This window comes from Cygnus olor, chromosome 2 (assembly GCF_009769625.2).
Source record: "Cygnus olor isolate bCygOlo1 chromosome 2, bCygOlo1.pri.v2, whole genome shotgun sequence".
Classification (NCBI taxonomy): Eukaryota; Metazoa; Chordata; class Aves; order Anseriformes; family Anatidae; genus Cygnus; species Cygnus olor.
The window spans coordinates 34,577,568-34,649,656 of NC_049170.1; the positions used below are offsets into that span (position 1 = coordinate 34,577,568).

General features: G+C 41.5%; 1 protein-coding gene and 2 long non-coding RNA genes across 4 annotated transcripts in view; all 3 read left to right on the plus strand.

Moving 5' to 3' along the window:
• The window catches only part of LOC121066206, a 9,263-nt gene extending 6,982 nt beyond the window's left edge, over positions 1–2,281 (plus strand). The window contains exon 3 of the long non-coding RNA XR_005817581.1: positions 2,031–2,281. This is a non-coding gene — a long non-coding RNA (uncharacterized LOC121066206). The remainder of the gene's footprint in view (positions 1–2,030) is intronic.
• A 21,443-nt stretch (positions 2,282–23,724) lies between these two features.
• On the plus strand, positions 23,725–26,570 carry LOC121065930. 2 transcript variants are annotated; one of them, XR_005817400.1, is made up of 4 exons: positions 23,725–24,155; positions 24,362–24,542; positions 24,953–25,101; positions 25,686–26,570. It is a non-coding gene; the product is annotated as an uncharacterized LOC121065930 (long non-coding RNA). The 2 variants fall into 2 exon arrangements; XR_005817399.1 differs by having other exon boundaries at positions 23,725–24,131; positions 25,686–26,569.
• A 19,084-nt stretch (positions 26,571–45,654) lies between these two features.
• NPY (neuropeptide Y) lies at positions 45,655–54,426 on the plus strand. The gene is made up of 4 exons (XM_040549110.1): positions 45,655–45,813; positions 45,986–46,173; positions 51,034–51,114; positions 54,138–54,426. Exons 2-4 carry the CDS (start codon positions 45,986–45,988, stop codon positions 54,160–54,162), a joined length of 294 nt encoding a protein of 97 aa, XP_040405044.1. The 5' UTR covers positions 45,655–45,813; the 3' UTR covers positions 54,163–54,426.
• Positions 54,427–72,089: the final 17,663 nt, after the last annotated feature.

Below are 72,089 nucleotides of genomic sequence, written 5' to 3' on the forward strand. Positions count from 1 at the left end.
GGAGAACTTGTCTGCTGTACTGCAAGATGCACTGTTCACCTATGAACATTACCTGGCTTGATGTGTCCACAGGGCCAGTTTTCTGTATATGGAGAGGCCAGAAATGAAATAAAATCACAAAAGAAAGCAAGGAGAAGAAAACAGAAGTAGGCATATTTTGTAGGATAACTTTTCTGCATCTATTTGTGTGGCAGAGACAGAAATGCAAAGTTGTAAGAACTGTTTTTTTGAAACCGTTGCTAGAGAGTACTTCTGTTGCCCCACATGAATATTTTCCGTGATGTGACACACAGAAATAACAGATGAGTAAGCCACGGTGTTTAATTTTTCACTTTTCCTAGCCAGGCCATATTTTATGGTTTCTATGAAAAGTGCAACATAATATCTGTGTAGCCGTGTGGATTAATTTGCTTTCTTCTGGGCTGTGTAATTTGACCAAGAAAAGATGTGTTTTTACAACTATTAGTTTGGTTATAGATCATATCTAAGAACTTATATAATATTAGATGTCACTAATCATCATTTAGAAAAGAACATTATTCAGACGAGAACATGGCAGCAGCCCATTGACTGTAGCAGCTCTGAGTTCCTGTATCAGTATAATGCTTAAACTTGTGCTTCATTTTAAGCACCCGTAAAAAGTATCATTACCTTTTTAATGTTCATTCTTAAATACCACTCAGTGGCCCCTTACAATTCAGGATGAAGGCAAAGCAACTGTGGAGCTTGCCTGAAGTTAGGCGAGAAACCAAGGGCAAAGCCAAGACTTTCTGACCCGTGCTTCTGGCTGGGTGCTGTTGCTTGCATTGTTAGCTGCTTTCTTTCAGCTGAATGGAGCTGAGTTTATGTTTATGTTTATTCCACTGTCGTACAACTAAATTCAGTCATTTGACAACTTTCATTGCATGCCAAGTTATTGTTGCATTTCGGCTTTTGAAATTCAGCCGCTTCTTCTGTACCCTTAATAACTGCTTGGAAGACAGAGAGTCCTTACATTTTCCTTGTGGAAACAGTTGCTTGGTTTGATGGAGGGAAAATGCATCATGAAATCAGATGTTTCTAATTGCTTCTTGTTTCAGGAGTTTCTATTGTACACTGAAAATCATCCCTAATGCATGAGTAAGCCTGATGAATAGATAGATTTGAAAAACATTGACTCAAAATAAATCTCTCTTGGAAGAGGAATAATTGTTGACTAATCCTCGTGGGAGAGAGATACGAGTTTCTTGCAGGCTCTTTGAACAATAAGACTTCAAAGAGGATCAGTGAAAAGTAAGAAAGGTGTACTTGATTGTTTATTCTCTTTTGCCATTAGGGCATTTGTCTCATTAGTGTTAACAAGATTTCATACTGTCCTCAGGGAGACAGGTACCTTCCAAGAAATGCCTATAAGGAAAAAAAATAATTGTCCTAAGTGCCATAGGCTGAAGCGTATGTAATTCATAAATCCTCAGCTGACATAATAGTTCCTGAGGCCTTTTCTTCAGAGAGAAAGGGAGAACAAATGCTATGAGGCAAAGTAATTGGTAAATTGAAACAAGCTGTTAGAGGAAATTAATATTTTTGGGCAAGGGTTTGTTGCAGGTGAAGGTGAGACCCAGCAAGGGGAGAATGTCTCTTTAATTACTGATGGGGGGCAATGCCTGTGTGTTTCTAACTCAGTGTCCCCTTTCTGACAGTGCAGCATAGCATCCTGCAGCAGCAGGGGCACTGTTCCTCTTCCTGGGCCCTTGGGTTGTGCAAAGCAGCTGGCAGAAAAGCATGGAAATACCAGGTTTTGTACGGCCTTGCAGGGCTGGGGTCTGGAAAATGAAGTGTGAGAACTCCAGAGCTTGTAGGATTTAGATCCAGATATATATAAGACCTTTATTTTGAACCAAGTCCATTAATTTTGGGTGCCTCTAGTTTTAGTTGCTCAATCTGATACACTTCAGTCGCACCCAGGAAAAGAGGACTCCAAAAACGACTGGACCTCTGAAAATGTTTGTCACCGCTGTTTGTTTTCATGTAAGTTGGTGTCTGCTTTTCAGGGAGAGCATGGAAGGAGCAGACATCTGGATTGCCTGTGACCAGGACAATGCGCATGGAGTCCTTGCTGCAGGGACTCCTGCAGGGTCTGGGGGCCGCTCATCTGGAGCTGCACAGTTGTACATGGAGTGGTTGGTGACTTCAGCTGCTGCGTAGTGAGCAAATGCATTGCCCCCTGCTTCCTTCTAGGTCAAAAATGAAAAGATAGCTAATTAAATCATGCTTTTAATGCTATTTGAATTATAAAACAAAAATGAACCATTTCTGGCGTATTTTTTTCATTAATTCTATGTCATAAAATGTAATTTAAATGACTTAAGTAGCCCAACCAAGTCATTTTGCTAATTATCATAACATAAACATAAAGACAGTATAAATATATGTAAAACCTCACTTGAAGTTTTCCCTGACACTGCCCCTCCACAAATACTTACTGAATGCAATTAAAAACATGACACTAAGCCTGTTGTAACCTTGTTATAACCCTTTATTCTTTGTGCATGTGCCATCTGGGGGTTAGAAGATAAAGAACCTTATTCCTATCAAGACTATTAAGAACTATTTTTCTAATAAGCTATGGCTAATGTCTGTCTTGCATCTGCCCAACTTCCTTTTATGTCTCAAATTTAAACCCAGGGTTTTGTAATGAGGGGCCTTGGGGAGTTAGTGATGAAGCAGCCGGTCCCAGCAGTCAGTGGGGAACAAATCGCATCTTGAAAAGGGACTGCCGTCATCCTGAGAAACACGAAGAGACATCAGCAATGTGAAAACAACCAAGTGAAAAAAACTCCAAACACTTTTCATGTTTAAAGCAGCCTTTAGAGGTAGAGAGATAGGGATGTTTTCATTTTCCTTTTTTTTTTTCCTTTTTTTTTTCCCTACACAGTCAGATTTTTGGAGCTAAAATCAATTTTTAATTTCTGAAGTGCTGTTTTAGTTCTTGAGCCTGTATATGGAAAATATGACTGTCAATAGGAAATGTTTGAAAGGAAACATATGACAAAGCCCCTGCTGTGCAGACAGGCAGGGCTGGCCTAGATGGGACTTGCAGCTGAATTTCACCAATAAAAAAGCAGCATGTATCTCTTTTGTGGCCTACAAGTACAAAAGTTTGCATGATTTTAGAGCTACGTTATGAGGGAAAGATACCAGAAGGTTGATTAAAATGTGATCATTGACCTGATCAAGATCTTAAAGCATTTGTGATAGCATTTTATGTTGTTTTTTTTTCTTTTTACCACAGCTGCCCCAGTGTTCTCCTGACCCCAGCCTGAAGGAACTAGTTGCAGAGAAATTTATCCGAATATACCTTCATCTCCTACAGAGGCTGGCAAACATTCAGTAACACAGATTTCTATGAACTTGTTATTACTCAACAGCGAAACAAATTGATCCAATTTAGATGTATCCTGTTTGTGCAGTTTGCTCCAAAATATTTTTCATGTGTTCAGTTTTTAAACAGAAATGTTGGAAGATCTCAGGTTCAAAACGTCCCTGGAGATGTTCTGTGGATACCTGGAGGCTTCTGAGGATGCCTTTGTCGTGGTGAATTTTCAGTTAAGGTGCAGTTTATGATACTCAGTTTTTAATCATACGTGATGGGCTGTCACAGGCTCTGTGTGATGCCATTCCTCAAAGATGTTGTTACAATTTCTTCTACGTCTTAAATTTAAATTTGAAGCTTTTGCATGATAGATCTTAGGGAGTTAGTTATCATAGAATTATAGAATCATTAAGGTTGGAAAGGCCTCCAAAATCATCTGGTCCAACCATCACCCTGCCACCAATGTCACCCACTAAACCATGTCCCTAAGCACCACGTCCAACCTTTCCTTGAACACCCCCAGGGTCGGTGATGCCACCACCTCCCTGGGCAACCCGTTCCAACGCCTGACCACTCTTTCTGAGAAGAAATGTCTCCCAATTTTCAACCGAAACCTCGCCTGGCTCAACTTGAAGCCATTCCCTCTAGTCCTATCACTAGTTACCTGTGAGAAGAGGCTGACCCCCAGCTCCCCACACCTTCCTTTCAGGTAGTTGTAGAGAGCCATAAGGTCTCCCCTGAGCCTTCTCTTCTCCAGACTAAACAACCCCAGTTCCCTCAGCCGCCCCTCACAGGACTTGTGTTCCAGGCCCTTCACCAGCTTCGTAGCCCTTCTCTGGACACGCTCCAGGGCCTCAGTGAAGGCCTTAGCAGCTGATCCCAGTAGTTTGTAGCTCCAAATCCAGGATAAATAATGGTGCCATATCCAGCTCATGTTAAGGGGCTGAGATTAATGTGTGTGTGGGACAGGGGCTTTGGCTGCCCGTGACTGTTGTTTGATCTGGCTTTCGTGCCTGCATCTGGAACCGGTGCTGTCCCAGGTGGCCGTAAATCCTGCTGGTGAGCATGTTTGTGACCCCATGGCAGTGCCGTGGCTATTGCACTGGGGCCGTTGTCTCTCCTGGTGGCAGGCTGCCCTACAGCAGCCCCACAGGGCATGAGGCACAGGTTTGTGATGCACCGCGAGGAGTTAATGGAGCTTCGTGCAGCTGCGAGTGGTCTCAAAGGATAAAGTTGTTCTTCTGACTTTGACCTCTCTGGATGGGCATGATCATAATTTTGTCTCCTCTTTTATCTTTATGCTGGCCCCTGAATTTCCTCTTCATTGACCTTTTTCACAGGTCACAACAATTTGCACATGATCTACAGCAGAGAAGATCAGAAAGGGAAGCAGAGAGAAAACCACAAATAGAAGCCTTCTGCTCAGAGCAGCTGTTTCTGAAGTGTGTCTATCTTATGGAGCCCACATTACAAAAGCTCTTTTAATCTCTGTCATTGTTTCTACCACAGCAGAACAGTTTCAGGTGTTGAAGGCCTAGTACCTCCCACTGTCTCTGCTCACTTTAAAAATAAAAGTTTCTTCATGGTGAAGTAGGTCCCCATCACTTTGCTGATGAAGTTACTTGGGCTCCAGGCGAGCTGCCACCCTCTGTGGAAATAGTCTCATATGTTTATAGGAGTGAATTGAACCTGCTGTACCTATGGCAGTGCCCATTTCTCAGTGAGGCCATGGCTGTACGACGGGAAGAATTTTCCTAATGATATGTGATTTATACCGTCAGATTTTTTGCTAGTACCCCTGTTATTGTATAAGATTACCTAGTTTTCCATATGTGAGAGAAGGGACCCGGTGCTTATACTATCTGAATACTATCATGAGAGTAGTATTTGGGTCAGCAGTGGCTGATGTGCATAATCTGGCTAGCTGGCACCTCATCTTGAATGGCAGAACTACTCTGTGCATTTTTTTATTTTTGTTTTTTACTTTTTAACATCTGTAGGTTTCCTGGACCTTGCTCAGCTCGCTGGATTTGGGGTCCCACAAGCTCTGTTGCCCTGTGGGGTGCATGAGGTAGTGGTTGCTCCTCTTCTCATGATGCAAAGACAGTTGATGTGAACAATGAGTCTCCCTTACAGGGTATTTATAAGTTTCTTCTTCTTCCTGCTTTATTATTTGGGGCTTACATGAAGCCAAAGGAAATTTTGTCAAGAGAGATTAATTGCCACAAACTGAGGAGAACAGTGGCCCCACAACTGTGGACGTAAAGGGGAGTTAACTCATAACCACGCAACTGCATGTTTGGGGAACTATACAGCAGTGTTGAAGAGGATAAACATGTCTCTGCTGTGTGAATCACAAAATTGTGCAGGAGATGGGTCAGTGCATGTTGTGCTAATGAGGGAGAGCGGACAGTCCATTGCCAGCATGTGCGTGGTGCTAACGATGCTTAAGGCATCAGAGGATGGGGAGCCTAAAGGGCTCCTGGCACCCTGTGTGCCACCCATGGCAGCTCTGGTTCTTTCCTATCTGAGGGAGGATGGAGTCAGAGCGAGCTGTGTGATGCTGTCCATCCCTTGAGCCTGCCCTTCTCCTGTGCCACCAGTACTGCTGCTTCTTTCTTGGGTACCTCCTGTGATGTGGGTGCCCCTCATTGTTTGGGAACTGCAGGTCTAGACTGAGAGAGGAAAAGGTTGAACCACATTCCCAGCCAAAACTTGCATCCAAGTTTCCTGCGTCCTTGTAGAGCTTCAGCCACTGCCTAGGCAGATTGTCTGTAATAATATTTCCTCTTGATTTTGGAACTGAGCTAAAAGATGTGCTTGTATTGATTAAGTACGTTTCCAAAGCTTTTTACTCTGCAGCTCAAGGATAACAAGATAATGGAAATTGTGATCTAAGAATTCATAGAAAACTTTTTTTTTTAATATTGTTTTACAGTATTTATTCATAATGCTGGGCTAGTTGCCTTAAATTAGATATGAAGTAACCACTGTTATAATGTCAGTTTCCATTCCTCACCACCAAGGACTGGGTATTGCAGAAGACTGTTCAAAGATCTTATCTCTGTATCATATATATGATGGGGTCACCCTAAAACAACCGTTGTTTATGAGCAGAACATGGTGGGGGCATTGGCTTGTGTTCATTCAATTGAAGAATCTAAATCCAATTTTGATATCTGTTGTCTAACTTTTGTCTTTTAAATTAAGATCTCAAGAAAATTAATGAGTGCAGTAAGGTGATTATAAAATTATTGTCATCAAGAGGCATGATTTATGTAGTTTTTAATGTTGTATTCTGCACGTTGTAACAGGAAAAGCCGAGCAGAGGAGATGTGCAGAATGAGGAGTACAACAGATATATTAATTAAGAGACCTTAGAGAACACGGGGAAGGAAATGGTTATTCCTCATTTAATATCTTATGCCAAGTTACTGTAAACTGGGGAAGCTTTTCCGCAACATGGGCGACTAGGGAAATGGGAAGTTTTGCAGAAGAGGTACTCAGAGTTATTAGCCTCATACCCCACCCCACAGCTGCAGGGAGGAGGTAGCTGGTTTAATAACAGGAACATGAAAGGTGCTACCAAAGGACCTCTCCAGAGATCACACCAGTCCTGAAGCAAGGTGTAGGAAGTAGTAGTGGCCTGCCTCTGAAAGTGTAATCTGTAGTTTCACTTTTTTGTTTGTACCAGTGTAGGAATGGGAGAGAAAGTGCTAGAGTAGAGGCTTGTCTTAAACGTATCACAATATACAAAATACGTGTGTTTCTAGGAGAATGGCTGGTCTATATGTAGTAGGCTACAGCAAGCAAAATTAAACATGAAAGTAAAGCGGCATTTGCCATTTGCCAGTTTAGCCTTTGCTGTTTATGTTGACATGTCTCTAATCTTTGGAGGCCCAGACTGCAGAAATTTTTTCTTTATGAATATTTCTCTGATCCATATCAAAGAACTGGAATTGTGGTTATATGCTGTCTATTGAAACTTATCTATATGCAGTAAAAATGAATGTATCTCAAAAATAATAAAAGTTTTAGTGACTAGGCAGCTTTTCAGCATATTGGCAATATACTTTAATAGCAAATATTCTTTCTTAGCATAAGCAATGATACATACTAATACTGTGGACCATCTTTTTGTGTTTTCATCGTTATATATTTGACATTTTTTCTGCCTCATCTTGAATGTTGCATTCAATAACACACATCAAGACATGGAGGGGAAAAAGCTTGCAACAGCTACAATAAAAAAGAAAGCAATTATTTATGTTTAATTTGCTTCAGGGATCAATGAACCTCATATCTCTGTGCTATATACTGTAGCTGAATGTTCATTTCATTTTATAAGTTTCCAACTGGTACTCTGGGCAACTGAACAAACCTTGTAAAAATTAATAAATAGAACTTAAACCAAACCCAGAGGTTGTGATTTAGAACAATCATACAAAACAAACAAGAAAACAAAACAAACAAGCAAGCAAACAAACAACCCCCCCCCCCCCCCCCCCCCCCCCCCCCCCCCAAATCTTGGGACAATGGTTAAATATTATGGTACAATATGTCCCTGGTATGAGGATAGGAATTTGGATTCCACTAACTTACAATAAGGCAAAATGAACCCCTAAATGATGTAAGGTGGAGTCCTGAAAAACTCAGAGATTAATTTAATGATCTGGAAAGCTATTAGTATGGACAAATTAACTACTTTTATATAGTAATTACTCATGGAGTAATTATGCATTGTACTGAGTAATGAGCTTCAAAGCAGGTGACACTGTTAATTAAACCGTCCTCATCCCTGTGAAGAAAGTAGCAGCAGTCAAATGTTGATTGCTCCAGAATGGGCCCTGGAGGTAGCAAAGGTCAAAACTTTCTGTGTGACTAAAATGATAAGGTAGAACCATGCCCTGCTCTGACTCCATCTAAGATCTCCATTCAGATTCAGTTTCTCCACTGGAGTTATTTGGCAAGCCTAGCTACTTTGCAGCAATATTGCACAATTTGCGCTGTACTTGTAGGAATTTCAGTCTCCAATGTCTGTAATACTTTAGTGTGCAGATTGTAATCATCAATAGACAGCTTTTCAATGAGTAATCCTGCTGTAGTACCAGTTAATATTGAGATGCAGTGACATGTTACATATAGTGGCAAATCACACTAAGATGTTGCTAAAAGGGTTGGTTACATTAGTGTGGTCACCGCCAACCACACACTCTCTCTCTGCCTTGCACCAGATCTTGTGTTCAGTTGATTTTTCACAAGAAATGTGCTATAAGCATATGGCCAAAGGTAAGAGGTTTGAGAAGTGGGAATGCTTCCTGTACTGGCAAGTCACCTGCTTTGAACCATTGTACATGAGATGTCTCCTTAGCGACCTGATCTTCATTGTGTGTACAGCCTAGTTATTAGAAAATCTTGAAAATATGCCTGAAATGTTATTTTTGTCTTCCAAAAGATTCAAAGTTTAGGTGTTGGCCTAAGCACATGTCAATTTTTCCATCTTGACTTTGAAGAAAGATGTTGCATGAACCCAAAATTCAGATAAAACTTCAGATGGGTATTTTCAGTAGGGATGAAACGAGACAATATCAGTAATGATTTCTCTTCCCCTTGTCTATTTCAACATGAGAAAATAAAGCAGGTGCATCAGTAAGAGATCTGTAAGATGTTCACCCTTTCCCCTAGTCCATGGCAGTTCTGTTTCATAGCAGAACCTTCTCTCTGGCAAATATGATCACTGTATGGTCACACTGAAATTTTACAAGCTTCGTAGACATTCTGATGCTTACCTATGCTTCCTAAAGGATATTTTTTTCCCCTGATATTAACATACTGTCTCGGCTTGCATTTCAATTTCATTCATCTTGGTCTTTTCTCCAGAATCTTGAGGTGTTGTTTGTTGTATTCCTCTTTTCCTGCATCCTTTCACATATTTGGAAGCTGTCCTCATTGTCTCCCTGAGCAATGCAGATTGCATTGATCTTTCCTCAAGGGCTCTCTACTCCCCAGTCTCAAGCCAGTCCATTTTGGTTTTATCATGGTTCTTGCTTTGCTCTCAGGATTTTGTTCTATTACTTGTGCCAATGACCAAAACACATACTTTGTAGAGTTTGCTCAAGATCTGTGTAATGCCCATATATAACTTGACCGAGATGCATACAACCTACCATCCTAGAAGCTATTTGCTTGGACTTCAGTGTTTGTTCTTGCTTTCAGGATGTGCTACATACAGAGCAGTTCCCTTCAAAGGTTACATTTGCATTATCAGCAGAGAATATGGAAAACTGCACAATTTTGGTTGATTGCAAACTACAGATTTTCTAACTGGCACTGTAATTCTAATTGCTTCTTTCTGGGTACTTCCATAAAGTTTACCAGCTAATTTGCACAACCATGTTCAGCTGCAAAAAGCTATGGCTCAGTCAGAGGCTGCAACAGCTTCCTCTTTTCTTTGTCTGGAGCATCTGTTATGATAGTAAACAATTTCTTTTTCTGAAAAATTCCAAATAATTCATCCAGTGTAATTCACTCCGAGGAAATCTTAGATAGCGCACACATGCCTTTTGTTCTTCTGCAACTTCCTACTGTTAAGAATATGTCTGATTGTTGTCTGTGATGCTAAGTAGAATGTATTAGCCAAATAAAATAGGAGCCTGTCAATGACAGAGCCGAGTTGGCTGACCTTCGTTGATGCTAACAACAAAGAAACCTCGAACACTCAAAACCAAGTGTTCTTCGAAACATACAGTAAACTTGCTTTTAAACTCAGCTTTCACTGAACAGAGTGAAGAAAAAGAGAAGAAACTTGCTTTTAAACTCAGCTTTCACTGAACAGAGTGAAGAAGTGAGAAGTGAGAAGGAACGTCAGTGTTAAGTACAAGTGTAATTAAGCTTTAAAGGAACAGTAGTACTTCTATGGGACTGGAATTAGAGCAGGAATGCCACCTTCATTGGACTCCTTCCTGACAGTATCCTTGAATCTTCTTAACTTATCTCAAATAATTTTAAATCAACCTTAAAACACTGTTCTATCAAGAACTCTTTAGACCATGGAAATCTGGAGATCATGGTACATTTTTGACCTTTTAAAGCAGTGCCCATTTCTCCTCTGCTTCTACAGGAAATAGCATTGTGTAAAAGAGAGAGGGGAAAAGTTACTGAAAGAGCTGCAAAATGCAAGGGGTTTGCAAAGGATCTCTATGGGTTTCAGGTTGGGAGTTTATAACTGGCTCATTGGTAGAGTGCTCTGTTGAGATGAGAGGAGCTCTACAACGAATCGAGGAAATGTTTGTAGTGCCCCGCAGTCAAGCACTGAGAGGAATCAGCTGGCTACGTGAGTGCTAGTAGATATACAATCAGAAATAAAGGGGAAAAAAGTACATTTTTATTTCTAGAGCTGAGCTAAATCATAACCCTTTTTGGGAATGAAGTCATAGAATCATAGAATCATAGAATATCCTGAGTTGGAAGGGACCCATAAAGATCGTCAAGTCCAACTCCTGGCACCACACAGGTCTACCCCAAATTTTAGACCACGTGACTAAGTGCACAGTCCAAACAGTTCTTAAATTCAGACAGGGTTGGTGCAGTGACTACCTCACTGGGGAGCCTGTTCCAGTGTGCAACCACCCTCTCGGTGAAGAACCTCTTCCTGATGTCCAGCCTAAACCTCCCCTGCCTCAGCTTAACACTGGTCCCACGGGTCCTATCACTGGTGACTAAGGAGAATAGGTCAGCGCCTACCTCTCCACTCCCCCTCGCGAGGAAGTTGTAGACAAGTCAAAGATTTTTAAAACTTTAGAGGGAGAACAGGTCAGACCTGACTTCCAAACTGTGTGAGGGAAAGGGGTGGTTTCCTTAAGACAAAATAGCACATCTGGGCACTTCATGCAGTTCAGTGCTGCTCCTCACAGCCAGAGGACCAGTCTTGAGTTGCTCATCTGATTTAAGAGTTATCCCAAATGAAGCAGGCAGGAAGCCTGGCAGTCCTCCCCATCCAGAGCCTCGTGTCACTGGAGATGACCATGCTGGATGGTCAGCAGATCTTGGGCACAGGGCAACCTCTCTGTTAGTGAAGACTAATTATCTCTCAGTGCATGAGAAGTCCTTGCAGAAAATGATGGGTTCATCATTGCTTGTCAGAGAAGACTTGGGAACAAGCCCACGGTTATTAGAAATGTAAATCACATTGACATAGCAATCACAAAGTGAGTATGAGTTAATTGACTGTGGATTTAAGGAGTGCACGTTACTTTGAGGAAGTTGTAGTGAAGTGAAGGTGTCTCTGGCTGCAATGGGAGGTTTAGGTCTCAGTCACTGGTTAATAATGCTGTGTGAGAATATTAAATACTATTCCTGACATAAGAGGACCGTATATCATAATTTGCATTCCTGGAACCTGTTATAGGGGTAAGGATTAGAAAGTCACAAGAGGTGTGGTAATACATTTTGGTGAATCCAGAGTATGCTAAGCAATGGTAAAAGAAAAGGATTAAATAAAAAAAAAACATTCAACTTTCCAACAAGTGAGACAGAGCTGCAATATTCTGCACTAAAGCTGATGCCTCATATTCTTATAGTTTAGGAGAGGGTAAATGATGATGTACCAATACTTTGAAGAGGAGTTAATATTATTTAGGTCGAATTTACAAAAGAATCTGAGAAATTCTAGATACCTAGCCAGGGCTTGGGTGAATGGGCATCACAGTGACAGCTAAAGTTTATGAAGGTTTTTCTTGGATAAAGACAGGATAAAGCAATCATCTGAATTACCCACACGAATTAGAGGGATCTATATTAATAGTAACCACTCAAGGAAAAAAAAATCAAATTGTGGACAGCAATTCAACAGAAACAGCAGTCAGGAACTAGCAGCTAATCTTAAAGTTGAATAAGGAATTGTCTGTAAAAACTTACTTCTAAGTTCCCTAGGAACTAACGTGATAAACAGAAATCTAAGCAATGAAAATTTGCCATTTAAAGACAAACATAACTGGCAGACATCTTTAATGACTCAAGCCCCATTTGGCACTAGGCTGAAGTCTGGGCTGAATTTTGTAAAACAACCTCAGTAGGATGTTTTTTTTATTATTATTATTTTCCCCCCCCAAAATGTAAAGATTACAGACACTGGTTCTGCAGGTGCTCCAAAATCCCTCAGAAGTCTCTCTGTAGCGCGTGGCTCTGGCTGTGAATGCAGGGATTGGTTGTGTCTGGCACAATGGGACTCTATCTTGATTGGGGACTCTGCATGCCGGGGTGATGCAATCAATAATATTTTGGTTTTGTTCAACTCCTACAGCAACAGCTGCAACAATAACCCTGATATTTTAGTAAGACCTCAGAATCTGTTAAATTAAAGCTTAGTGCATCACTTAAAGAGTATCACAGGATCTCTGTTTTTGAAGCCTCCTGACAGCAATGGACATGGTACTAATTATCTCAAGCCAGGACTGTGACCAGTTTTCCGTATTCAATTTACTTTGCAGAGAGATTACATTGAGTACTGTTATTACATTGATTATGGAGGATCGGAAAGAATTTCTGTCCTGCCTCATTTCTACAAACACTTGCTTTGGATGACCCTTCATTAACAGCCTATGTGGAAGTGAGTGATTGTATCCAAGGAGGCTTGTGTCTCTCCAGCAGTCTCATCGCTGCTTCATAAACCTTAAGTGAGATCTTTATGTACAGTGGGACTCGGAGTTGCAGCCTGTCAGAAATGAAATGTTTCCCCTTATTTTGCCCCAGGGAGAACTTGTAGGTAACTTGTCTCTAACTTCAGACACAGTTATTCATTGTTCAGCGATGCTGGGAGTTTTCTGGGAGAAGTCAAGTGTTACCTCTGCAGGAGCAAGGACTGCTCATGTGAGCCAGTGTCACCACTCAGTGCAGTGAGAGTGAGTTGTTTCCTCCATGTAACACAGGAGAGGATTTACATAGCTAATTGCAAATATGGTTAAAAAGAGAAACGATTGAAGTTTCACCCTTATGACATCTGTATTCTATCTAATATGGGATGAATATTTCAAAATACATGTTCAGAGTCTTTTATCAGTCTTTAAGTGAAGTATTTAAAAATAAATACGTATTTCCCTTCAAAACCAGGTGTCATTCCTTGTGCAAAATGTTGTTATGTCAAACCCTTCTAGCCTGGTAAATCTGAAAATTCATTCACACTCGGAGTATCTTGAAGGACTAAGCCATCTCTTCTCTTGTAGCTGGAAATACAGCAAAGCTTTACAAAATGAATATACTGAGAGGACTGTTTTTCTTTTTCTTGAACGGTTGCACTTAAAACAGAACTCAGCAACATGCAAATATGCCAAAAGCAAACAGTAGCACATTTTGAAGGTTTTTGTTTTTGCATGTCTAGCAGGGTTTTTATTGATCAAATTTAACACTGAAAATAAAATGTCAAAGAAACCAGGTTATTTCACTGAAATAAAACACAGTGAGTTTTATTTCATAATTAAACACAATAACTTACAGAGTCTGGAAAATATTTTTAAATTACCTTTCTGTTTTTACTGACATATACATTTAAAAAAAATGCAAGTTGCTTATTGCTTCACTGATAGATTTAGAGGCAGTATGTACATTTAGTCATAATTGCTTGGCAAGCCAATTTGCCTCAAATTTAGGACCATTCATTTTTGCGGTCCTCTCTGCTGAAGCCAACATTGTATTAAAGTTAACCCTATGCCTTGCACATGTAGTGTTTTGCATGTGGAGAAAGGTGTGCGCTATGACCCACCTGGTATTCTGTGTACAGTCAAATTGCATTTATCTGCCATGGGAGGTTTGAAAAGCTTTTTCTCTGGGCCACTGGAGGAATCTTTGCACTTTTGTACCCTGACCATGACAGAAATCTGTAAGAAAAGCAGTCTTACCGTGCTTAGGGTTAGTTCTGCTGTGGTAAGTCTTCCTGGAGCCTAACAATATTGGAGAAAGCATAGGTTCCTTTTGTGGAGATTAATTACTGTTTGTGAAGACAACCGAAAATGAAAAGTGTGGGGTTTATAGCATTTTTATTTTTATTGCTGCCATTAGTAACTTCAATTGTCCAGTCTGCAAGTAAAATGCTGAATTTTCAGGGAATTTGTCAAGAGGAAGGACTGTTAAATTGGACCTAAGAGTAGTTTGTATGAAGGGAAATATGTAAAGCATTTCCTGTATTTCAGCTGGCACGGATCTGCTTAAGCAATACATACCCTGCAAAATTAATCAAGCTGTTGTCCCAGTCATGTAACATGTGGCTCCAGAAGTGCCTTACAGAGTTTGTAGTTTATTGGAAATTTCATGTGTGCCAAGCCAGACAAAAAGAGAAAATACTTAATCTGAATGCTTTATCTGAGAACTCCTGGCTCTTTCTTTGTTGAGGGGAAGGACCATTCTCACATATGACTGTATTTAAATAGAGAGCCAGGATACCAGTCCTTGGATATAAATGTTGTTTTATAAATAATTATTCTGAAATATTTAGACTTTTTCAAGTTCTCTATGGTATTTTAATCAAAGCTACAAACTGAAGTTAATACAAAGTTGCATAACATTTTCAGTCAGAAAAATTCACGCAAGTCTTCAGTGTCATATTTATCTTGCTAATGTAGATTTTTCTTTAAAATTTACAGTTCAGATATTTGCCCAGTTTTGCTTAACTCAAGCCATTATTCTTTCTTGATTCTCCTGCAGTGCACTCACAGCAAGCTCAATGACAGGAACCCATCCTGACACACAAGCCAAGGCTAATGCTTTTCATTGCACACCCCCTTCTTATGCTATGGGGGTTCCCATGTGAGCTCCTGAAGGTCATCACTGGTAAGTTTGCCACTGCATCTTACAGCTACATGCATTAAAATGGCATTTAATGACCTCTTCTTTAGAAAACCTGCTGTATTTGAAAGAAGCTCAAGGTGGACTTAAAGATGCTTAAAGAGGTTGCAAAACAGGGATTTAGTAGCATAACTGTGTTGTTCAAGCCGGTTTTCAGCTCTGTAGCAGAGTGAACTGTGCTGAACATGCCAGTGTAGGTTGCTTGCTTTGGGGCTGTAACCACAGGCAAGAAGATGACTCTCTGAGGGTATTACCAAAATTTTACTTGAAACACACTCTGGTCTTTTCATGCAAAGTTTCATCCATTAGCTTGTAAACTGTTAAGCTCCATGGTTTGCTAATCTTTTCCCTTCCTTAGCTTTTTGTTTCTTCAAAGTAGTGGTTACAGACTGGAACCTGCAAAGTGCTGAGTGCTGTATTCCACATCAAGCAAACCTCTCAATGTTAATCATGCTCTGAAAAATGCTGCGAGATTAGAGCTAAATCTCTGCACAACCCCTGCATTTCTCCAGCTGGGCGCCTTTTTCATTCCTGTGAAAGTACAGCTATGCAGTTAAGACACTGAGCTTGGGCTGGGGGGATGCTAAGTCCAGTTTAATCTGCTACAGACTCCTTTAATCATGTCTTATTTTACAAAACAGAGATGATAAATATTTTGTCCTTTTGATTCTGAACTCTTGGTATGGTATTTATTTCTTAGCCTTATGAGATCATTAATACCTTATTTTCAGATCTTACACAGTGCTGTAAATGACTGCTATCACCTATGGGGCAGACTTTTAAGCCCTGGACTGGCTCTGGTGAGGATTCCTGTTATCCAGCTTTGGAGCGGGAATGTCATGGGAGGGCTTCTTTTCCCTGGCTCTGTGCAGCACTGTGCAATTGCATAGAAAATAGCACTGATGCTTCAGATAAGATTTTCTTCAAAGCCTTGTACTTCCAGATATGTAAAAGAATGTAAATTTCACATTGTCTTTATGTTTTCAGAAAGGCAATATTTTAGACCTTTAGAAAGATGAATTCAAATAATGAGTGTTCATTATGTCTACATTTTAGAGTGCCAGTTTCCAGTATCTGCATGAGTGAAAGTATATCTCACTTTGTCTCTCTACCTTTGTTAGTAATTGTTGTAATTGTAGGGTAATGTCTCACTTTTTGTAATTTTGTATATTATCTCTGTACAATTCTCCCAGTTGAGCTCCATACTGCCCCTGTGTCATTCGTTTCATTAAACATTAAATCAATGAACTTTAAGCATGCCAAGGTTAGTAATGTGGCAAAATAGTAATCCATTAAACATCTGGACAGTAAATCTACTACCTATCTCTTTTGAAGAGGTTATAATATGCCATACAATTAATTATTCGGAGCTTGAATACACTTAATTTCTGCAAAGTGCAAAATGGAACTATTATATCTCCATTACGAGAAGAAAAGCAACAGCTTTTTAAGGCTTCAAAATCCTTTTAGCAGTATCTGATGTACCTTGTCTACACAGCACCTTCTGTGAAATGTTTCTGCTTGTAAAGGCAAGCTCGTACCAACCGTTCTGGTAACAATGATTTACCGTGTTACCTATCTGTCTATCAGCATATCTACCTAGGAGTTAGCCTCAAAGCTCTTCACAAACTCTACTTCCTTTTTCAAGGCAAGAGGCAAAAGCCTGATAAGCATCACATGAAGCAGCATGCTGCTAAACTGATGATGGATGGGTGAAGGCTGCAGGGCAGAACTGAATTAACTCTCTGCTGGCTGACGTTTCTGGAGGCGCTTCCTCACCACCAGCAGAAGTCAGTGGTAAGAGCCCCAAAGACATCATTTTGCAATTGCTTGTGGTACTGCTGGCCGTGCTTACGCTGTTGTCCCCTTCGTGTTATGTGAATCTGTGCTTGTTCGATTCCATGGTCATCAGAGGAGTAACGCTGCATAAAAATGGTGAAAAATAGACCCTGGAAGTATGGGCACATCTTCACCATCTCACAAAGCTATTACTCTGCAGTATCCCAGGAGGACAGTAACACTTTGTGGGTAGTAAGTGAAATAATAGTTGTAGATGCTTAGCCTTTGAAAGAATTAGGACAAAGCTTGTAAGCAATATTGTTGCTTTAAAAGAAAACAACATGTGGCTTTCCTTGACTATTTGCCTGTTAGTTAATTCACACAAATTTTTAGATAGATATATAATATAGACAGCCATAAATACCAATGTATAAGAAGGCAAAGGTATTAAAATTATAAAATCATTTACATTAAAACACATAAAAGAATATTGTTGTAAATGAAAAGTGAAATGACTCTTCATTCTTGTTAGGATTTTCTATAATTCACTACAGTCCCTACAAAGATCCTAAAGGAGAAAATGCGTTCTTTTGATGATGCCATTATGGCCTTTTTGAGAAGGTTTTACAAACCTGAAGGAATCACTTCAATGTATTGTTATACCCGCTTTGTTTCAGAGTATATATCCCAGATTTTCTATTATTTAAATTTCCAGTAAATCTCTTGTCATTTTTTTTTCAAAGGAAGTGTCCATAAACTATTTGAAAACAACATAATGAAAGGCAGTGTTGCCTGTGATATCTCTCACATGCATACACAACTGTTCTGTTGTTTTTGCTTGTTATCATCTGTTACCAGATGATAACAAAATAACTCTGGAGGTACTGATTGTTTAATTAGTTGGAGTTCTTTTTTGTTGCTTTTCTAAGGTCCTGGTTTGTAGTGGCAATTGCAAGAAGCAACAATATAATACGTCTTTTATGATCTTAATGATGTGGGCTTTTCTTTGCTACACATAATTAAAATTCATGAGGTGGTGGGTTAGGAGATATTAGAAGAAGGTCCCTGTGCAGAAATGTTATATACTACAATATAATTAAATAAAACAGTTACTGTTGTACTTCATTTGGCCATTTAATGATAACTTTCAAATAGAACTGCAGATTGCCGAGAATAGTCTGCTTTTAAAACAAAAACATTTCTTTTAAAACAGATTCTAAACAGTTGTAATTATGGATAAGAATAATTAATTTTGTCTTTAATAAGTAATTACAACTCTATGAAAGTCTCATTCTTAACCTACAGTGATGTTTGTTAAAAATGTACTATATACTCTGTGAACTGTTGTGATTTTCCCAAACCTGAAAATATGTTCCCCAAAATAATAAAAATGTTAGGAACATCAAATACTACAAAAATCAGTGAGTCTTGCTTATGTTCTAAAAACATGTATTTACTGTTTGGTTGTGATACATTTAGCATTGTGGCAGGTGATGTGGTTAACGATGATGAACCAGACAGAAATTAGTCATCAGCAGTTGAGGGAAACATGATAAACTTTCTCTTCACTGCAGATGTGGGGTAGAAAATAGTCCATTCACCTTCTGAATGGTCATCTGTTTGATGTGACTGGTTTCTAAGTTTCACAAGTTTCCAGGACAGAGGTGCCCCCATAGACTAATTTCTATTTCTCACTCCAAAACTGCAGGATCTGCTCTCAACCTCAGATTGTTTGTTGGTCATGCTGAGACCATGAGGAGAACCAGCCACTATGGACTTGTACCTCAGCAGAGATTTCCCAATGCGTCCCACCCCTGAACCCTACAGAGTACACATCTGTCACTGCAGGCACCTACTTGGCTAGGGAATTTCTGCACTGGTAACTACATAACAGAACAGAAAAGATGCTCTGTGCCACAAAAGCATTATGCTTAAAGCATTGAGGGCTATATAGCTTTGAAAATAGCAAGAGATGGGAGACTAATCTTTCTGGTATTATCTCTCATTTCCTGAGTGCCTAGGCGGTGCCTCACCTCCACACCCCTCCAACACGTGGCAACTGTGAGCCCTTCTAGCTCAGGGTAGAGATGTACATGTAAGCAGGTCTCTGACTACCTTACATGCTCCTCTGGAAAGCTCCATTTCCTGCCCCTTTTTCATGGGGGAAAAATTATTCCAGAGGAATGAGAGTAATTTGAAGTAGCTGATGGTTCTCAGCTGCTCTTAAAAAAAGTATTTCTGTTTCCACTAGCTTTTTTTGAACTGGATAATCACCTGGAAGGCACTGTAGTACGTTGCTTTCAGGTGACCTTAGGCATTTATCAAATAATACAGATGTATTTTAATGTCATTTAAGTTTTTATTTTGTGTATTCTGAAAGCAAAGGAGTAAATAAATCAAGTCTTATTTTGGCATGCTTATTTTAGCTGATCAGAACTTCAGACCATCTAGATGTTTAATGTCAAAAAGCCCCAGTTCTGTGTTATAGTAGGACAGGGAATAAAGCTAATAACTTGGTAGATTATATTAAAATGCTGCTAGGACAGCCGGATATCTTGTCACAGCCCAGGGCAGAGCCTGGCTTGCTGCTGCTGTTTGAAGTTGTGTGTATGTGTGGTGGGGTGGGAGATGTGCTGCTACTGCTGCAGGCAACCTGCTCCAGCAGCAGACTTTCCCTGCTGTTCCCTATTTCTCCCCTGGCTGGTGCAGGAAGAGCCTGGGCCAGCAATCCCCTTCGCAGAAGCAGTGGGATGTCTCCCACCTTCCCCATCCCAGAAGCAGTGGATGTCCTGGGAGGTCTCCCACCTTCCCTCACCATCCCCTTCTTTTTTCCCAGGAGCTGCTGGGCTGAGGTTCAGCTGGTCCTTCAGGCATCCTAGGAGAGGAAAATACAGAGCACTCCAGAGAATTCAGGAAATAGGATGTGTGTGACAGTCAAAGGAGTTGTGCAATTCAGGTGTATGCCAGCCTGTGTTAGCAGATCTCTGAATTTTACAGTAAAAGGAATCGCATGAGCAGCTCACAGTACATTACGTACCCCGCACCATGCACCAAAGCAATCTGGTATCTCCATCAGCCACTGACAAGTGGTTCCTGCACACTAGCTACTGTTAGTTCAACAGAGACTGAAGTTAGATCGGTGCTATAGCTCCTGGAAGAGTCTAATGTTCTCCTATTTTTTTTTCCCCTTCAACTTTCTTTGTTTCAGTGTCCTTAACTGAAGTTTTCACTTATGAATACGTGAGCCAAAAAAAGAGAGCCAAAAAGAGCCAAAAGCCCGTCAGGTATGAGGCATGATGCTACTGAAGACATTTTGCTGTGAGGGAGTAGCACGGTTAAGAGTTTTAGAGAAATAATAGTGCATCTTCCTTTTAGGGGAAAACAAGAACAAACCACACACACACACGACAATAGACAAGATCTGTGCCTGGAAATATCTTTTATCTTCCCATGGAGCTCTCTCTCAATTCTTTCTGAAGAGTAATAGATTTAAATTGATCCAGGAGAACTTTGCTAATGATATAATCAAACTTGCATCTGTACTCTGCATTTCTCAGCTGAACTAATTTGAATGCTAAATAGGAATCAAAGAAGTGACCATTATGCATGAGAAAGAATGAGTAGTTTTAATCTTACTTGCACTGCATGTTTTTTGAGCTATTGATGTAACTGATCAACAATCTATATTTGATTCAGAGCAAAATGCCAGATTTTATGACACATGTCACAAGTCAGATTCTTCGGCTGTAATTTCTCACCCCAATTTTAAATACTGTCAGCATCATCTGGAATTAAAAAAAAAGGAGCAACTCATCACCATGCCAATTGAACAAAAAAATGCCGTATGATTTAAATACCTATAGCTTCATCATTTACCCAGTTTCATGCTTTCATTTTGCTAAGCATGAGGTTGGTGATTAAACTGGTGCATAATTATTAGCAACAGAGAGACTGTTGTCACATCTCACAGTTTTCTGACCAGGTGCAGGCTTCTCAGATTCAGTCGGAGCCTGTCTGTCAGTTTTCTGAACAATCCAGCAAAATAAGTGACTGATTTCCTGTTATCATCACAGAGGCAGTTTTCAGCAGATTGTCACAGTAAACCTCCTTTTCTGAATAGTGTAATGAACATTCTGGTGTTTGCAAAAGCAGTTTTTTATATATAGACGTGTATAAAGTGTGAATGTAAAAACATTAGAAATCTGATCCCAGTTTCTGTCTCTCTAGCTCCTTATCTGTATCCTTTCATTAATATCCATCTATTTTACTCTGATGTCAATCAAACACTTGTGGTAATGCAAACGGAACAGGAGCATGGCCTGCTAAATTAATCCAATGCGATGAGGACTTCAAAAGATTAAATTTCTTTGCTCTGCTTCTCCAGCACACTTTCATGTTTAGATGGCTGGTTTACCAAGCGTGCACCCAAATCTTGACTTTATTCAGGACAATGTGGGCTGTGCGTTGAAAGAGCGACAACTTATTGCATCAGTTCCCTGCAAGGACAAGCTCATTCTGGATTTTGAGTGTCTCTGTGCAGCCTGAACCTCATCTCCCCGCTGGTGCTAGCTGAGGCATCGCTCACTGACTGAGCAGGTAGATGCAGAGCAGGGAGAGAACTGGAAGATGCCTTCTGTTCCTCCTGACTTTGGGCTTACTTATGCTCAAGTCTCTTCTGAGTACATTCATCTTCTGTGTTTTGTACTGGCCAGCTGGTTAGCTTGGCTTGGACAAACTCTTTTTAGAGGACAAGGCTCTGTTTTGTTTTTTACAGTGTTCCCTCACTTTTGTCACTTTCTCAACATAATTTTCTACCTAGTTTTGCTGGATCAGTCTAAATAGATGTATAGAATAAGTATCCAATCTAAAAATAAAGGCTGTTCAGTGGGAAGAGAAACATTTTGTCAGTGTGCTTTTAAAGTGTTATTCTGCAGTATAAAAAGTACCATGCTGGAGAAAACAACCCATAAATTGTGCTTTCCTCTTTCACTATATTGCACTATAAATTCGTTAGTGGAATTGACATTTCTACCTCCCCTTGAAACTATTTATCTGCTGCACCAGTATTGGAGCTGAACTGCTGCTGAGGCTTTCAAGTGCATCCTATTTGCCTGTGCAATAGAAACAACTAACCAGAAACTCATACACAATAATTACACACTAACAAGCCTGTTTATTTTTCATCATCTTTCAAAATCTGGTTATTACCTGTTATTCACAATTTTATAAACACAACAGTAAATAACTCTGAGTGTTTTAAAAATAGGTCATAAAAGCAGGCTGATTTCACTTAATGCATATATATACAGCCGTGTCGCAGAGCGGGCTGCCATCTCCATCACTGGAGGGAAGCACAGCCCTGACAAATATGACTAAGACCTTACACAAGAGTCAGGTTCGCCAGGTGTTGAGGGAGAACATGTTTGGACTGAAAATGAAAGACTGAGATATAAAGAAAACTTGATAAAAGGGGAGGAAATAGTTAAAAATGCATTTTTATGAAATGGCTTAACCTTTTATTACCAGTGGCAGATTCTAATGGAGATAATTTTAAAACCCAAATCTATGGTTTATCCTTACTTTTTCCTTGAATAACAGCATCACATTGTTAGTTTTGTGGTATTGTGTTAACAGAGCAATGTTTTAACTGCCAGTAGTACCACTGGAAGTGAATATTCGCATTTAAACAAGGCTTTCTTCCTTGGTAGGAACATGAAACCTTTCCAATAAGAGTGGGCTTGCAAAGCCATAGCCATTGTGGCTATGAACCTCATAGCCATTGCAAAGCCCCAAGTGCCTTTGCAAGCCCCAAACCAATTCAGCCACAAGAACAGAACTTGCAGCTGGAACTGCAGCTTGGGAATGGGTTGTGTGTAGGAATCACCATTTTAAAAGAAATGGCTTTGGCACCTTGTTAAGGGAAATATATATCAGCTACAATTTCTGCTTCAAGTCATCAGTAATGAAAACATGAAAGGACAAGCTAGATAGGGAGCAGGGAGAGCTGCATGCCTTCTGATGTTCTCCTAAATACTCATGTTTGTAGTGCTTCACAATTTTTCATGCAACATCCTTCTGAAGTGGAAAAGAGTCATGGCTGTCATTTTACCAATGGGAATCTGAAAACAGGGAAGCTAAACTCTTCTGGTTTGGGTCAAGCACCTCACTTATGGACACAGAGAAAGTTTGTGGTGAAATGGGGAGGGAAGACGAGCTATCCTAAACCCTGGGCAAATGCTCAGGTAATGGGGCCATCCTGTCTCTGGGAAACTGTTGATTCTGGCCTTGGGCCCTAATTCATTCTTATTACAGCCAATAATTTCCACCACTAACACAACCACTTCTCCTGGCCTACACTGAGAACATTAAAAAAGCCCTGGCAGATGTTGCCCTGATATAAGATGACCTGCTCATAGATGGCTAATCCCCAATATACCTCAAAAAAGGTGAAGGAGAGGGAAGATCTACTTAGAACAATAAGCCGGGTAGTCCAGTTTTATTAAATTCTTACTGATGTTGGAAGATGGCAACCTCAAAGCTAACTTTAGCTGAAATTAACCTTATTTTCTCTTTGTCAGAGAAAGCTTCTGGGAAATTCAGAGCAGTGACTGCCCTCTCAAAGGGCATCTCTTCTTTTACTTGCTTTGGTCAGGGGTTAGAGAGACCAGCTGTTAGGTAGCCCAGGTGCTGTTGATCTTCCTCAACAGAAGGCTGAAATCCAGACTTCCCAGTACTGCCTAACCCAGTGGGAAGCCAAACTCACTCATAGTCTCTGTTTGTCCAGCAAAGTCCTGTGATCTAGGGCTCTAGGTGCTACCCCGTTCTGCTGGATACCCAAGCTCCTTTGTCACACAGGCTGAGGCAGGGACCTGCTTAAATCCTAACTCCCTTAGGGTCATATGCATGTGCCATGGCACGGTCACCTTGAAGGGTGCAGCTGCAGCTGCTGTCACCACCTGCCTTTGGCATTAAAGAGTGCTGGTCTGCAAAGGGCAGAGCTATTCTGACCTCGCAGCTGCTTGGGCTGGTGGCAATGCCTCGACCCAACACCAGTTCAGGTAAGAAGCTCACAGGATCACCACGCTCCTATCTCCTACTGACACTGGGCAGCTGGGCAGAAGACTTCTGGATGGGCACACATGGGAGCCTGACTCTGCCCTAGAAGGTAGTAGACCACGGAGCAGAATGGGTAATTCTGGTCCTTTTCTATTCTATGCAATGACTAATGTGAGAAGCATTCTTTTCCGGGGGCTGAATTTGGACCTCCAATTCTGTACCCATGAATGTGAGAGTCTGGTCACCTTATTGCCTGGCTCTGTGGGATTTAAATTCTGGATTCACAGTGGTCCAGCCTCAATGGGAGGGGTGGTAAATGCCCCTCTCCATTCCTTCCAGAGTGCCTGGGAGCCTAATTAGGTCATGCACTGAGAATGTGGGAAATGTAGCCAAAGAGGATCTTCAGTTCCTTGACAAATGCTCTACTGGGACACTGTTGTTACTGCTACATAAAAAGAGCTGAACATCTGCACTAGTGTCTTTCTGCAGAAGACTAAGTTTGGATGCCAAGTGGAAGCAGGTATTTAATTTCTGCAATTTTTCTCTATAAGGTCAGCAGAGAGAGATGAACCTTTGACTTACATAGCTGAGCCTACTCGCAGACATGTGTCTACCTTTTGCCATGGAGCCAGTAGGGAGTCTGCGGCCTGTGTAGACCACTGTATGGCTGTGACAAGGCTCCTGCAGTGCAGACTCCACTGAGATGAGCCTGAGTGTCTGAGTTAAGTGTCTAAATACATTAAGATGGATGTGATATGTCTTTCCTTTCCCTGTTGTGTTACATAGCTCCCTCTGGGATTTGAATTGGAGAGATGGCATCAGCCTGTGGCTGTGCATAACCTTATTGCTGAGGTATCCACAGTCAAAATACTTCGGTGTCTCTTCTTCAACTGAGAAGCCAGTTCAGATTTCTGATTCTCCTGTTTTCAGGGGTCCATAATTAGCAAGCATGCTGCTGTTCTGTCTCCTGGGAATGCAGACATTGATCGTCAGCCTAGCACCTTGCCACGAATGCAAGAGGGGAGGCCTTCACCCAGGTGTTCCCTGACTTCCAAATGCTGAACAGCCTCATCTTCCTGGTACAGTAGCATTTTCTTTCCAAGGGATACTTTGTACGTTTAAAGAAAATGTGTAAATATTTTAAACCAAGTGTTGAGAAAACATAGCAAGTACTGGAGGAAAAGTGATTGACTTAACACTATTACTATTATTTTTATTCCAAAATCAGCATTATAAACAGAAGGTTTCAGTCATTTCTTGGTCACAAATTGGCTTCATCATCATTTCTATTCTGCTTATTCTTTGCTCTTAAGAGAAGAAAGCGGAGAAAGTTGGGAAGAGAGAGGGAAAGAGGTTTGCAGTTGACTGGAACTGTTTTAAAGGATGTTTTCCTTTCCCCTGCTTGTCCTCTCTTGGAAAGACATCAAACACAGACAATCCCACTTACTTTTACTGACTTGTGCCAAAATACTGGGGTAGTTGTACCTGAAAGGGGAGGGGTTGACATCACACACGTTTGCAGGCAGACATGCCCGCTCCACACCAGAATCCACACCTGATCTACCTTGTTCAACACTAAGTTTTAAAGAGATTATGAGAGGAATGCTTGCTTTAAAATATTTCAATTTGTCAACTCTTTTTTTTTTTTTTTCTCCCTTTCTAGTGCTGTCTTTTTGAGATGTACGGTGATACTCACAGGTTGTATTGGGGGTGTGTTATGATCTTACTTTAAGCCAAAAAAAATAAATGGATGACTTTTTGCAAACAAAAAGGAAGGTGATAATTTTTCTAAAAGACAGCATCAAGCAATCAAAAAATTCAGTTCAGTTTTTATCTCTTAATGCCGGAAAGCAGGCAAGGATCCATTTGGGTCAAATGTATGAGCTTCCTGACTGGCACAACAAACAGAAATATTCAGTGGATTTGTAATTTACCCTGGAAACTGACTGGTCTGATTGAAAATAATGATGTCTGACTGTGCAGGGTCAGTGAGTTGCCCTTCGTTAATGCACAGCTGCACAGCTAAGCAAGATCTACCATACACAGAGGCTGGAAAACCAATTAGCTATTCTAAGAAGCACTGGCAGATAAAATATCCCTATTAATCACACAAAATATGTGTATTCCCTTCGTTCTCTAACGCCTGTTTGAAAATGATCACTAATAGTTCTGAATGAACTCATTTAGCTGCTGAATATCCCAGCAGGGTTTTTTTTTCTTTTTTCTTTCTTTCTTTTTTTTTTTTAAGCCAGATATAATTTGAATATCATTTGATATATGAATCCTTAGACAAGAACATAGCTGTACATATGAACTCATGTCAAATATATTTGTACATATAAAATGTGTGTGCGTAAGCAATAAATGTAGATTGTTTACTCTGGTGTATATCGTAAAAAGCTGAAGATTATTAAATTAGAATGGCTACATTATGCTAATTTATTATTTATTATCAGCCTACTAGAACATTTTACTGCCGAATGTACTATTTTGCAGACATACTAGTATGGTAATGCACTAGTGTTTAAATAATTTCAACAATAGAATTTCATCCAGAATACTTGTTCTGCTAAAATCATACTTGTAAGAATTCAATTACTCTTTCAGTGAATGGATACTGAAGAATATAGAATATTTTACTTTTCTTCACAGAGTCAATAGAAAGTGCAAGAGAAATATTTCCTTAAAATCTGCAGTGAAATCATGCTCAGTGTTTGGGAAAGCGTGATTATGCAGCTAAAGGTGAGAGAGCTCAGGAGGGATGTGCAGACAAGAGGCTGAAAACCTGTAGAAAGTGATAGCTCAGGAAGATGCACAGATGTGCTTGCTGTCAGCCTTGGACCAGAGAACAGGTCTGGGCTGTAGGGTTTGGCTCTCCAGCCACTTGGTTGCAGTCCAAATAAGCACATAGGGAACAGGTAAGACTGGTGCAGAAAGCTCCCAATGGAAACACGTTGATTAAGACCAAACTTCTGTGGTTTATTCCCTATTCTTGTGCTGAGGATTTGGCCATTCATGCATTTGTCTGTGGATGCTGCTGCCCTGTTTCTGTCCTTTATTAGGGCTGAACCTGGAGGCACACTGGGCAACCACCCAGCAAACAGCTCATGAACACTCACTGAAATATGTTCTAGTATCATTATAGCCAAACACATCTGTCCTGCAGATACTGTTGAGTAACAGAAAGAGTTTGCTGTTTGCAGGCTGCCAGTTTCAACTCTGGACCCCAACTGTTGTCATTAAGGACTTGATTAAAAGGGTAATGTACAGTCCAGGGAAGAGAGAATGTGGGGAGCCTGTGGTGTCTGCCATAGCCTCCCACTCCCCATGCCTCTCAGAGAGAACATGAAGAACCTTTAAGCTACGACTGGGAGTGAGCAGATATAAAAATCCTAAACCCACCTCCCCTCTGCTCTTGCAGGATGCCTCCCAAGTCTGTCAGGAAACATTGAAAGATACTTTGGGGGGTGGGAGCCAGCATCTAAAGGTACAAATGCAAGTGGGTTCCTGCAGCACCAGGACAATCCGCAGCCTTGTTTTCGTCAGTCTCGCAGGTAGATGGCAGGATACAGTCACTCATGTGCCCTACATCTTCATGAAGTGTCACAGAACTTTGTTTGGATAAACAGTGCTATAATGTAAACAGCTCTCTGCCCTGGAAGCCTCTCTGCCTCTGTTTTGCAAGCATAGCTGTTTTCCAAGCTATTGCTTAACTATGTGGGTGTCTGAGCTCTGAGGAGGAAAAATAATATCAGAGAATTTGAGCAGGTGTACATATGCCTCTATACTTGGCAATGGCTTTAAGACATTAATGAAGTGATCCTTGTTTTTGGTTCAATGAAAACCCATTCTTTGTATTTTTGCTATATAAAACAATGTACAACATGAGAGAAAATGTACTCAAGTACTCCGCACTCTACCTTAACATGAAATTGCTTAGTGTTATCTCTAATAAACCTAGAAATGAAGAAGGAAAGTACAGATTGCTCTGTGCAAGGTCTAATTTTTTTGTGTGTGCATTATATTAACCATGTCTGCCCAATTTTGTGATAATAAGGCAAATAAGGAAAAAGCCTCAGCTGAAAACCCCAGGATATAATCAGCAATTGCAAATGGGTAGTGCTTCATTGTAGGTGGTTTTTACAGTCATTATGGACGGTAAGAGTCTTGTTTAAATATTTGAATATAATTTCCCAGAATCAGTTAGGTACCTCATTGTAATGACTACTGATGGAGTTGTCCATACACTCACCACCCTGTTTTTTGAGAATGTGACCTCTGAAATCTGTAATGTTAGCTTATCATCTGTCTCGGTGTTGGGCAGCTTTCAGCCACAGGTAGATAATGAAGTCCCAGGATGGCAGCAGCACAGAGAGCTCAGTAGGGCTATAGGAGCAGTGATAATCTTCCATGGGGAGACTACAGCTTTATCTACAGCTCCTCAGTCTTTCACTTAGCAACAGACGTGAAGGATACGACTTATTCAAAGTGACTCCCTTCCTCAAATGGGAGGGAGAAGGTTTGACTAACCCATGTTGAACCGAGGAAATGTGTGTGCTGCAAAAAGAGAGAAGAGAAAGTCCCCTACTTGTTTCACATTCATATTTTCTAAGACTTAACAGACCACAGAGAAGTTTATATATACTTTTAGTGTAGAAAAGGATTAATAAAGAAACTATCCAAAGTTTAAATAGAAAAGACTTGTGACTAAGGACCACATATGATCTAAGAAAAGAACCTAGTACAGAGAGCCACATCAGTCCTCAGGATCTCAGAGCATTAACAAACCTGTCCAGATTATGAAGGAGCTGAACCTCTGGTAACTATGAACTCTGGTAACTTTGAATTACCAGATAACGCTGTGGAAATTGATCACTCCCTTAAATATCATAGCCTTTCTCGTCCCTGCCTCAAGCATTTAAGAGACAGTACTATTAGTCAAAAGATAATTATTCGTTAATTGATTTTGTAAAATTCTCAGCCAGAAGGTAATTTATATACTTGATTGGACTAGGAAAAAAAAAGAAGGAAAAAAGCAGTTTCTTTATACCAAATGCATAAATACTGAAGAAAAAAAAAAGTTTAATTTCTTTTTCTTTTTCATCAAGGATAAAGAGTAAAGTTGTCAAGAATGATCCTAAAAAGTCTAAAGAATGAGCTTGTGCACCAGGGGGAATCATGGTACTTTTATGCACCCAGGAAAAATTTTACACTGTGTTAAAAAGTGCACAGTCATGTAATATATAAGTCCAGAAGTCTAGGTAGATTGAATATGATTAAAATTGGCTTTGACTTTATATGATTGATAAAGACTAATTAATTTTGCCCTATATTCTCTTGGTATCTTTGCATTCTGGCTGTATTTTTGCTTGCATCTAAGCATTTGCAACACCTTTCATCTCAGACTGAAGCTGGAAAAAGTCATGTGCTTCTGGGTTGGAGGACACCTGTAGCTAACCTCATTGTCTGTATGTTTCTGGAGTCTGGTGCTGTTATGAAAATGTCCTTCTGGGGGGTATCCGCCACCTATTTGTGAATCACATTATTCCTGCTGAACACCACCAGTTCAATGATTATTTTACTCTCATCAGCCATCTCAACGAGCACAGCTGTGGCAAGGGTAGGGGAGGCTTTCCCTCTGGTGGGGCCACAAAAATAAATAAATAAACAAACAAATAAATATCATCAAACAGAGCCAAAAGAAAGAATTCACAGCTGTAACTGGATTGTGCCCATGCACTGAAGCCTTTAGCACGAAAGCAAAAATCATCTGCATATTGACTGAAAAGACCCGTACCTACAACGTACCTGGAATTAGCAAAAAAATCCATATGTTTCTCATAAAATGCTTTTATTGGTTTTTAATGTGTGTTCACTTCCTGCATGACAAACCCAAAAGGAGACATGCACGTGAGGAATACACAGGCAATAAGCTGTCTGGGTTGAATTCATCTTTTGTGCAATTCCAGCAACATTTCTCTGTTGGATTTGGACTCTCAGCTTTTACAGAAAAATCTGGATTGAGTTGAACTTGCATGAACCAAGCCAAATATGTAATTATAAGGTCTGGCAAGGAATGTGTCTCTTTTCTGCTTATTTTGTATTTGCCATTGTTAATAGCAAGTGATTGCCTCAGTTATTCTCACGCCAGTCTTGAATCTACGGAGAATTCAGAAAGATGAAGAACTTGATCTGAGAGACTGAAAACATAAGGCTCAAATTAAAGCCCTCTGCAAGTAAAGTGAAGGTTTTCAACTATAGTAATGCAGGAAACAGTGGGTGGCAGATATTTTCCCTCCATTTAATATGACAGTTTGGAATATCACCTATTGTTTTGTGAAAAAAATTGGTACATTTAGATTAGATCTTGAATTATATACCACACAACACAGTCTTAGATATGACTTTTCCTTTTATTACCAACTGTTTCTATCAAGAATTACTCCTCCTACTGCTTCTTTTTGTTTCTTTTTCCATGATTCTTTTGTCCACACCGTTTCTATATATTTTTCAGTGCACATGCATTTTGACAGTAGATACAAGAAATGTTTTAGTAATTTTTTGTTTATTCCTCTCTGCTTATCTGCTGCATATTATTCTCACAGGGCTAACAGTATTTTCCCTTCCTCATATAGCTGTGCTATGAGGGTAGTGGTAACAAGGACATAGTAAGGAAGGAATTGCACCCAGAATTCACTGTTCTTGTAGGGGAATGTGTAAGGGTGAGTGCCCCATTGTAGCATCACTTTCCAGGATGGTGTAAAGACATCTTGGGGTCTTTGGATGCCTTAAAAACAGAAATAATTGAATGCCTTTCTACAGCCTTATTTGTTTCCCCAGTGTGCTCTGCCATCTTGTTGGGGAGGCAAGTCACTGCTCTCCAGCAGCTCACTGCTTGCACAGCCATCTGCAGCACACCGACAGGAGTGTGGTCTTCTGTTTCACTCTTTCCTTCTATCAGATTTAAAACCTTCTGCTGGTGTTGCGCTGGAAACTCCAGTTCAGCGAGCTTTGGCATTAATGTTACTGAGCCTGGTGGCAGTGCTTGCCTCTTTGATTTCTTATTTCAGACTCTCTGCAGACTCACAGAGACATCCCTATGCCAGTTATACTCAGTCTTAGCCCATAAATAGGTAGTAAGGAAAGAAATAGGTCCTAGGGTTCGACCTCTTATGTATCACAGGCTTCAGTACTCTGCTAAGTTGATTTGCATTTGTTCTACAGTACTGGTTTTACATCAATGTTCAGTCTTTGTTTAGAGATTGCTATTGCCAGAGATTGTGCTTCAAGAACTGTTTTCTACCAAAAACATGTTTTGCATCTTGTTTCTATTGTAAATATCACCAGCCTTAGCTTTCTCTGACTTGCTATTCTTTGTCTGCTGAACCAAATAAAACATTATCAAAGTTATGTTCCTTTGCAGGTGCTTACGGACTCATGAAAATACCTTTTAACCTTTTCTTTCATTAATTAAATAGATTGAGTTCTTGCACTGTTATTAATAGATGCTTCCTCTATCTAGTTCTTTAACCTTTTTCAGTGCTGCCTTGATCCATCTCAGTTATCAACGTCCTTTCCGGGTCATGATACTCCAGTCATGGCTACATCGATGTTCAGAGCAAAACCAGGACCAGCTCCTCATCCTTTTGCTAGATGTGAGGTTCCTTTTTTGGCTGTAGAACTGAGCTAAGAACTCATGCTTCTTCCTGACTAATGCTCACACTTGGATGAGATCTCATATTCTTAAGGGACTCTGTTTCTCCAAACTGACTCCCCAGAGATGCCCTCCTTCCTTTGTTTCTAGACATAGGACTACCAGATGGACTTAATACTGTATTTTCTCTTCTGTTCACCTTGCCATGTGGTAAAATTTGGTTAAGCCCTGAGTGTTTGCTTTTATGCTCCCTGTTTTACATGCTTTCCTGCTGGCCTATATGTACATGCAAGAAAGCATGTGAGCATTTTTTTTGTGCAACAACATACACTACCTCTGATGCATCATAAAGCACCATAAATCCCCCTGCATCAGTCATCTATCATCTTAATTACATACTTCTCACCCAGTCCAAAGACACACAAATGTTATCTACAGTTCTCATCAATGATGACTTTATGTTTCCTTCCACATCTCAGGCAGAAAAGTTAACTGATGTAGGACAAAGACTGGATCCCCACTGAACCTCACTAAAACCACACATCTTTACAGTGATGTTCTGGTATGTAGCTGTTTGCCAGTTTTAATCCATTTAATGTTTGCAGTGTTGATTCATAGCATTCTTCAATCAATGTTTTTTTTTGCAATATATGGTACTGACTGCATTAAATGTCTTGTAGAAGCCCAAATATAGTGATACTACTACCTCTATCAGCAAATTTGTAATCTCAAAAGAGAAGGATATCAAGCTAGTTTGACAGGATCTATTTGCCAAAACCCCCGCTGAGTGACGATAATTATACTAACTCCCTTTTATTCTTCATTAATTGGGTCCTGTATCAGCCATTCCTTTATTTTGCCTGGGATTGATGTTAGTCAGTCTGACAAATCTTGTAATTACCTGAGTTGTATCCTTTATTCTCTAATTTATTTTTTTATTTTTTAAATACTATCATCACATTACTTTTTCTCATCTTCTGGAACTTCCCTGGTATCACAAGTGTTATTGAGAAATCAGCACTAATGGTTTAGAGGGTTTTTCATGTAGCTCCTTTTAAACTTTCATATGCTAGTTTTGAGACTACGTGCTATAAATATACCTAAAATCAGTAGCTCTTATTTGACTTCCTTCTGATATACTGCTGAAGTGAAAATTGTTCCATGATTTTCTTACGAAATGGTTGCATCACCCGATCCTTGGCCAAATACACAACAGTTATTTATTGAATACTTCTGCCTTTTCTGGATTATTTTTGGCAACATTAAATTTTAAGTTCTACTCTTAGGATTCCTTACTCCCTAATCCCTTGAAGTTCAAAGTGTTCTTCTGACTATTGTTAGCCCTATTTACCATAGATTTGCATATTTTTTCATCACCAGTTTTCTTGTGTTAAAATTTCTAGTTTATAATCTACAATCAAATATACATATTCACCCATTTTCTTTCTTTTGGCTTTTCTTTGCTTTTTATTTTGTTTTCAATCGTGGCCTTCACTTTTTGTAATAAGCAAAATTTGACTTTTAGCTGGTGTAATCTTGAACATCTCCAAGTGATCATTCACATTTTTCCCATTGATCCTTTTATCCTTAGTGATATGGACTCAGGAGGCCTAACAGCTTCCTTAAAAACTAATCCCAATGAATAAATGAAACGATAAATGAAAATAAATGAAACGAAATAAAAGCTAAGACTTCTGTAAGTGGCTTCCAAGAGGTGGCACCTGTCAGAGACTACCAGCACAAGGGAAGACTGTTTGTACAAGACTGCCCTGTTTTAAGGATGAGAAAACAGTTCAGCTGTGTGGACAAAAGTTGTGCTGTCCCCTTGGTTTCATAGCCAGGGAATTGCCTCCTGATCATTGTAGTTACTAATACAGATGTGGCCACTTCTACTATGTGGCTGTAAGCTATTTCCCTGCATGTGTCCATTGCCATTAATTGTGGGCAGGCAACTCTCAAAGATAAGCTTGCTGGATCTCAAAAGACATGACTTCTTCATAGGGACACCCCCAGTGTCTGCTGTCTAGGTAATGTCTGAGGAGAAACTCTCAGTGACCACATCCTTGCTGTTCCAGTCTGGCAGTCAGAATTTATCCTCACAGATTAGTATAGAAATTTAAATAGCAGGGTTTGTGTGAGCTTACTGTGTTTTGTCTCTACTGGTTTGTAAAAAGAGGAAGAGAAGGGGTGTTGATGTTGAGGCTTAGCTTGGCTTGTTTCTCTGTCAGAAGGGTCCTTCTTGGTAATGTCCCAGCAAGATTTACACTACCACTATAAAAACAGAGACAAAAAGCAACATGGAGGTTTGCCTTCCTCTGCTCCCTCCCCTTTCCAGGAGCAGGTTCATCAGTGCCTCATGGCATGGTGTGCCTCATGGTATGTGGAAGCGACATTATATACTTTAATAAAAGTTAAATGGGTCCAGGCCAAACCCCTGGAGACAACACCTTCCTGAGGGTTGCTAATCAGGCCCAGGCACAGACTTTTGCTGGTATAAATGATGCAATAACTGTTTTAATGTTAAGAACAGAACAAAAACCCAATAAACCATGTTGGAATGATGAGAGGAGCTTGGGATTAATTACAAAGAACCCATACAGAAATTGAGGAAAGTTAGATGGATGCTAGTGGGTGTTTACACAGACACCGTGACTTGGAGAGAGGTGCTCTGGGATGCTATCGTGTTGCATCTCACTACCAGTGGAGTCTTAACACAGCGAGAAGAAAATTCATCCATGCTATCACATAAATATTATTTCAACTGTTGATGATACTATTTTAGACCAAAGAAAACCTCACATGTTAAGCTGGGGAGGAATTCTGGATTCACCAATGGGGACAGCTGACCTCAGGTGTAGCTTTAATTTAGTGGGCTGAAAAAAAGCAAAAGTCTTGGCGCCTCAGTACTGCCTAAACTGGAACTGAGGTGGGATATGGGGGGCTAAGACATTGGGTGAGATTTAAATTGTGATTCTTTAGCAACGGGGCTGAAAATGCTAAGCCAATTGGTGGCTCCCTTTCAGTAACAGCAGACTTGTCAGTGCCCCTCAAGTTCCCCTGCAATTTGGAGCAATTGCCATTTGGTTGGGGTGGTGGTTAAACTCCTCCTGAGTCCTAGAAAGTTGGCACAGTGGGAGTATGCTGAACATGTTCACATGCAGGTTCACTGTGACGACCAGATTTTTAGTTTGGCCACTGCTCAAAGCAGAGTGAGTGAGAAAATTAAAGAATTTGACTCTCCAGCTCAGTAAGAAAGGCATTCTCTATAGGGAGAGGGACAACAATGTGTTCTGGATTTTGCTGACAGTGGATTTTTAAAATGCAAGAGGCATTTATATTTTTGGCATGCAGAGCATAAACCACCCCTGGAGCAAGGGTCAAGATCGAGGACTCTTCACATGTGTCAGAAGAATTTCCTCCTCCTCGGGAATGCCATTCATCCTGCTTTCCTCAGCAAGATATGAAAAATTCTGGTCCTTTGATATCACCCGCTATCTCGCAGTAATCAATCCCAGACAAGAGATTGCATTTTTACTGCATTCCAGCCCAGGGCAATTTGTTTTGGGAGCAAGTAGCTTCTTCCTGGCGCTGGTGTTTCCTGGTGCACAATCACCTCCAGGCTGTGCAGTTCATGTGGGACCATTCACTCACTCTGGCAGTGACGGTTTCAGGGGTTGTGCGCTGAGTTTCTAGTCCACAGAGAACATGGTATAACTGGGGATGCCTCTGAACTCCTATGGAAGACATCACAATTTTTTCTTCAAAAGGCACTGCTATTTGACTTTATTAGAGTATTTGCTTTTGATGGGGAGTGGGAGCATATTTTCCCCTGGCTAATTCAACACTCGGAGTTGGCATTTCTATTTTCATTCCTGCCAGGGCTCTGTTTGCAAAGGTTTGCCATCTCCCTCAGTTTTAGTTATCTGCCAAACACAGGGCTAGTTGTTTCCCCCTCACAGGGTATGGTGGAACTGAATTCACTGCTGTTTATGGGATGCTTGGCTACTTCACTAATGAGCAGCACAGACAAGCCAGCAGAAAAATATGGTTTCAGTGAAATTTACCCAGAGTCTGATGTGTAGCAGCACTGTTTTATCACATCAGCATTCAAAGCTGTTGATTAATGAGACTTTGGGAGTCCATCATGGGAATAATTTGTTCCTAAAAGCTGCAGAGAACTAGAAAGCCTCCCCAGTCAGATGGTGATGCCACACAGTAATGGGGATGCTTTTTTTGCACAGATCCTCTTCAGTACTTTACTTGGCTTAGGTTACTTACTCTTACTCGAGCTCTCTAGAAGGGCAGGGAGAAATTCTCTACATTTATGAGTTTTAGAAGATATGTAGAACTGGACAATCAGGCTCTGAGAGCCCCCTTTTTGTTTGTTTCCTATACCATACTTTTATGATCCTTCTTAACATCCTTATCGGGTCTAGATAGTCTGAAGGTGGAAACATGCTGAAAGCACTGGTTTCAAACAAAGTAAACACTAAGATTAAGGCTGCACCTGAAAATATATATCTGAAACTATTTTTTAAACATAGCTGATAGGAGTCTGCCCCTGATAAGGGCTGAGCAGGTAGCCATGCTGTAATTAAACAGGCTACCTTGTCCTGTTATACCGTATTTAAAGCTATTTCCATTAGCAGTTACATAGTCCGGGTGGCAGATGAATTAGTACGGTCTTTTCCAGTAGTGAAAGCAGCTATAACCACAAAATAAGCTAAAGGTTTTTCTGTGTGTTTCTATCTGTCTGCTTGGCTTTAAGGGGGATTTTCTTTGACTTTTGTCCACATATTGCTGCTACCTTACTAAAAAAGTCTAAAACATGATAATACAAATTCAATAATAATATCATCATGGCAATAAAAAAGTAATGTCATATTAATTTTGCACTGCAAAGTCAATACATTAAAAGCAGATGTGCTAATCCATTACAATGGTGAATCTGCCACAATTCAATAGCACCGCTGAGTTTGAGGAAGTTACAGTAGGGACTGGTTTGATCTAACACCTTTAAATAATAGATCATCTTTTGATCATGATTTTCTTCTACTTTGTAAAAAAAAATAAAATCATCTGGAATCTGGAAACTTCTGAAGAACAGGGAACCACTACTATTCTCTGAAAAATTAAGAGCAGGAGAAAACTACAGAAGTTATCCAAGCAAATCCCAGATGTATTTAGGCATCATGTCAGTTCTCATAACTGGGGAAATTTTGACTGGTTTTCCAAAGATTTATCCGGTCTGCTATGAACCAAATAATGTTTGGAGAATTACATTGTGCAGTTGAGATTTTGCTTCTTGGGAACAATGTTTTATTGGTTCCATTTGAAAATACTGTAGTGTGCAAATGATCACAGGTTTGGCAAGTTCTTTGCAAGGCTTTGTATTTATAAGCCCAGAAACAGATGTGCAGATAATTTCAGAGACATGCATACTTTATATGGTTGCGGACAAATACTGTGGGGATGGGTACTTTAGAAAAAAATCAGATCTGTGAGTATCCTGGACAGCTTTCCTCCAGCCTCTCTTGTTATGCTGGAAACCAACAGAATTCATTAAGAATCACTAAAGTATACCGATCTGCACTGATTTCCTATGATATTTATTTGACTAGGGATTCTTTGATCCCTGTGTAAAAATGTGAGTTTTGTGCTAACAGACTTGTTGTGAATGAGCACTGGCTCTTCTGCAGTGAGGTGACAGTCTCAGGTTGCCGGGGCTGGGAAATTGCTGGGGGGTTGTGCAAAGTGCTGGTAACTGACAGCTTAATCACATCAGTTGCTTCAGACATACACGGGCAACAAATGGGAATGGAAGGATGAAGCCTGTGTAAACAAAAACAGTGCTATCTCATGTCAAGACCTTTCAAGATTCAAAGGATGGACACCCTATGCAGGAAGTCTGTGCTTTGCCAGGTGTAGTTTGCAGAGCAAAGGCCAAAAGCTGTACCAAAATATTCTCCTGTGAAGCTATTGTTTGAAGCTTTCGAAGATCCGAGCAGGGTCATTCCCTGGTCTGGTGTCTTCTCTGCAGGCCATCCCTCCACTCTCTGCAGAGCCCTGCTATTGCACGTGTAGCACGGCTGGCGGCATGCCACCTTTGACTTCCAGCCTGCAGCTGATCCCTCCAACCTGCCCACACTGATGCTCCCCAGAATTTAGCTCCCTTTCAAGCTCTCCAGCTCCAGTAAAGCCGTTTGTCTTTTCCTGCTTTGGGTGGAGGTTAGAGTTATGCAAAGAGGGAGCCAAAAGTGTTTAAGGCTGTTCCTTCTCTCCAGGGAGAGTGTACAAAGAAAGGCATTTCCGCGAGATCTTAACCTCAATTATAGTCAACATGATTACGAAGTGGGAGACTTTCTGCATTTACTTATGCGGTCTCTCAGCAGGCAACAATTGACAGGTGAGGTTACAGACAGCACAGTGGTAGGCTGAGGGGCAACATTCTTGCATGGTTGCTTCTATTTGCATAAAGAAAATCACTGCTAATTTTAATAAATCATGTACAATGTTAGTAAATAGCCACATATTGTCAAACGACAAGCAAAGGAAAAAAGAGTGCATGTATGTACATCAGGCAGAATCTGTTTTCAGTCATGTTCATGGAAGATGTGTTTTGATGTACTTTATCGGGGCTTTAGTGCCTGACAGGAAGTTGTGTGAGTCGATTAAGAGGAGATAACAAGAACTAAAATATGAAATATATAATTAGTTGTAACACTATGAGAACTTTTAAAAAGCAGTATGTTTCAAGGCTAGAGTTTGTAATCCTTATTCTTATGCTTGTCATATAAAAATAAGCCTGCCCTTGCCATTACAGCTGCCATGCTCTTATGCTCCAAATTGCACCAGTTAGTGAGAAAAAACACACAACACAGAATAATGGATAAACAAGTCTCTGTTTCTGATGCCAGAATTCTTGAATTAATGGCTGAACTTGGAATTTATTTGATGGAGCTCATCCATTTAGGATGAATGGAAAGCTGCTAGCTAAGCTGCAGGCAAATTGTCCAAGGCCGGTGAACCCCTAAGACCGTTTGGACATCTTTTTAGGAGAGAATCCAGATGTTTCGATTTGTCCCTGCTCTATGAGACCAGCACAGACTGCATGATGCTATCCTAAGTGCATGACCCTTTCCTAAATCCTACACATGTCATTTCAAAACTGCATGTCAGGGTATAAATGAAGAATGATCTCTAATGTGGACAACTGTTGTGGTCCTCTGTGCTATCTAAGCCCTTGTGATGGCTGAGGATTCCCTGTCACCAAAGCATGTTTTCTTCTTGGTTTCTTTGACTGTGCTCAATTGGGTAGTCTACTGTCTCTGTGTTTTTGGACAAGGAGAGAGGAGCATCTTCCAGAGGGGTCCCAGTTGTGGTAAATGGTTATCTTAGGTGAAACACTCTGAAGCTGCCTGCCTTTTTCTTGTTTTGACCTTTGGGCCTGGACCACTTAAAGCAGGAGCCTTCTTTTTAGATAGCCAAAGCTAGCAAATCCCATCCTGTATTCCCATTGAATTAATCAATCTATCACTCTTGCCTCCAAGTTTAGATCTGCTTTTTAAAGTTCTTCAACTTTGGCACTGGTGGTTTCCTGTGCTACATGCCATGACAAGTTATAAAGCATTCAACACATACAAAATTATGAAACCATACGGGACAGTTTACTCTCAGCTGTGTCAGTGTTGCAGGACAGGAAGCAGAAGTGATTCTAACTGTTCTTGGACTCTGAATCTGCTGGGAGAGATTTATTTTTTTGTCTGTATAATATCCACATTTTAAGAATAAGGATGTTTTTCAGCTCCAGTGCCTTGGATGGAGATGAATTCATTTCTGTGCACGTATCAGTAAGTGGTAATATTCTACAAATGAACACACATAGGAGGGTTTTTCAGAAGCCTTTGCAGATGTCTTTCTTATATCTGCTTCTCTGATTTACTCCCTGCAGGTAAGATGTGTGACAGTCCTCTACATGACTGTGATTGGATTTCTTCAGTCCTTGGCACAATCCCACCAACCCCTGCTATCTCTCATGTTTCAGGCAAGTCTTTGCTGTTCCCTTTTCAGGCAGTCACCTCAGCACAATCTTATAGTGCAGCCTGTTTGGACTTCTCTCACTTCTTCTCCTGTTTCCCTCCTTAACAGGATTGAAGTCAAGATGTACACCGCGGCAGAGAATGGTTATTTCTAGTAGCTCTGGTTGTCTCTAAGTCATGACAGCTTTGCCAACTTTCCCATCTTACATGCATGAAAAATCACTTTCTCTCAGTGAGGATATTTTTTTCTTTCTGATGTAAACACTGTTTTTTTAAACTGCTATCTTCTCGTAAGCTGTTCCTTACTGACTTTGGTCTCAGCAGTAGACATGTTGCCAGAGGTCATGTTCTGATCTCCATCCCACTAATCTCTCCTTGTTTTTCTGTTGTCCTGGGGGAGTGGGAAAGGGAAGAAGGTATAGCAAAATGAATGTCATTACAGTTGCAAAAACTGTTTCTGGCTTTGCAGTTTATGTGAGTATTGTGTTCCTGTCAAAACTGAGTATTGTACCATGAGTCCTCAGGACAATTTCTGATGGCCCTCTGACCTTGTGGTGGCATTTCAGAAGTCTCTCTGGTTCTGTTTTCAGAAGTAAAAAACAATCAAACATCAACTTTAATTTTAAGATTCCACTGAAACCAGGTTTTATTTTTCTGGTTTCCAATCATATGTTGCAATGATTGAGAGTCAAATGTTTGCAGGGCCCTTGATGTGAACAACATGGATTTAAATAGCAATGAATTTATTCATGTTCCATCCTGGGTCTGCAGCTCACAGTCAAGGAGCTGTATGGGAGCTGTTCACACATCACCAGAAGTGGCTTGTGTCAAGGAGAGCCACCTTTCCCTTTCCCTGCTGGAGACCAGGAGGTGCCAGGCAGATGTGTCTGTGGCTCGGTGGCAGTGGTGCTCCTCAGCTTGGTGCCTTAGTACCACCCACCTCCCCAGAACCCAAGAGCTGGACCGCCTTGGGGCTGGGGAGAGGGGACATGTGGGGGCAGGTAGTCATGTCAAGGTGGTAACAGAGGGACAGTGCCAGCTGATGACTTCTATTCCTATCCTTTTTTTGGACTGACTCTCCATGGACACCCTAGTGAGGTGAGTGAAGTCCTGAGTGAAGGTGAGTGAAGTGAAGTGAGGTGAGTGAAGTGAGGTGAAGTGAGTCCTCCTAGGCTTTAAGCTTGGTTAGTTCCCAGATCTGCTTCCTTGTGCTGCCTAAGGATGCTGGTGAAAGACGAGAAGGGGACAGAGCAAGAATGAGCAGCTGTGAAAGGATGGTACTGATTTTTTTTTTTGGGGTGCAGTTTTGTTTTCAGCTGGCTGGAAGAGACTGTGACCAACTGAAAAGCTTAAACTGATCTTCGAATGCCTGGTGGTATCTCTGGTCACTTACTACGGACACCAGCTCGAGGAAGTAGAGTTCAGTTCGAGAGAAACCAGCTGGATGGTTCCTCACACCACCTGCAGGAGGGCTGTGGGACTGGCACGGGAGCCTGGTGATGCTCGGAGTTTACGATGATGTGCAAAACCTCGGCTGCTAGTTAGGATGTCCCTAACTGACAGTTTTCTGGAGGATGGGAAAGTGTACTGAGAAAATAGTGTAATGTGCTTTTCCTGTCCTGACAGTCTTAGAAGCCTGCCTTTTAGGAGTCACTGAAGACAAGACAGACAGGCTATTGGCTTGATCGATGGATTTTCCTTTCTCTTATGCTTTCATGTAGTTTGTCTTTAGCCAGAGCCCTAATTTTGGTGGAGTATTATGAACCCACTTAACATTTGCTGGATTCACAAGTGTGCCTCTTGAAAATGGTACTACTACCAAGCAGCTAGGAGGGCTCGTTGCTCCAGGATTACAGGATGTTCTGTTCAACTCTTAGGGATATGTACAGGAGAGGTGAATAAAAGCACTGAAAGGAGCCCATAAAATTTGGAAATGCGGGGATTGGTGTGATGCATCAAAGTACAATGAGAAGCTTTTCTTACAGTGTTCCTAAGCAGACTGAAATCAGCAATACTGTAAAGTGTGTGAGAGCCTGATTCTGTGAGATTAACAGGCCAATTTTCTGTCCAAATAGGTTCAGATAAATTCATGTGACTACCGAGTAATTATACAGTGCTTATCTGACTGAACTTCCAGTCCTAAAGATTCAGCATGTCTGGAAGGTTTGCTCAGCTATGGAAACCTTTAGTGAGACATTTCAACTGCAAGAGCACAGCCAACATCAGCTGATAACATCTGCCATTTCCAGGTCCCTAGTATCTCACAAATCTTTTCCTCCTGGGGCTCCAATTTTTAACACTTTCCTTGTACTAGCAGATTAGTCTTGATCTTCTATTTACAGCAAGGACTATTAGTGGGCTATTAGGGAATGATACTTTAGGATCACTGATGCCACGATACTTTGTTTCAGTGCGAAAATGACATTTTGTATATTTATAATAATTAAAAAAAAATAAAAATAAAGTTCTAAAAAAAATAAAGCTCTAATTTGTTGCCTACCACAAAAAACACGCTATAAATAATATTCTGTCCAAACTTAATCACACTAATTTTAGTTTTAATTAAAACAAATATGGCTTCAATGCAATCATATCTATTTCCAGTAACAAATGACTTGATTTTTTTCACATTTATGCTGTTTCTAGAACAAGATTTTTAAATGTTGATATGTTCTCATGAAGTGTTCATGTTCGTAGTGTAGTCTGATGTTTGTAGGCTAAACGGCTGTGTATTGAGTCTGTAAATGCCATGACTCTAAAACATAGATAACATTTGACTGTAATATTCTTTTTCATTTTTTTTTCTCCCTAGTGATGTACCTGGCATTGATACGTGCTAAGAGCTTTGAAACTCCTGCACTTCTCTCCGAAAACTGGTTAAATACCAAAGGAGCTCTTGACAGCCTGGCTGTGGTGCTAGGGGTAGCACAGCTGCAAGCCCAGATTGTTAAATAGGTAGTGTTGGTGGCCACTTTAGCTTTGTAGCCCTGTGCCCATACTAAACTTGCTTCCTGATGAGGGGAAACGGTATCATGCCAGGTTCATTCAGAAAGGGTGAGAATGCTGCACAGAGAAACGTGGCTGCATTGCTGAGGGTGGTGGTGGGAATATCTGGCAAAGATAAGATAGGAGTATCTAAGAGCTGCCATTCCTGAGCTAGGTCTGTGTCTTTCATCTTTCCCTCCTCGGCTGTGTTTTTCAACCCCATTCAGTTCTTCCTGACTTTCTTTATCAGCTCTTCTGAGTCTCTCCCCTTTCCAGCTACTCTCACTGCATTCTTACTCACCTTTGTAGCCCATCCAAAAGCTGCTTGTGGTAAAAGCAGCTCTGCTGTTTGTCAGAATAAAAATGCCTGCCTGCTTTGTGTGATGGCAACAACACTGGGCAAGCACCCATGTGGAGTAATCATCAATGGGTGCCAGCAAAGGTGCAGGAAACCTTGATTTTGGAAACCACTTATAGACACCCATTAATATCCATGAGACCCAGGGATGCTCAGTTTCAATGAAAAATCAAAGTGTGCAGGAGCCTATGTATGCCTGTAACTTTAGCTGTAGGGGCTGTTTCATCAATTAAAAAATGCCAGTGTTTGCTGCATTGGGATTATACCAGCTAATATACAAAGGATCCAAAGTACGCTTTATCCATGTTATTTATGCTTAATAATGTTTTATGGTAGTAACTGAATGAGCCAGTATGGACTTGTGGTTTTCAATGCAGAAGAAGAGAGAGATTTTTTTCCTAATGGAGCCAAATGAAAATTTCCATACTCAAGAAAGCTCTAAAGTGTCTGCTTAATCTTAAAAGATGAAATGGTACATAAGCACACACCTGAAGCCCAGCAGTGCCTTGATACTGTTGCAGAAATTGGCACAGTGTAAGGCCGTGTTTCTTTCCAGACCATAGCCTTTGAGGGGATGCTGAGAGCCGCTTAAAGCAGCAGCAGAAGTTAACACTGGAGTCATTTCCTTCTAAACCATTTGGATTGCAATTTTGGATTCAGTGTTTTGGGTTTCCTAAACTGAATGCTGGAACTGCACGAGTGTCACTCTGAAGTTGTTTTGACAAGAGTGGGGAGGTTTGGCACCTCATAAACCTTTACACCACCCAACACAGGGGTACGAGGCCAAACTCAGCACAAGCCAGGAGGCAGTACTTCATCCAGAGGTCAGAAAAAAACGGTGAGCTGGCTGGGGTCCTGTTGCCCCTGGGAAGAAAACCTCTCCATGGGTGCGAGGTGGCTGAGGCAGAATCAGGCTGGAGCTTTGAGTGCTGCAGTGGTGGCACACCTTCCCACTGCTTCAGTGCCCAGCGCTGCCCCTGCCTGTCCCCTATGTCCCATAAAGGCAGATCAATGCCAGATTTAGATTGGGCAGCTTGTTGGATTCAGGGCAGCAAAGGGAAAGTGAGGGAGGGCATCTGCAGTGCCACCAATGTCAGACCGCTTCTGTTGAGTCAAGAGGACAATGCGAACACCGACATCTTCAGTGGTGTTGCAGGAGTGCTGCTGGTGGGAGGACAAGGCACAAGGGGCCACTTGGTGGGGTGTGATGTCAGCCTGTCCCCAGATGCGCTGAAATTAGGAGCTAGACTTGCTGGCTGTGCCATGGAAAGTTCTTCACACGCATTAAAATTCTCCAGTCAGCATGTGATAAAAGACAGCCTGCAATCTTGCTGTAAGGTTTGCGGCCAGTGCACGGTTGAGTCATGAAGAGTTCAAAATACCTCGACATTAAGAGCTCTGGGATTTTCTTTGCATCCGTGGCTTGAGATGGACGTAGTCCAGTGAGCTTTCCTGCAAGTTGCAAGAGCCATTTATTTGATAGGCCTTCTTCAGGCAATGTTGAAATTAAGTTTTTGGAGTGATGAAAATGATTCCTGGCTTTGCTCTTGCCTGAATATAATTTTTCAGAATATGCTGTATTACTGTTATTAAAGCAATAACTGCATATGTTAATAACCATAGTAATTAATATCTACATTTGTAGTAGTATGTATGATACAATTTTAGAATATGTCTTAGTATTCTGTCAGTATGTCTAATGTTCTTACTTATGTGGTTATTTTACCTTCAAATTACAGTAAAAATAAGATCTGTTCGGAGTCATGATTTGTCATTCCAACTGGAATTAGTCATTGGTCACCAAGATGCTAATCAAATTGCCCGTTTCTAAAAAATTAATTTAATTTTAGTAATATGTATGAATAGTTTCCAACTCTACCGAACTCTTTAGCAAATTCAGAAACTTTGTTTGGGTTGGATTGATCTTATCCAACTTCAGGCACTCAGTTAGTCGGGTGTCTCACCCAGCCCCATCACCCAGGCTGCAGGCAGTGGACAAGGGCATGTCGCTGGGAGATGCCTCCACTGTAGGAGGCCTCAGCTCACCGTAAGGATGCCCATCTCTCTGAAAGGACTCGAGGTCTGGACGAGATCAGGCAGACACCTAGATGGGGCACCTCGGCTAGATCAGCCCCTGTAGTCCCACACCTGTGAGAAGCTGCTGCGTAAAGGATTCAGCAGCGGTCACCCACCATGGGTCAGGACACGATCCCATGGCTCTGGTGGGCTTTCCTGCGACGTGTTGCTCAGGCACATAAATAAAACACAATAAAATCGCTTGAGAAAGTCCCCTGGACACAGGTGTATGGGACCACCCGGGCAGAGCGAGCACTGAGGTACAACTTCACTGCTGCAGCAGGTGACCCTCAAGACTGATCTATTTAGTAGGCATGAGACTGTGGCACCGATGTGGCATTTCTGGACTCTCCAACCCTTCTTATAAACCTCCTCACATACTTCCTTGCCTTTTTTTTCCCCCTCCCTCCCTGCCGGGGCGGCGGAGGCGGCCGCCCCCTCGGTGCCGCCGGGCGGGGCCCTCCCGGGGCAGGGCGCGGGCGGAGGTTTGGGGGAAAGGGGGGGGGGGATAGAAGGGGGCCGGGACTACCGAGACGTGGTCGCCCGAGGCCCCTCCTGCCTGCCAGGGAAGCCTTAAAACAGCCCGGCGAGGCGCGGAGCCCCGCACTCGGGAGCCCCGACCCACGGGCACAAGCGCCTCGCCTCGCCCGGAGCCGCTCCCTCCGCTGCAGCCGCCACCGTGAGTACCGCGACGGGGGGGACACGGGCATGGCGATGGGACATGGGACATGGGCATGGGGATGGGGACGGGGATGGGGACGGGGGTCGCGGGGCTCGGCGCCGAGGGGTCGTCCGCGCTGCTCCGCCGTCGGGGCGGGCGCTGACGGCGGCTCTCCCCCCACGGCGTGCAGATGCAGGGCACCATGAGGCTGTGGGTGTCGGTGCTGACTTTCGCCCTGTCGCTGCTCGTCTGCCTGGGGACGCTGGCAGAAGCGTACCCCTCCAAACCGGACAGCCCCGGCGAGGACGCCCCCGCAGAGGACATGGCCAGATACTACTCGGCACTGAGGCACTACATCAACCTCATCACCAGGCAGAGGTAGGTGCCGGGGCCCTTCTCCTCGGCGAGGTGGAAGGGAGGGATGTGGGGTGTCCCCTCGGAGCCGGGGGTCTCGCCCTGCTTCCTTCGGGGTGAGGGGGAACCACCGGCAGGGAAAGATGCAGGGGTCGTGCACCCTCTGAAGAGTGCGAGTCCTGGGACTGGAGGTGGATTTCCACCATCCAAGTTGGCAGAAAGGGCAGGGTGTCCATGTCCGCAGGGCAGCGTGCATGCGGAGAGCCCCCCAAAACTGAGGGAAAATGAAACTCACCCCAGGGAGGGTGAGGTAGGGCAGGAGGAGCAGTTTCGCGCTTCTGTTGCTGCCGCTGTCTCTAGTGAAGATTTTGCTGGGAAAAAAGTTCCCCTCCGTCCTTGCTGAGGAGTTGTAGTAGTTCAGACGCTTTATAGTTTGTCAGCTACTTAATACAGCAGCGAGTGCCAAAAAGCCCGTTCGTCCTAACAAAAACTCTCTCAAGACCACAAACAAGAACCCATGCCCAAGCTGAAAGAGGAGTGAGTGTGACCCAAAGCTGCCTTGCTCTGAGCTGGGTTTCTGAGGATGACTGCGCTGCATACAGTGGTAGTGAATGTTCAGTCTGAAAAAAGTGAAACTTATGCTATAAAATCATTTTCTTTGGGAGCGTCTGTCCAGTTTAGACTGATTAATAGAAACGTCCCCTAAGGTCCCTGAACAGTGTGTGACCCAGGAGAGCTTTGGTGCATTTATTTATTTGCTTAATACCAAAAACAGATGAGAGATCTATAATTAGGCTTTCATTTGTCCCCATAGCAGTCTGAGGAATTAAATTAGAAGGGAGGCTATCGTGTAGCTGAGAGCTTTCCCAGCAAACCCATGACATTGTCTGCCAGTGTGCTAATGCCATAACACAGATGAAGAGGCTGACAGAACAGCAGCTCTTCGATCCTGGACTTTTAAAGCAATATTCACAACCAGCTCATGTGTGCGGCATGCTTCTGTGCATTAGTCTCTGTTCTCATAACTTTTTGTCTAGATAGCTACTAAAATAATCTGCTCTTCAACTTCTGCCCCTGCTGCCCTTTTCCCTTGCGTGCGGTGGGATCTCCAGGCTGGGTTCACATCTCTTCCCTTATTTCTTTTGTTTCTGATTTGAAAGGTGGCTTCTGTCTAAAACCAGGTCGCATTAAAGAGCAAACAAAAGCAAACAAACCAACCCCCCTTCTATATTCATCCGCCACTGTGCATTTGCTTTAATTTTGACTGTGCAGCTTTCTTTTCTCATGCCTGGGGTGCAAGTCTGCAGCTCGGAGACTGAGACTGATTTCAGTCTCATGGGTGTGTTTGGGTTCTGAAGTGAACCAAAGAGTTGTTGCTGATGGATGAAACAATTCAGAATTTCAATTCTATTGTTCAGGTTCAACCAATATTTCCTCCTCCTTACTCCCTTGCCCCCGTTTCATATTTAAGGGGAACGGAATTGACCTGGAATTAGAAGAACACTGACAGCTAAAATCACCAACTTCATGGTACATGTTTTAAAGTTGCTAGATAGCTTAGCTTAAGCAAACAAACAAACAAAAGTGTGTTCTTTCTGTTCTGTGGTGAATTAACAGCACAGAAATAAAGTGACAGCTCCTGGGGGTTCACTGTTTTGGCAGTGACAGTCACTTGCAAAAGGAATCAATAGTTTTATAAGCATTTTGAATGGATCTAAAAATTTGATTCATTCAGTCTGTTTCAGATGTGCTCAAAGCTTACTTTTTTATTAAAGCTTCTTTGGCTCTACCTTTTGTGCTTGGTGCCACTTGGGAGCCCTGTAACAAGGGGAAATGGAGGGTCCTGGGGGCTGGCTCTGCTCCTCCTGAGGACAGGTGAGCCGAGAGCTGAGTAGATAGAGCTGGTGAGATGAAGCAGTGAGAGTGCGCTGGGAAAGGATGAGATTGATGCTTTTTTTTTTTTTGCTCTCTTCAGCTTCATCTGTCTAGTCTTCTTTGATGTGCATGTGATTATGAATAACCTTCTGGCACATCCTCCTGACTGCTGCTTCTGGCCTAACAACAGCGTTTGAGTGTCATTCCCTGTGAGCAGCCGTGGCCCACAGGGTCTTCACTCCAGCTTCCATGAAGCTCCTTCCAAACCATCTTTCTCTTCTTGTCTTTAGCCCTTGCCTGTGTGTCTGCTTTGCTCCCTCTCTCCTTTAGGGTCCTTCTCATTCACATCCATCTCACTTGGCTTTAGACATCTGGGCACATCAGCTTTATATCCCTTTGAGGACAGTTGAGGGAAATAGGTACTTGTAGCCCGCAAGTGACCAGGCCTCTTTCAGTCCTGAATGAGATCCGTTGTTCCCTAGGTGCAAGATCTTCGCTGTTGGTAAGGAGAGCCTAGGGTGACCCGCACAGACTCCTGCAGCCCTGCAGATGTCCATGTGTCTTTGGATTAATCCCACCTCTGTCCTAAAAAAATGTCCTTGCCACATACCCCTCTGCTGCACTGTTGAGGGGGCTTTCTTCAGAGCACACCTTTCCTTGAATAATTTCTCCTGCTGCTTGGTACTACCTCTACACCCTGTCACCAACAGGCCCTCTTCCCTTCATGTCCCCCATAGCTTGTTCTTGCATCTCCTCTGTGTTGTAGCAAAACAGTAAGGCCACTCCTGCTGGAAACAGCCTGAACCATAGGCAAGGCAGGGAATATCTGAAAATGTGTCTGACTCCGGCAGTACTGATGCCCCCACTTCATGTCAACACCTTTAATGTGGAAGGGAGCAGATCCTGAGCTGAGCATAAACCTGACCAGGTGTTTTCAAAGCTTTGAGTCTGATTCTCCTAAAACAGAAGATACTTGATAAAAGTGTTCCCCAGATGCCAAGTGAAGGCCTGGCTTTCTGTGTTCATATTATCTCGGAGCTGTGCAGGGTTGACAAGGAGCAAGCACAAAGCAGCTGGAGCGAAGATCTCCGGAGGCATCTGCTTCAACAAGAAGAGATCAACTTCTGCATCAAGGCATTGCTTTCAGGGCTGTTCACGACCTTTTTTTTATTATGGCTGTAGCATGGTCGTTTCCCAGTGGCAAAATTACAGGGCAGACTGGAGGCTCGGGAGGAACGGCTGCTCCATGAGCACTCCAGTTGGTCGCAGCCAAGTGTCACCTCGTGTGCTGCTTTGTGTGAGGACAACGTGGGTCTGTCCTGCACAGGTAGCAGCACTACTCTTGCCATACTAAAGGGACTCATATAAAAGGCAGTAGTAGTTCTTCGCAACTGAGTCTTCTTCAATATTTGACCAAATCTCTGGTCTTCTGAGGGTTGCTACCCATTTCTTAATCAGAGAAAACTTTCTGAGAGATTAATAGATATTTTGCCCAAGCATAAGCTGCTGGAGCAAGTTGTTGGATTTGTTAAATAATGTTTTAAAAACAATGGCAAATTAGATTCCCCCTCAGTTGAAGCCCAGGTTGCGTCCATATTAATTGAAGTAGGGTACTAGAAGGAAAGAAATCCCTTTGTGGTGATGGAGTGCAAGGCATTTTATTCAGCATTATTCTTGATTGCAATATTGTAACAGCATTTTACCTTCTTTCGGTCAGTTTAGATTAAGAAATTTACTTTAAAAATCTGAAACTTATACTTTGTCTTTCGGGGGGACATGGGAGGCACTAAAATGATTACGGTGAGGCAAGAATACAAAGAGTAATAAAATGGTTAAGTGAGGTACGTTTCCACTGCTAACTTTTAAAATATAGTTTATATTGGGAAGTTTTTTCCTCAAAAATCTAGATCGAGCCATTGGAGAAACGACTTGATAGCCATGGATAAAATCTAAGTCCTTAATTACACCTTTGACTTCTCTGGAACCAGAATTTCACTCAAGTGGCGTTCACAAAGCTATTATCTGTTAATGTACTTTGTGATTCAGACTAATTACATACACAAGTTACAAACCGTGATCTTAATTCTTTCCAACCAAGGGAGCGTTTGCTTACAGTTATCACTGTTAAGCTAATGAATCCTTATAGTGATGAAGTGTCTGTCAAGCTGGCTGCTCAGTGTTGCTTCTGTTTTCTGAGAAAAAGAGAGCAAATTCCTTGCTAGAACCTGGAATTGCAGTATTTTATCTGTTGAGCAATGTATGATAAAATATCCATGATTAAAACAAACAAACAAACAAAAAAACAAATAGAAGGACAGCCATTGTGTAGGTGTAGGACATAGGTTGCAGGTGATATCTCATTTAAGCAAATTCTGGTTCGGAGAGTTTTCTCTCCCATAGGCACATAGTTCAAGAGTGGTTATTGCCTTGGTTAGCTTAGTTTTTACGACTTAATGTGGTATGTGGTAGGCATCCCCAAATGTATTAGCTGCCTTTAAAAAATCTTGGCCAATTCTTTATATACTATGGCTTATCTGAGTTTTGTTTACTATTCACAAAATAGATAAATTGACTCCTCATTTATGTAATTTCCGATGAATGAATAGCATCTAAAACAATGATAAAGTTTATGAGATGATGGAACCGGGTTTGTAGGCAAAAATGACGTGCTTGGAGGTCGTGTCATAGTTTTCTTCCCCTTTCTTCACGCTCACATCAGTAAGGTGCAAGGTCCTAGAATATCCAGGAGCAGGGATTGAATCAATAAATATTCAGAGTTTCTCAGTACTATCATATAACATGATAATGGAAAAAATATATTGAAAGAAATACTGAAGAACGAACATTTTCTGACATGACTAAGTCAAGTTAAGTTAAAATACTTGCTGTGAAGTTTCCTTTATAGCATCTCTATTGAGTTTTTCTGAGATTTGCCTGATGGTTCTCTACTTAGTTTTCATTTTTAAATGCTGAAATATACAAACATACCTTTTTTTCCTCTTTCCTTAGGTATGGAAAGAGATCAAGCCCAGAGACACTGATCTCAGACCTCTTGTTGAGGGAAAGCACAGAAAATATTCCTAGATCCAGGTATGTGTGAAGATATTTTGTGGTGGCTTTCATTTTTCACTTGCATATAATAGTTTTGTCCATTATCAATAAACATGATTCACAGGGAGAAAACGCTTGCCACCAACAGCTGGATAAGCATAACTAAATCCTTTGTTTTTAAGAGCTAGAGCCATCTTATGAATGCAAGTAATGCCATACCAGATATGATAAAGTCCAAGCTCGTTATTTTCCTCTTTTGGGAACAGGCAATACTGGCTGTCTGAAGGGAGAGAAGCATTCCCATAAAAGTTACCCCTTACTGGGCTTTATTGCAATAGAAATTACAGAATTGTACATTGATGCCTGATGGTGATTCATTTACATACTGGATCCCCAAAGATGGCATATATTTATTCATTTGCTACTCAAATGGGTTTACATTTTTGCTTTAAAGATGTGTGAGTGGTGAGTATGCAGATATATTAACTTATACACAAATACAAGGCTGTGATTGATCTTTCTATTTCACACTACTTTTGTACCTAATGTTTTGCAAAGTGAAAAAAAAAGGCCTTCATATTCCTAATTGCACTTGATTTAAAAGAACAGTAGTGTTTCAAGCAACAGTGGGATTTCAAAGGTATGTACTATATTTTTCTAGGTAGGGAATGACACATTAGCTGTAAAGTAAGATACTATATTGGTGACTACAATTTACGCAGCTGTGAAAATTTTATTTCCTTTTGCCTATGCTGAAAAAATAAAATACTTTTTTTTTTTTTTTTGGGCTTGTGAAAGAAAACCTTAGTTTTAGTCACAGGAAAGCATGAATAAGCTCAGATTAAGCCTTTACCGAAAGTCTGATGCTTGCTGATAATACTTCTGCTGCAGAAATAAATGTTTTATGCAGTAGTCATCTCAGGAGTCTACAATCTCTGTATTTTCATCAGTTGAGCAAGGCTAGATTAAACTAGTCGAATACTTGACTGGAATAGTTTGTAGCAGTGAACTTTTGGGCATGATCTTGTCACTGAGAGGTGACCAAAATTTTGACTGCCATCAGTGGGTTGTCCATGAGACTCACAGTTCTATGCATAGGGAAAACGTTGACTTGGGTTTGATGACTAACCACAGCTGTTGGGAAATGGTTTTCTCTGCAGATGCTTATATAAAAAAACTGCATGGAGTGCAGTGAAATGTTTGAGGCTATTTTGTATTTTGTAACGATAAGGCAGAATCCTCATATAATGGGAAATTTCCGCTGCCATGAATTTGAGGCAACACAGAGGGTAGTACAAAGTCTAATACTCTCTGCAATTTTCCCTCCTTCACAACAGAACTTTATGGTTGTTATTGTTTCAATAATGCTATTTATAACACGCCAGGGAGCTAAGACTCATGAGCAGACTAACAAACTAGTATGCATTTAAGATCAAGAATTGATGAGAAACAGATTTTTATCTCATACCCCCCTGTAACAGCACTTTAAACTGAGAAAAAAACATGGTGTTTGTCATTCGTCGATGACAATTATGTGAGTACTGGGAACAATGATGTCTAGTTTCCTATGGATATGTTTTCTAGGATAAAAGCCAACATGGATTCTGAACCCTGCTCCAGCTTTCCCCCCCATGTGAGGATATATCTTATTTCTGTACAGTCCTGTGTTTGATGGCATATCAGGAACTTACTATCTCCAAGATATCTGTACCTCTCTCTGACTTGGTGAAAATTGTCCAATGGGTTGGACAGCTCGGGGGGTTAAGTTAGAGGAGCCCCGCAGGGGTGGACACACATCAAATTTGCCCAAGTACAGTGTGGTTGCATAAACATTCCTCCTGGAGGCTTCTAGGCTAAATGAATTAAAGGCAGGCTGTTATTATTCCGAACTTAAATTAATGAAGTACATGTTTTAGAAATATTTATACACAGCCAGTTATGGTGCAGATGTAATTTCCAGTCAGTGAGTCAGCAGCAGAAGACACATTTCATGCGATCCCTGAAACTGAACATTGAGGTGTTAAGAAACAGCTTAACTGTATTCAGCCTGGCTGGCTGAGTTCAACCCTTCACTTTCCCCGACTAAAATATGCCCCATAGCATTTTGCAGTCTGGGTGTATGTCTGAGCACCCAAAGAAAGTTTAGAGAGATTCTTATGGAAACCAGGTGGAAATTAGGAAGTTTAGGAATTAAAAAAAGGAAGCACCTTGACCTGAGTATAAGTAAGTTTTTATAGCAAAAGTATGAGGGGATGTCTTTCTGATCTTGTGTATCCTATGGAGTCATGACAAAATTTCCAATTCTCAATAACACTATGCATCCCCTCTAATACTGCCTCTTTGAAAGTTAAGTGTCTAGTGCGAAGTAGCTGTCTAGGCTCCCTTTGCAGTCAACTGGAGAGATGACTATCTCCAAAATGAGCCATTCCATCCCCAAACAAGCAGGATTAGTAGCCCTCTCAAGGTGCCAGTGTCTCTCCAGTGACTGTGGAGACAGACTGGATCTTAAGACTAGACACCCAACTTTTAGATAGCAAAAATTATGGCAAATCCACTTCTCCAAGTCTCTCTCCATGTTCTCCCACTTGCTGGACATCTTTCTACATAGCCAGAACAGCTATTTGCAAGCAGAGGACCTCTAGATCAAATCCTGCACTCAGGACCCCTTTCATATATTTCAAATGTTTGATGTTGAGCAACAGAATATGACGATAATATTTTAGGATGGTTTTAGGATAGATACTTTGGTTTTGTTTGAGGGTGCTAACAGCATGACATGATTTTGTTTGCCTTAGTGAATTCTCTTTGAAAACCATTTACTCCTGATTAAAATCTAAAAATCTCTCTTAAAAATATGTTTGTATTTCACCATATCATAGTTTTCTAGATTTTGGCCACCCAAGATTGCTTTGTTTTGATGGGAGTCTTCAGCTGCAAATGTGAATGAGTATTCCTTATTGGTACTATTATTAAAATGAAAATTTTAAGTAGTTCTAACTTTGGATTTCCCAGAAGGGACTTTAAAATGTGTTTAATAGGTTTCTATTCATAATATGTTACAGGTTTGAAGACCCTTCGATGTGGTGATGGGATTTTCAGCACACCGTCAAAACTTTTCCTAGTTTTCAGTTCATACTCCACTCCTCTGAAGCGAATCATAGTGTCATTCCCAGTGCATGCAGCCATTGTACTGAATTCTGTAGAGTTTTTCCCTCATCATATTTGTATATACCTTTATTTAAATAAATTATTTGTGCATTCCAAAATACAACATACTAAATGAAAACAAGCACTCCTGTCATTGGTATAGCAAAGAATGGTTTTAAACAATTAAAACTGAATTATAACCTCCCTGCAGTCTAAAGTAGTATGGACAACAACACTGTCACAGTTAATACAGTAATTAGTATGCAAAGTAATATAAAGGCATCATTTACAGAGGCCTCAAACTCCACTCAGCTGTTGGATTTATACAAAACTGTTTAAAATAATTTATCATGTACCACATAATTTAGGAAAATACTATTCCGAGAGGAGATTACTCAGAATCACCATACTAAAAACTTATTAAGTATGTACATTGACAAATGTATTAAAATTGAATTTCAAAATACAAAGGAATGAAGTGACGGCTTAATTCTCCTAACTCCTCCAAACTGGTTTGAAGCCTGGGTGTAAGCCTGAACCAATAATTTTAAATGAAACAGGTATAACATTTTTGTTTTGGCAATATGCAAAGCAGCAGAAAACAGTATCTAAAGTAACTCATAACATAGGACAATTGTACAGCCACTTGTGCCAAAAAGGAGACATCTAATATTGCTTAAATTAATGGACATGCTGCTTAATCACAGGAGCATGCTGGTAAATTACAAGCCTTTGGGTACCTGCACTCTGAGCACTTCTCTCATTTGGAGATATTCATAGTTTGTTTTCACCACAAGAATGTACCTGGAGAGGGACAAGGGGAACTGCCTTCAGATTTTTTTTCTATCTTTTTGATGAATTTCATCACTAACCTACTAAGGAAGTTACTTATATGTAAAGACTTCTGAGGAATGCCCCAATGTTTTTGTTCAAAGTAACATAATATAATGGAAGTATGCGTTACCCTTGTTCTTAAGTGGTTTTAATTCAGAGAGACTCATCTTGCAGTATGATCATATGCAACATGGCACAAATGCTGATTCTTGGTTCCTGATATAAAAGCACAATTCCTTTTCTTTAGACACCAGAACTGGATATTGTGTAATAAGGCATATTAGATGTTCCAAGTTGGAAAATAATCAGGATGAATGTTAATGCATTTCCATCTCATTCCTGATGTTTAAATGTTTTCACATGGCTGTTGCCCCCAGGAAAGATGCATCAGTGCAAGTCAGTTCCAGATCCTTACAAACGCATGCTGGGTGTATTCACAAAGCATTACCAGGTTCCCAGGACTTGCCAGCTTTTGTGATCACACTTTCTTCAGTAAAGCATAAAATATTTTTTTCATTTTTGTAAAACATCTAGATGTCGCTTGAATGGGCAAATTTTGCCTTCAGCAGCAGTATTTTCACTTACAAGCTTGGTGATGGGTTTCACAGTTAAATCAAGAGGAGTAAGAGCAGTCCACCAGTGGCACTAATGGACATGGTTTAGTGGTGGGACTTGGTAGGTCAGGTTTACGGTTGGACTTGATGATCTTGAAGGTCTTTTCCAACGTAGACGATTCTATGGTTCTATGATAAAAATGTTTGGGGCCCCCTGTATAAACCACTGCCACCAAAGGCAGTAAAGTGACGCTGTTCAGAGGGACTCCAGCCACAACTTGCTGGTGCCACAGGAGTCTATCAGTTGCAGGCCAGGACCTGCTGGCTGAGAGGCCACCATATGGTGCTTCTTGGAATAATTATTCAAAAGAAAACTGGAGATTGGTGAGGTACCTGCTATATTTTATCTCTAATTCCTGGTTATTCCAAGTAACTATACACATATATTAATGACTGCATAAATGTTAAAATCTGTAGGTGATACACTAAACTCATGTTGCTTAGCACTGTCATTGCAAATGTGCCCTAGTGGAGAAGGAAAGAGTTAAAGGAGAATTAGTGTATGCTAATTGCTCATGCTGAGCAGTTCCACTCCATTACCTGAATTTTCTTGAACTTAAAGAACACCCATGTGTGTAGAAAAACTAGAAAACTCTAAAAAATACCAGGTTTATTATTAATGAGCTGTAAAAGACAGAGGTGAGGCAAGGCAAAAAAGCAGTCACACAGCATATATCTATCCACACCATACTATGATTTTCTTTCTAAAACCTTCCTGTCCTGGCAGACACAACCTCAACAGAGAAAGCCAACGTGCTTAGGGCTTACTTTCCTTGTGTACTTCATATACCATTCTTGACAACTACGACATTGAAAATATTGGATCAGCTCCCCAAACTGCAGGATAGGCTTAGAAAAATGAGCTGTGAGATGAAGATAAATGCTGGATTCGTTTGGCTTGGCTTCCATATTTTGACTTTAAGCTTAACCTTTTCATCTTTTTCTCTTTAACCATGAGAAATAGAGCCTTGTTTCTAAAACAAAGGCTGAAATTTATGTCAGACTCTGAGGAAGTGCCAGGAAAAACAACAAAAAGTGAGAACCATAGAAATATTCTGTTGTTTATTTATTGAGGGTTTGAAATTGTAAGTAATGTACATAGATAGGTGTAAAACATTTAAAAGGCAGTCCACCTTTACCTTTGGCAATTTCTGTAATATATGTCCCTGAGTTACACCCAATTTTGATTTAACAAATGAGGGAATCCAGATACTCCCATAAAACCGTATATCGTCTCTTCTAAGACAGGAAATTCTCTCTGTTCTTTTCTCTCTCCATCCCCAGAAAACCAGTCCATCACTATGCTTTCAGCTCTGGAAATCTTCTGTGCCAAAATACACAAATGTTTAGTCCTCTGATGGCTATTCCCCTTCTCTCTGGCCATGGAGTGAAACGTTGTTCCTGCGGCTGGTGACAGACCCAATTGAAATTGTGTAGGTGCCCATTACTCTGCTACTGTCCCCCTTCTTGATGGGAAACAGTCACCCATCAAGCCGAACTTTTCTGTACGTGTCATCCAGGAATTGGAAACCCTGATTTGGTGGTGGGCAGAGAGCATGGACAGCCTTCTGCAGGCAGGGCAGCTTTGCTCTGCCAGAGCATCCTGAACAGGGTGGCTGTGACTGGCTGGGGAGGAGAGGACAACGCCACCACAGCTTCCACCACGAGGAAGTAGGGAGGTACTGGTGCTGTAAAACTGGAGGGAAGTGCAAGCAGGTGAGGTAGACAAGGTAGGAGTGATCTTGATAGGTATCCTGCCCTCAAACCAGACCCTAGACAAACATTTTAAAACAAAAGTCAGAAGAAGATATGCCAGAATTTATTGTGACAGTCTGTGTTTGTCTTTTGAGATTTTTCATTTACAGCTTGTGAAAAGCTGAGGTCAGAGAAAGGAGAAACAACAGCATACCAGAAATGAGCAGCTGTGGCTTTGTAGTGGCAAAGTCGAGAGAACGGTGCCTTGTGTACATTTCCAAAGCAAACTGTTATGGGAAGTGGTACTCTTTGCTTTACTCTGAACAGGTGCTTTACAGCCCCCTCCCTTTAAAAGAGGTAAACAGCACTAGGTTAAAAATACATGACCAAAAAATAACCCTAGTAAAGTTAATTCCTTTTGGAAAGACTTTTGGTTTTTGAGTGTTAAGGAAAAAAAAAACAAAAAAACATAAAAATCTTGGGAAGTATTTCCCAGAACAGATTTTCTTTCATGAATTTGTGTTTTCTCTTGAATTAAAAAGCATTTTGATTACTTTCAAGGTTCATAATATTCTTTTCTAAATCATAACTGAGAGGAAAAATGCCAACATGCTTCTTCCCACTGCGCACAACTGAACTATTTCACAAACTTAGAAAAACTGGACATTGATACTGTTCCAGTAATACTCAGCAAGGTACTTAAATTAATATTTTCTAAATTTAATCCAATATTAATTTTGCAGAATTTTTTTTTGGACAAAGAATCCAAATCTGTCTTGAGATCTGCACGTTGTATGTCCAGGAATAGGAGACGGTAAAACTACATGGGACTGTGCTCATTTGTATATACACAGCTCTGAAAAACAGCTTTCATGGGTGTGAAAGTATTCCCTTTACAGGAGACATGATTTGGCAAAAAGCAAGTGGTTTATGTCAATCTCTGTGCTGCCATCTAAAACAGATGGTTCTCAAAAGCAAACCAAAATTATGCCAGCTGTAAGATAGCTGGGATATCTTGTGTGTGAACCAAATAGATGGACTGTGACCAAAGAAAGTGGTCCATATGGATTTCAGTGAAATAAGAAAACAATGCAAAAATCTATCCCTTGGGGCCAGCTTCTCACAAAGCCCCAGGGTTACAAACATGTATCAGCCCTCCAGCCCATAATTCACAAATCCTGAGTTATCACTGAGTTTGAAATCCTGTCAGACCTGGTTGTTTAATTTAACATTTAATAATAGTTTCCTAATAATAAGTTATCAGAGTAATTTAACACACACCACTAATGTAAATTAAAAAAACCTCCTGCTTCATGTTGCTGATTTAGTACCCTGTGTGAGAAATTGCACCTGAGTGGAAATTGCCTAACTAATGCAGCAGTTCACATCAGGCCAGCGTATTTTATTATCTGGCAATATTGTTATCAGTCATTTATTTATCTGTATTACAGAAGCACCTGGGGACTCCAGATACGGGGCTCATTGTGCTGTGGTCTGTAGAATTATAGTAAAGAAAAAAAAAATCATCCTACACTGGAGAGGTAATTCATCCAAATGCAAAGAAAGAAAGTGGGAGGAAACTCGGGCTAAGAATTAAATATGATGGGAAGGATATAGCGGCCCTACTTTTAGAGTCACTGATTACAATAATTAACAATGTGCTATAATACATGTAGCCCAACATTATCTTGTTTCCAGTTCATATGTATGTTTGCTGAGCTCGTCGTAATCCAAGTTATTTGCTTTTCTCTAACGACCAGCTCTTTGCAAGGCCAGAGCCCTTCCAAGCTCTGTTTCTCCTGGATCTGCAAGCAGCTCCAGCCTCTGCCCATGATGAACACCCAGCCCCAGCCCTACACTCGCTGCAGGCTGTGAACTTGCCCTATGCTCTGACCAAATTCCAGATTTTAAACACACCCCAGGGCAACCCAGTCCTGAAGGCGCAGGATGAGCCCTGGAGGCATCCTGCCTTTGAAAAAATGGGGTTGATGGGAGCAGGAGAGCCGTGAGAGGGACTTGTGGGAACTGCTGCTGGTGCTGCAAATCAGCAGCCTCTCCCACAGCTACAAGGGTGCAAAGCGCTCTTTTTCAAAGGAATATGTTCTTTTCAATTAAGAATGAGGGTTTAGGAAGCTCAGTTGTAAGTATGTGACTGGCTGTTTAGGAGATCTTTTGTGTTTCTCTTTCTACAAGGCCCCGCGTCCCATTTTTAAGCTTCTTTCCCTTCAAAATACACCTATTTATTTTCTGTGCTTGGATTGGTTTCTTTCATATGGAAGAAACCAATTTTGCCATTTAACATTTTGCCATATAACATTTTTCTGCATTTATGATGCAAACTCTTCTTTATATTCAGGGATGATTTTTCGTGTATTTATCCATGCATTCACTCTACCATGTAGATGACAATTACTGTTCAAATATTTTTTGCAGTGAAGTCAGCTGGAAATACAGCCTTGTACAAATCCTGTTCCATGAGCAATGGTACAGAGGGTTTTGCTCAAACCAATTGCACTGGTACTTTTTTTACTTCATTGTAAAACTTGAGGGTGGATTCTAATGAAGTCATCTAAATTAGGAAATAAACTTTGTTAATTGAATGTTATAGTCCAAAGGCTTGGGCACCTTTTGATATGATCAGTTTTCTTCTGAGCAAGAAGAGTCAAAGTCAAATAATGACATCAATTAGAGATGTTAACTTGCTTTTAATATGTCTGTATTTGAAACGTTTTAACTTCTACCTCGGTCATTTGCTGCCTTCACATCAGCAATCAGAAATGTCAGAAAATTACTGACTTTCGACATGAGGCTTTGCAATGCTGCACCATGGCTTTGGTGTAAATCTGCTTTTAAAAGATGAATTGCATTTAGAACCGCTTAAAAACACATCTTAAATTGTCTGCCTTATCTGTCTTAGCCAGAAGTACGTTTTACATTTCTTCACACGAGTGGTGGTACCCAGCTCTGCTGCAGCGCAGTACACGTCAAAGTGTTTGTGCTTCAGCACGCGTGGTGACTGTCACAATAGTGTGTGTGGCCTGAAATATATTTCCTGTACCATGAGTCAGACCTGGTTATTAATAATGAACTACATTTAAGTGGGAAGAAATCAGTTTTTCATTCCGTTTAAATGTCCTGATTTACCAGCTTCTTAAAAAAAAAAAAAAAAGAAAGAAAGAAAGAAAGAAATTCACCAGCAACAAAAAAGGTGTTTCAGCCTTACGTTCTGTCAAGGAAATAGGCCGAGACAACGAGATGCTATATTTAAATTTTCTTAAGTGTGTTTCTTCCTGACCAGGCGTACCACATTTCCTCTGGTGTTCAGAGGTTGGTTACACCTCTGGTGTAACCAACTCCAGGCAGTTGGTTAATGCTGAATCTCTCTGTTCCCTCCTTCTCTCCTTAGACTCTCTTCTTCCTTTGCATCATTTAATCAGGGAACCAACCTAAACTTCAAAACTTTTCAAATGTCCATTGTCTGTCGATACACTACATTGCACAGAAACATCTGCTACCCTACAGCAGAATAGCCACACATGGAAAAGTACAAGCCCTTCAATACCCACAGGTATATTTCTGCTTTAAAATTTAGTTAAGGTACCTTAGATGGACGTTTCTCATTTCTTCACCAGCTGGATGACTGTTTCCAAAACAGGCTGGCTTACAGGCATTGCCTTTACCCAGCCCACCACCTCTCCTGTTCATCCTCACATGGTTTCTAACAAAGAAAGCAGTTTTTACAGGCAAAATATGTATTTCTGTTGCACTTTTTTACCTCTTTCTATGTAACCTAAGAAGGCTTGATTATGCGGTTTTTGCCAGCCACAAAGGCTTATATACTACAGCCATATTCTTTAAATTTTAAGTACCGTACTCCGCATACGATACCATAAGGTGGGCTTTTCCCTCATGCTGTGCCCCCCAGCTGTGCCTCTCCTTTGATAGCTCTGCTCAGAGATTTGACTACAACATCTCCCTGTCAAGTTTGCAGTGTAACGATAATTTGCATTAATTGATCTAATTAGATAACATGAGTCAACTCTAAATCAGATAAAAACTTTGTCATTTGGAAGTATCAGAAATGAATGAATTTACAAGATATTTTTTTTCTTTTAAGGGGGTTGTGGAGGCTTTTACCGTAGATGTTAGGTGAGTGCAGGTCTCTCTGCTATATCAAGCAGTAATTAGGGACCTTTTCGCTACAGTGGGAAGTGGAAGTGACTTACAGGGTGAACATTGAGTTGTGATGGTTGCCAGAAGTGGCAGAGAATCAACTCTTTGTTCTAATGGTTTAACAGAAGGTGTCTGCCTTACTGTCTCAGCAAGAGTTTGGCTTAGTCTCCTTGGGGGGGAAAACTACAAATTTCAGGCAGCTGGCACTGGAAAGGTACAAGGATAACTTTGACAAATCCAGGTTGCTAGCAGCTCTTAGTAAATCAGAGTGAAGATTGTAGTGGGAGCTGTCAGAAGTCCTCCGAGCTGTAATACAACACAACCCACCTTTGACCAGCAGCAGTGCAGGTCATGGGGACCTTGTGAGCAAAACCCACAGAAAGCCCATGAGAGGGGGCATGAAATGATATTCTCTGTAAAAAAAATAATTCTAAGAAGCCATAATATTCTCTGATTTTCAGGAAACATGTCATTTTTCCTTTATAAACTTAAAGTGGGGGGCATTTCATTGAAAAAGAGAGTCTTCAAATACCAAAGATGAAAATGAGACTAGATATAAGCTGTGGTGGCATTCTTGAGTATCTGCTGAGCCACTGGCAGGTCAGAGGGACAGAAACAGGAATCAGCCCCTTCGTGATGTTATTGCCCTTCTCTAAATGGTAGTTAGGGTGTTTTCCTACCAGCACCAGTGTCTACATTCACATGGACTTATGCAAATCAGGAGCAGAAGATGATCAGTCAACGAGGCCTTTCACCTTCCTGAGAATAGCAAGGGTATTTTTATCTGGATGTGAAGGAAACAGTGAAATGTGCCCCTAGATGCCGAGGCAGAAGAAACTTAAGAAAAGACCCTACCTGCTACTTGCTAAAATGTCTTGATTTTTAATTGCACATGGTGAATGGGGAAAGAAGGGAAAGGGAACTGATTCAGGATTTTTGGATGCTCAGAGAAAAAAGACATTTCCATTCTCCCTTCTATCCTCTCCTCGTGAATGCTTCTGGTCACTTGCAAAGAAAGGGTCCCAGAAATTTTTCTTTGACAAATCCATGCCAGCACAAGAGAGGAGGCTGCACGCAGCCCAGACCTCACCAGAACCTCTCCAGCTGAGCAACTGGCCAAGGTGGGGCCTTTGGTATCCAAACTGGCGTTGTTGCTGAATCCCTACATTTTGTCAGCAAAGCTAATAGCAATTCCTGTTCTCACATCTTGGGTCCTTGGAGTTTTTGGACTGTCCTAGCCTACACCATGGATGTGGTGCTGGCTCATGGGGCTGGTTTTCATGCTAAGATGATATATAAAGTAATGGGATTTTTGCTTTTTTTAATGTTACTGTTTTGTTTACCAAAATAATTGTGTACAATAAAACAAAGAATACAACTCTAGTGGGATCATTCAGTGAATCAACTAGAGGATGTGAAAACGTATTGGCACACCTCAGGGGGTTTATGCCTCTTAGTCTATCTAGTGTAGCCCACTGTTAGAGACACAGTACTAAACTCAGCTGACCACTTGTAAGCCTTGCTGTGACAATTCTTCCCTGTCTCAGCAGTTTCTTTAATCCTGTACATGCTATATGTAAAAGACCCTCCTTTCTTCCCATCTCTGCTCTATTAAACGCTGGTTTGAAAAGTACAGCTCAGGATAAGAATGTAAAGTATTAAAAACTGACCTCTCACCATGCTGTAAAATAAATGGCATTGGGAACATTTTCGTGATGAAGAGATTCTTCCCAAAAAAGGTCTGTAATGACATATAAAAGCCACTTCACAATCATTTTACATGCCTTCAAATATTCATCATTCTGCTGGACCCTAATGGGTATGGAACTGCACTGCATGCTGTGCAGATTTTCTTTGCAAGCCTGAGAGACCCATCTTGGAAAACCTCCCCTGATGGAGTGGGTTTAGGTTTTGTCAGGAAGAACCTCTTAGGGCTCCCAGTCTCAGAAGTGACAGCCTTGAATTTGGCTTTGGTGCTTTCTCCCTTTACATTTTACGCCTCATTGGCCTGAGCCCTTGGGAACCGCAGAAGGAGGGGGACTTCACAGGAGCAAGGTGAAACATGGGGTGATGTTATATATCCTGGGGTGGGATTTGCTTGGAGAGCGACCACAGCTCTGTGGCTCACTTGCTGGGGAACTGTCAAAGCCGATACAGCTCCCACCTGAACAGTGAAATGGTGAAGTGCAGCCTAGCAGGGAGCTGAAAGTAAATTTTACACAACTTCAGGGTGGATATAATAGATGCAGCCCATCAGTGCTGGTTCAGCTGGCCCAGCACTCCTGCACCACCAGGCAGCACCCAAGGATCCTCGGGGGAAAGCTCCTTCCCTTCCTCTGTACAGTGTGGAGTATCTATTGCCACTGAGATAATTAGATTTAATTGTCTTTATGCTTGCATGAAGTAGGATTTTTGCAAATCCCTCTGTTATCAGCTTTGGGAAAAAAAATAACAAAACAAACAAAGAAAAACCTGTCTGTTCACATAGCCTGGAGCTTAACCTAAATATTTTTGGTGGTGACATTACTGTAAGTGATGTTAACAGGATCTGGATGTTACACCTCACTGGTCAGGGAGTGGATGGCATATTTTGGCAGATTTACTCACTTCCTTTATGCTCCTCGTGAAAGGAATTTGATTAGACATTTCTTCTATACTGTTCAGAGAAGAGCTCGGAGGGAAATACTTGGAGAGTGCATCGACCTATTAAGTTTCCTGATTTGTGGCCGCAGCTGTTTCCTTTGTCTGAGCGCAGGCAGGAGCGGTGATTCATACAGGGAAAAGGAGCTCCACCACGCTTGGTTTGCTGTGAGCTGCTCCTCGGTACCCTCCCGCACTCCTGGTGGCACTGGTGGTTTTGGGGCACGCAGCCAGAGCGTCCCGGTGCTGCGGGCAGGGGCACAGCCGCACTCAGGCCTTGGGAGAACTGCTTCGAGGCAGCAAAAAGCAGCAAGGTGCTGCATTTCTAATAGTTTAAGCCAGGAGACCAGAAGCATGACGCTTTAAGGAGAATCAGCCAAGTTCCCGTGTTTTGATGTGCTTCTTATGCAGCCCAACGAGCATCGTGTACGAAGGCACCGTCACTGCTGGGAACACCATGTGGATCACGGGGCTGTACACGCCTGTGCTCAGTGGTAGAAGCTGTGGATGATTTATATGGACATTGGGAGAATGGCAATCTTTAGATCTTTTCTGGAACAAAACTAAAAAACTGCTAAAGTACTTCAGGCAAATTATAACACCCACCTTACATTTTAATGCCACCTTAAACTGTATTCTGCAACAGTCAGCTGTGGGAGGAGATGACATAAACAGACAATTAATGTTTCTTTTCACTTGCCAGTTAAGACTGAAAAATGTGGTCACTGAGCTGTCTTTTTCTGACATTTTCTTAACAGCTTCACATTTTGCAGAGAAGTTGCCTTCACTCCCCATGCTGGAGCTGTGCTGCACGCAAAGCAAGGAGTCTCTCTCCTTCACCGAGTGGACCACCACCCTTTGTGAGCACCACATGTGTTTCCATCGGCTCCAAAACTCCCTGCTGGTTGCCTGGGACCATGTGTTTTGCTGGATGTGCCAGCATCTGGGTCCCCAGGGGCTAGAGGAGGGTCCCAGTGGCCCCAAGCAGGGCTGTCCTGTGCTCAGGGCCACCCAGAGCTAGGCAGGGCTAGGAGAAGAGCTCTTTGGTGTCAGGAAGCTGTGACAGCTGGTAGTTGCACCATCTGAATTCCCGTTTGGGTCTATTTAAGTTGTGTTTGTACTTGAAATATTCTGAAAATACAAATCACAACCTCTCTGCAAGCAAGTATTTGAGTACGCCATTTTCTCTGGCACAACCCCCCTGGTACCCATTGCAGCACAGACCTACCTGCGAGCTTTGAGCTCTCTCCCATTCACCACTGCATTTCAGGCACCCAGCAGCTAGTTACACCAGCTGCCTGCTATTTTAAGTTTTTTTTTTGTTTTTGTTTTTTGTTTTTTTTTTTTTTGGGCAGAACTCCTTAAAACAGCTTCAGGTTTCATGGTGGTAATCTGCATTGTCAGCAGTGACTTTGTGGGTACTGACAAGCTGAGCTCAAGATGCATTGTCTCACAGGAGGTGGGTGGTGGGGAGAAAAGATCTGTCTTTTATAAATATATTTGGATAATTGCATTTTCCCAAATCGCCTTTGTGTCCTTTCCCACTCCTATCTGAAGACAAGAATATTAACAAAAGGAAGTCTGATATTTGCTGTTGGGATAACGAGATTTCTGACTTTTCAGTCATAATTTAGTTTTTTTTTTTTTTTTTAGATGTCGTACATATCGAGTGTGATTGAATTTCTGCCAGAATTTTATTAGATAACTGGCACAGCACTTCTCCCAGCAGTAAGACACTAAAGAGAAATGCAGCAAAGGAAAGGAAAATAAGAAGATGGAAGAAAAACTGGAAAGAAAAGAAGTCACAATCTAAAAGGCAAATAGTTTATTTTTATTTTTATTTTTTAGTAAAATGAGTGTGAATCACAGTGCAACATCAACTTTACCTCTCAGTTTCACTTAGTTAAAGCTATGCTCCAGGTTAGGGAAAAAAAAAAAGCCTCCAGGTGTGGTTTGGAACTGATTGAGTTGCCCTGCTCTGGTCCCTCTACATATACGATTCTTTTTAATTAAAGCACTCTTATTTCTGATCATAAATGTCTGGACTAAACCTAATTTCAATCAAATCCATCCACAAAGCACCACTTATATCTACCAAAATCCAGGTGTGTGCTGGCAGTGCTGGAAACCAACACTGCCCCTGCATAAAACGGATTCTCCGCTTCCCTTGATAGAACTGGGGCAAGCTGCTTTCCACAGCTTATGCTATTTAAGCTAATCTAGAGTAAGGGGGGGAGAAACAATGTGCTACAGTGAGGCAAAGCATCCTGCCAGCCCTCCTGCAGCAATGGCCTGGGTGCATGTTTTTTGTCCACAGCGTGGAAAAGGCACAATGAGCTCTCAGCTGCCTCACGTGGGTACAGAAATGGCCAGAGGTAGTGACCAGGGGCTGGCTGATGCCCTCATGGCATAGTAATTGTTTATTTGCATGTAACCAAGCCACTCTTTCTGACGGAAAAGGATTTGCCCTGGCCAGGCTGTGCACATTTTCTACAATGGAAAAGCAGAGAGGGGTATGCAGCAGCTGATCTTGCCAGAGCTGTAGTAGTCAGAAGAGAATTGAATGAATCTAAGTAAATAAGCTTGATGAGTACCTTTAACAATGCTGCAAACAGGTATTAAAAACCAGCGGTGGAGAAAGGATTATGTGCCTGCATGCATATATTGTTCTGCTAGAGTGAACAAACACAAGATGAAACCAGGCCGGAGGGCTACAAACACAGATGACCACCTATTGATCAGTTGAAATGCAACCTGGAGAGGAACTGGTTTTAGAGCATAATTACAATAAACACAGCTTATTTGTGCTAATGGAGGCATCAGTCACAGTATCAGCAAAATGTTTTAGAAAGAGCGTTAGTGAAAACAGAAATCTCCTTTCTGAGAAAACTGTATGTCTTAAAATGGTGTTAAAGAAAACCAGGAACCCTCTTTTTGTGATCATGTAACTTGGCTATGTATAGAACTATGTAGCAACCTATGTAATCAGAATTTTGTATTAAGTATCAATCATTTTGCTCCATGTGTGGGTATATATGCAGGCATGCAAGCATGATTTTTTTTTTGTATACATGTATGTGTATATACACATAAACACACATAGTTACATACATATTTGCATGTAAATATTATTTTTTGGCATCGAGGGAACACATACTTCTGGTTCTGTTTAGTCTTGTGATCTCTTGCTTCTTCTCTTGCTTGCTTTCAGTGTCCCTGTTTGGTCTTGCTTCTTTTCTTGCTTGCTTTCAGTGCCCCTGTTTGGTCTGATGACACCTTCCTCCCCACCAGCACCCTTGCAGGTGCAAGAGAGGTTTTGTTTGGCAGCAGAAAGAAAGGGGAGGAATGTTCAGCAGTTTTGCAGAAAAGCTACGAAAGGCAGCCTGCTTCCATCAGCTCTGTATTCCCCTAGATTCTCCTTCTTTCCTTCCCATACCTTTAGGTGGGCTCTCTCAACAACTTCTGTTTCTTATTCTTTATGTTTAAAAATTTGAGTATCTATTTTTTGAGGTTATGGGCAGAGAGGACATTTATAATAAGTAGGAAAAATAATAATCACATTACTCTAGGAAGCCAAACCATAGGTCTTAATACTTTCAAAGATCACTTTATCATTTTGTTCACTTCCCCCTGAAGGGAATCAGATTACTAACCATGTCGCTGCTCCATGGGGCTGCACAGCTTTTTGTCAGTCTCTTTCTGGTTAACCTCTTTGTCATAATATTGATTTTTAACAAAAATATCCTTTCTGCCTTACTTAACTTTGATATGCCACAGAGCCCTATAACTATAGCTATCTTTAGATCATTGTCTAATCTTAGTATTTGAAATCAAGTTACTATGTCTAATCAGTTCTTCCCAGAAGTTCTGTACTACAGCCACGCAAGGAGTTTATTAAGAAACTCACCTGACTTCAGCTTTGCCTCCTGACAGCACCTCAGACCCCAAAATTGCCTCAGCCCACCTTCTCAGCCCACCAGGCCAGAGGGACTCGGACAGGACTGACTGGAGATCTTGCTGCTGCCCTGGTTTCACTGGGCTTCTGGGAGGCTCATTGTGGTGTGTAAGTTTGGTGAGTGGCTCAGGTCTTCTCCTGCAAGACCTGTGCCATCAGCGCTAAAGTTGTCTGGGGCTATCAGCTCCACCTCATGGACATTGGGACTGAATTCTTGGGATTTTGCTTGGGTGCAATCATGCAGAGTCTGATCTTTTCTGGGAAGGTCAGGAATTGTGTCCATGGTAGGCAGCTCAACCCATACACCCTCCCAGCACTTCAGCGTAGGCCACAGGAGCACATCCCATGGGCTGGGTGCCTGCTCTGGTCTCAGCTGCCCCCAGACACTGTGGTGGTTGTGCCCCCTGTTCTCTTTTGTCCCTCTGAAGAGATGGAGAGGTGTCTGGGAGTGGAGTGAAGCTCCCCTGGCCCTGGTTTGCAGGGTTTGCCAGGAGCTGGATTATGTAGTTGCCTGCTGCTTTGTGCAGAGGCCTGGCAAAGAGAGATAAATGATCCCAGTGGTCTTGCCCCAAAACCAGCTCAGGCACTGGGGCAAGATCCTGGTTCAGATCAATATGGGGGCTGGGGCACCAGGCAGGCATCAGGACAGCCTTCTCCAGCCATGGGTTTTTCCTTCTCTTGTCCTTTTGCATGTGCAGGTGCACACACACTCTGTCAGTCAGAGACAACAATGAGGACAATGACTCAGCACTGAAGTCACCTTTCTTCACCCAATGGTGGGTTATAAGCACAAAGGATAGTGAGGAGTGTTGCTGGAGGAAGTTCATGACCTTTGTAGCCTGGAGCCTTTTAGTGGTGTGTGCCAAGGGACAGCTATGAGCTCCCTGCCTTGTGGATGATATTTTGGTGGCACTGTAGCCTGGATGGCCCCAGGTGTTTGTGCCAGCTTAGTGACCAGCGACTGGCTGTGGCAGCAGCTTCTGGTCAAGTCCAGCGTTGTGTTTTCTCCCCTGGGGACCTCCTAGGAGGACGTTACATCCATGAATGGTAAGTCTGAGCTCCTGGGATTGAGTGCAGAATGCTGGAGAGCGGCCAAACTCTGTGGTGTGCAGGCTGTGGCCCATATTGCATTGATGTGGCATGTTGTAATGGCATGTGGGAGAAGAGAAAGTATTGGAGCGAAAAAAAGTACTCTGCTTTCTCCCTGCTTGTGGTTGACCATCTCACAGAATCACAGAAAGGTTAAGGTTGGAAGGGACCTCTGGGGGTCATCTGGTCCAAGCTCCTGCTCAAACAAGGACCCCTAGAGCAGGTTGCCCAAGACCATATCCAGGAGGCTTCTGAATATCTCCAAGGAGAGAGACCCCACAGCCTCTCTGGGCAGCTCAGTTCTAGTGCTCAGTCACCTGCACAGTAAACAAGTTTTTCCAGATAATCAGATGGAACCTCTGGTGTTCCAGTTTGTGCCCATTGCCTCTTGTCCTGGCACTGGGCACCACTGATAATAGCATGGCTTCAGCCTCTTTTCACCCTCTCTTCAGGTATTTATACACATTGATAAGATCCTCCCTGGCTCGCCTCTTTTCCAGGCTGAACAGTCCGAAACCTCTCAACGCCTCCTCATAGGCAGGGGAATTTTGGCCCCTTGGTAATGGCAATGCCAAACAATTCCTGAGCGTGCCAGGATGGTTCTTCTATGCGTTACGTTTGCCCAGTGAAGGTTTTTTGGGACAGAGCTGATGTTCTGTAGCACATATGCACATGCACAGTCTCTTCTCTCCCATTTGGCTCTCTGATGGAGCAAATGCCTTGTGCGTGCTGGTCACAAAGGAGCAGAAAGTGGCACAATGCTCTGTCATTCTGGCTTTATAGAAGCAATTATGTGACTCCCTGTTAGTGTCTACTTTGTCATTACCATCATAAGCTTTGTTTTGGTGTCCTTTTCCAAGGAACATTAATTAGGAGTGACAAACTTGTATGCCAGACAAAGGTATTGCATCAGTTCAGCAATTTGTAAACATTTCTGGATGGAGTATGTAGTGCTTTATGAAATGCTGGTAATTAAGTCCAGATAATAATCCCTCCAGCCCTTCAGAACAATCAAACAAAATGTTAATTAAAAAATCAGTGTCGTCCATGTAGAAAAGAAGTAGTTCAGGTCATGGCAATTAATTATATTTTTCTCTATCCCCAAAGCAGTTTTTATGGCTTTGGTCTGTGAATATTAAAAATAATCTGGTGATGAGAGACCAGATGGCTAAGAAGGCTGAAAATGGAATGTGTTGCTTTTTGCTTGTGGATGATGCAGTTCATTCAGATGTTGTTGCTTCTGATGTCTCTTGAATTGTGGAAATGAAGTGAATTGGTGAACCACAAAATTACCCCCAAACAGGACATAATTTGCACCAGTAAGGAAAAATCTCAGACAAGGCTGGTGAGGATTTAAAGAGCTTTATAACTGGTTGCATTTGGCTGTAATTAATTATTCTAGGCACCATCCTATTTAGGGATTATTACATTTGTTATATATTTTAGGAATGCATTAACTTTGGAATAATTCTATTATTCCTATCTTTTCTCATTATCTCCAAATTATTCATTATTATTTAAAATTACACATTTTAATTATTTCAAATTATTCCTGATTATTTTAGAAAAAATTACACTTAGTGTGGATTTCCAAGTTGGACTAATCTGGTGGAAAGACTTAACTGACTTCTGTGATTTTTTGGATCAAGCTTTTAGAAAGCAATATGATTTGCACAGCTTATTTCAATTCTGAATGCTTGTGTATTTCTTAGCCTACAAAATTCACCAAATCCCTTACCTTTTACAGGAGTTAGATATATTTGAGAAAGTATTACACTGTTTGTGATCTCCCCATCTTCTGGGAGCTTCAGGTTCTAATGCTGAGACCTCAGCACTTCACAAGGAAAATGTATTTTAAATAGAATAAGAAGTGGAAGAAACCACTCTCATGCAAGTAGTATCAAAGCAATAAAACTGGGTTTCATAAAACTGAAATCTGGCAATGCAGCACAATCGTATGCCCAGACTTAACCCCTTCATTATTGAAGAGGATAAGCCACTCTCAATCCCCATTTTACCTCCCTGTTGCACTCCTAGCTTTGTGAGCATCTGTGTGACTAAGGCAGTTTGTGTTTTACTGCAATTTCCTGGAAGGCTCTTTTGTACTGCAAATTGACTTTAATGTTTCTTCCATCAAAATTTTTGTTAGGCTTAAAAAACATGCCTTGAATACATTTCTAGGAGGAACCGGAGGTTCCCTCTTCCATACTCCCACTACAATGACTCCTAATAAAAGAAAGGAGACTAAGTTGTTCCAGGGCAATTCCTTGCCAACAGCAGAAAAGCACTAGAGATCCTTTGCCACACAGTAGTGTGCGCTAGCTGGGGGTCCGTATCACATCTAAAGAGATGTTGGAGTAGGCCCTCCCTCTGTTATTTATAGGATTCCTTTTCAAAGACCTCTTCAAGAAAAAGCCTTTGATAAACAGTGCTTCTCCTCGTCCCTTCCAAACCAAATGTTTCTATACTAATTTTGGCATCTGCATGTTTCAGGGATGTTTGAAGAGAGGCTTGTTCATCACTGAAGAAGACCCTGCTGTACTTGAAGGGATGCTCTCCTCTCCATTACACCAGTAACGCTACCTAGTCTTAGCTTAAGTGGCCTCCTTGTTAGAAGAAGCTGAGATGCATTGATTTGCTCCACAGGTCTGAGATAAGTAGATCTGAAGTGCACTGGAGGCTGGTTCCATTTCATTGCTGTTTCCAAGCTGACATCCTGAAGAATCATAGAATCATAAAATGATTTGGTTGGAAGGGGCCTTAAAGATCACCTAATTTCAACCACCTGCCATGGGCAGGGACACCTCCCACCAGACCAGGTTGCCCAAAGCCCCATCCAGCCTGGCCTTGAACACCTCCAGGGATGG

Bases quoted from the DNA above. Each gene is read 5' to 3' on its own strand.
- NPY (XM_040549110.1), top strand. From the start codon at position 45,986: ATGCAGGGCACCATGAGGCTGTGGGTGTCGGTGCTGACTTTCGCCCTG. The intron at 46,174-51,033 runs GTAGGTGCCGGG...CTCTTTCCTTAG, and splicing joins AACCTCATCACCAGGCAGAG to GTATGGAAAGAGATCAAGCC. The intron at 51,115-54,137 runs GTATGTGTGAAG...AATATGTTACAG, and splicing joins GAAAATATTCCTAGATCCAG to GTTTGAAGACCCTTCGATGT.